The sequence below is a fragment of the Ylistrum balloti genome, unplaced genomic scaffold, assembly GCF_031769215.1.
Source record: "Ylistrum balloti isolate Yb309-2 unplaced genomic scaffold, AGI_CSIRO_Ybal_v1 Utg371054, whole genome shotgun sequence".
Classification (NCBI taxonomy): Eukaryota; Metazoa; Mollusca; class Bivalvia; order Pectinida; family Pectinidae; genus Ylistrum; species Ylistrum balloti.
Window position 1 is genome coordinate 522,629 of NW_026782583.1, and position 69,365 is coordinate 591,993.

At 36.3% G+C, this 69,365-nt stretch overlaps 4 protein-coding genes across 4 annotated transcripts; 2 read left to right on the forward strand and 2 right to left on the reverse strand.

Annotated features, from left to right (window-relative positions):
- Positions 1–23,541: 23,541 nt before the first annotated feature.
- On the forward strand, positions 23,542–27,978 carry LOC132560384 (protein FAM167A-like). The gene is made up of 2 exons (XM_060225052.1): positions 23,542–23,980; positions 27,101–27,978. Exons 1-2 carry the CDS (start codon positions 23,723–23,725, stop codon positions 27,350–27,352), a joined length of 510 nt encoding a protein of 169 aa, XP_060081035.1. The 5' UTR covers positions 23,542–23,722; the 3' UTR covers positions 27,353–27,978.
- Positions 27,979–28,885: 907 nt separating this feature from the next.
- Positions 28,886–30,619, forward strand: LOC132560377 (cartilage acidic protein 1-like). Its single transcript, XM_060225046.1, has one exon. It carries the CDS (start codon positions 28,886–28,888, stop codon positions 30,617–30,619), a length of 1,734 nt encoding a protein of 577 aa, XP_060081029.1.
- A 3,623-nt stretch (positions 30,620–34,242) lies between these two features.
- On the reverse strand, positions 34,243–35,868 carry LOC132560378 (cartilage acidic protein 1-like). Its single transcript, XM_060225047.1, has one exon. It carries the CDS (start codon positions 35,866–35,868, stop codon positions 34,243–34,245), a length of 1,626 nt encoding a protein of 541 aa, XP_060081030.1.
- Positions 35,869–50,403: 14,535 nt separating this feature from the next.
- LOC132560380 (solute carrier family 49 member 4-like) lies at positions 50,404–59,049 on the reverse strand. Its single transcript, XM_060225048.1, has 12 exons — positions 58,803–59,049; positions 58,188–58,278; positions 57,839–58,023; positions 55,947–55,986; positions 55,683–55,723; positions 55,373–55,423; positions 54,142–54,271; positions 53,638–53,746; positions 52,931–52,998; positions 52,219–52,337; positions 50,898–51,080; positions 50,404–50,600 (listed from the first exon to the last, which is right to left on the reverse strand). The coding sequence occupies exons 1-12, from the start codon at positions 59,047–59,049 to the stop codon at positions 50,404–50,406; spliced, it is 1,461 nt and encodes a 486-aa protein (XP_060081031.1).
- Positions 59,050–69,365: the final 10,316 nt, after the last annotated feature.

The window sequence follows — 69,365 nt, forward strand, 5'->3', positions numbered from 1 at the left end:
CGATTTTCGTCAACTGACAGCCAAACTCGTAACACAAGGTTTCTAAAGATGCATATTGATGAAAACTATGGGGGAAGTTTCACGTTCATCAAAGTAATTTTATTGATGAATAGTATATTTCTTTGTACTATATGAAGCTGGACGTGTACACCTTGTCATTTTTGAGAACGAAATATCGCTGACATGAATCAACCAAGATGTCATCGATAAAGCAGAAGACACTTACTCTTCCGGAACACCTGGTCTTATTTTTGTAGTATTTTTTCTATGAGTCTCCGATGAATCTTTCCTTTGTTCATATTTTACAGTAGTTGTTTCGAGTTTGAGTTTAGATTATAATAATGTTGACTTGTTTGCCTTTTTTTCTAACAAAGTAAATAAAACTCACAACACTGAAAATAGTACACAATTTATATCTTTATTTAAGTTATCATCCGCGATAAAACAAACGGTTTATCTTTTAAAACCATATTGGAGCGCACGTTGTTTTACAATGAAGCAGTTTCATTCCCCAACAGTTTGAATATGGTAGCAGAACCTTAAGTATGGAAGCTTGAGTAGAAATGTGTTTAGGTATCGATTCCATACAGACTCCGGCCGTGAGGCTGTGTTTTCGTACCGGTGAAGGTGCCGTCCTTCCTCAGGCCAGCAAATTTATTGATACTCAGAAACCTTATGCGTCACATCGAATCAGGCTAGGTGTGGTGTGCAAACCATTGCTAATTGCTGAAAGAATGCTTGCATGTACACGTACGCCATCTCTTAGGGATGATATTTTACAACAGTATACCAACATAATGATGACGAGAAATTGACGTGTCCACTGTACATGTTAATTGATGGATTGATAAAAAACATCTTTCTGTTGGGGCTACACTGTAACGGCAACCATCTTGAATAAATTGTTAACCCAAAGTAGAAAAACAAACCTTTGAACCAATACTGACTGTGTTCCGAATGTTATATGAAGATACCTTAAGAGTTCTTTCAGAAAAAATCAATTATAACGTTAAAAATGGCATCTTACAGCCATCATCAGGAAAAAATGAATCCCATCAAGGAGTTCCAAAAAGACAAAATAAAGTACTGTAAATCACTTATTTTACGCGTGGGATTTATTTTCGATTTAATATACAAGGAGAGTCAATCATGAATTCAAAACCCTCGAGATTTTCTGTACAGAAATATTTTCTGATCACATCAATGCTGATTCGGTTACCGATATCGGAGTCCATATATCTAACGGCCCATCATTATTTCTTGATCACTGTCCGCGAAGTTATGTATTCATGAATATGTTTGAAGAGGTAAGTTCGCGAATTAAAGAGTTCACAAAACTTATGTTATTAACAGTAATTCAAGAGTAGAAGGATCACAAACTTTATATTGTAAAAATCATTTGAGGTCATTTTAAGGATGTATGAAGACGCACAAAATTTCTAAAATCTAACGTTTGTCCAGGTGATGATTTTTGAATGGTTAGATGACAGAATTTATTGATATGTTGCTGCGCAATTTTGACCACTATAGGCGCCAGAATATGTGTTATGGGGAATATGTATTACCGCTTGCGGTCATCGTTAAGATTTGATCGATAACAAAGTACAAATCTCTCGGAGAGTTTCAAGATGGCTCTTGAGAAATAACGATTACAAATTTCAGCATTGCCGCTGGGCGTCGTCTTGAATATTGGATCCAATTCAAATTGCGATATCACTATTTAGACCATTCATTCAATGTAGTAGAACGGTCTCTATTGCAACTCCTACAAAAGCGACCGCAAGACAGTAGCCTTTAAGATTAAAACAAAACAACATTTCATTTTCTTGAATTTTGCTGCAATGCCGTCATAAAACCAAGTTCTAGTTGAATGTTTGATCATTGTGATAACTCAAAAGTATTTCACTGATAAGAATTTTATACAATTATTATCTTACTGAATAGAAACAATGTTTGTGTTTAAACTTCTAAGATGTCAATACTTAGTATACCTCAGTGGTTGATCAACTTTGTAAGATGGGGTTGTACAAATTGTAAATAATTTCCTTATACAAAAGCTGGTATCAACGATGAGAGAGAGAGAGAGAGAGAGAGAGAGAGAGAGAGAGAGAGAGAGAGTAGGAGAGAGAGAGAGAGAGAGAGAGAGAGAGAGAGAGAGAGAGAGAGAGAGAGAGAGAGAGAGAGAGAGAGAGAGAGAGAGAGAGAGAGAGAGAGAGAGAGAGAGAGAGAGAGAGAGAGAGAGAGAGAGAGAGAGAGAGAGAGAGAGAGAGAGGTGCGGAGCTAGTATACAAAAACAATGGGCTACAAAATTAAAAAGGGATTTTGAGTGGTGGGGGTGTGGTAATAGGCAGGTAAATATATAGAAGGTTGTATTGGCTGGTAGCTGTGATACTGGAAACTTATGCACGACGAACATGTAAGAGACTGGAAACTGATGTAATGATAAATACCAATTCATGAATTCTGTTGTATTTTATCATTGTGTACTGCAGGCGATATATGTTACAATTTACATAAATAAGAGACATTATTCTGTTATTTTTATTGACCTTTTTCAATAATTTGCATTCGATCACATATTTAACAGAAAGCATTGAGCATTTAGTTTAAGTAAGTTGTGTACAAATATATTTTTATATACGGAATGACCTGATTGTCAACTTAATCTCGTGTGCTGAAAGGCCATTGACGAATAAATAAAGTCAACTTTATATATTGAAACGTTGTTATTACTGATCTTATCAAAATGCAAGTTTGTTTATTTCATGAAAAATGTATCAATCAGAGCGGAGAATACTTGTCCTTTGAAAGGTATAGAGAGTTATCGTCCTTGCCAAGTAACGTGATTTTCATGGAAGATAGGCCAAATTTCGTGACGTTTTCTTATGTTGTTCATGATCTCCTATAAATAAACTTCATTACTGCCAGCTAATGATTACTTAGACAGTCTAATAAATCATAAATACAATGACACAAATATAATTAAACCTGCAGCAATATTACGCCGTCAACTCCACTTTCCGACTCGTTAAGTCGTGGTTATTCACCATCAACTTGATAAAAAAGAATATGAATACTTCGACACGGTTTCTTGACTTTGAATAAGATTTTGGAATTGATCACATTAAAAACAACATACAATTGTTTCCTTTCCAGTGTTACAGAGCTTGCAGAGAGGACAATCTTTTCGTTTCGCTTTAATAAAAAATTGTACTAAAAGTAATGTGTATCATTCTAAGGGATTTGCAAAGGTTTAACCAGTTCTCATCTTTAAAATCAGAAAGTTATCCATTTTTTTTTTGCTCTTAAATTTTGACGGTTCTCTCTCTGCTTAAAAAAATCATAACATGCTATTGAACCTTTAGTATTTTTAATAGCTATTCAGTGACCTCCTGTTGTTATCGATAATAATAGTAAGCCTTAGCGCTGCCCAGGAGCCCAACATAAATATAATAACATATACTATTAGGAAAGGACTTCAAAATTTCTCCTTATCTGAAAGTTAGAAATCATAGAAGGGTAGTCTGGGCTGGACATAGAAGACAAGGACCCCCTCCGGAAGGGCAGACACAGTGCAACACTAGATCAGGGGAGAACTCCCCTCACGTCGCCATAGAATCGACTTTAGTCGATTGGACAATGCCAGGCAAAGTCACTGAGACTAAAAGGCATCATCGCCTTACCATTTTTTCGAACTGAGTGGCGATTGAATGCATCCTTTTGAGGGAAAGACACGCCCACCATCCTCCCTTTGGTGTACTTCTAATATTGGACTCACAGAGTCGTCTGTATGGGTGTACGCTCATTTGCATACATAGTACACAGTTTCACTTAAAATGCAATGCAACGAATAAAACCAACCTATCGAGAGGTATTCATGCTTAAAACAACAAATTACGTAGCAATAGTTTCGCGAAAAAAGTTAAATATGGTGATATTTTGAAGATATTGGGTACTGGTGTTGCAGATCTGTTTTACATACGTTCAATATACGTTATCTATCCCGTGATACACAATGATATCATCTAAAAACAATTAATCACAATTAGTTAAACTGAGCTAAAGAGCGACATTTAATTTCACAATTTACGTAATGTAATATCCAACATTAGGCCGCTGTCTGATTTCGTTATATATTCTGAAATTGGTGTATTTTGAAATGAACAAATTTGAAACACCGCGAATAAGATTTTTCCTGTTATATATATAGAAAACAAAAGCGAGATCAATAGAAGACAAGTGTGATTTTCCTGACACGCATAGGCTGTCACACGAACAAAGCTACATGAAGTAGTGTTCTGTTAATCCCTTTTTCTTAATCTCTTTTATGGATGTGACTGTGCTGTGTGCGTTACGGAGTTGTCATACACAATTGGAGATCCTTGCGCACGCGGGATGGCCGTGTCCTTATATTTTGGTTTTTGTTAAGGAATTTCCGTAATATTCTACGCATCATGTAAATTTAGAGAGAGAGAGAGAGAGAGAGAGAGAGAGAGAGAGAGAGAGAGAGAGAGAGAGAGAGAGAGAGAGAGAGAGAGGATTCACTGCTTTAAAGGGAATATAACTATTCTTAAAAGCAATTCCGATCATCCTATCAAGAGAAGACGCTTATCTTTCCGAAGCACCTCGTACTGTCTATAAAATATAGCTTTTTAGCTTTTTTTAGGCGTTACATTGATTTGAGGTTTCTGTCCACAAGCCGCTATTTCTTATCACTTTTTACGCAGTACAAGAGAGGTTTCAACAATATTGTTGCAATATTTTATCTTGCAAGTTTATTTCCAATAAACAGTGAAACATTATCCTATATAAATTGTTACTGGATTGTTATGACGAAGATATAATATTATTGAAAGATACGATGTCCAACTGGTGCCCTATATGATATCAATTCACTGTACCTTGCCATATAGAAGAAAAGTTAAACCTGAAAGATAGAAGATTTCCGATACAACCTCGAGATACATTTAATGAATTTCTGTATAATAACAATTCTCCACGACGATGAATAGCATATACAATGCAATACAAGACATATTTCAAAACTCTAAAAATTCTCAATCAAGACATTTCGTGTTATGTCGGGGGCGAGACTAAAATAAAAAGTGCATCAGGTACGGAACCCGAACGGATCATGATGTACGGAAAAAAAATTAATCAAAATCTCATTGTGTAACAAATGAATTTGGCAGATGTTCTCAAAACCTACAGAGGCTATGTATTATAACATCACGCGCTCTCAAAGTACAAATATACAATGTATACAGTTTCACAACAAAATTAATGAAATAAAAAGTAATCATTTTTAAAGATACGATAAAAATTGTGTCAGCTGAGAAATACTGAAAACAATATCATGCGATGGTTTTGATGTTAAAGCAAGCACTTCAGACTCCTGCCTTGTAAACATGACTTGGTATACGATCGTTTCCCGAACCAAATTAGTTAAATCTTTGTGAGAGGTCCGTACTTACAATGCTTGTAACCCCTTGGTTCTGGGGGATGAAGGCTTGTATGGTATGATGTAGCTTGTAAGAGGACTAAAATCCTTAATCCACTAGTGAAATGACGTCAGCACGTGTGATATGGCATTTTACCTGTAAACACGCCTAAAATAACAGTACATTTTTCTGTTTACGCCGAGTATATTTTGTTGTTGTTGGCGTCCGTCTGAACTTCGTTTTTAACGTCTCGCCTTATATATGTACACGTAATTATCAAGTTGAAGTTTTATCAGAAACTGTCTTAATCACGTAAATTTGCCAACTGCCTTAATCAAGTAAATTTGCCAAATGCCTTAATCATGTAAATTTGCCAACTGCCTTAATCACGTAAATTTGCCAACTGCCTTAATCACGTAAATTTGCCAACTGCCTTAATCACGTAAATTTGCCAAAAGATTTGTATATTAGAGTTTCAAGCACAATGAGAATGGTGACTACCCAAGTTAATGAAATATTATATGACAGGTTTAAGATGAGAGGAAATACATCGCTGGTATACCTACCATAAAAAAAAACTTAGGTCATATTCTTATAACATTGAACTATGCAAGTGGGCTGTATTACAGACAATGATCTGTTGAACACCTATATCCCTCACACATTGTGATATAAATGATGCTTACTCTTAATAGAAGCTCATGAATAAGACATATACATATTACTGTAGTATTTGGATCCTATTGCAAATCTTAATTTAATAATTACGCTTAATGTAATAATTATGATATTAAGCGTTGCGACTGCTTATTGTAATAAAATCAAAATTATGAAATCAAGAGTATCAGTCGTGACGCTTAATGTAATAAAGCGTCATTCCTTTGGAGTATATAATATTTTAGACGTTTTGTGGAGTTAGGTTAATTTTTTTGTAAGGATATCGTTCTCATGTCTCTTAAATTCTAAAACACATAAGATAGGTCAAACTACATATGTAACAAGTCCCCACGTATAAGTTGAATGTGTTTTATTCTTTCTTTCTTTACCTTTTTCCCTATGCAAGTATGTCTGTGTGAGTAGTATGGGTGTAAACAATATCAAAAAGAATTAATATTAATATTGTATGTATGAAAGTGTGTGTATTTATGTACGTGTGTGTATTTATGTACGTGTGTGTGTATTTATGTACATGTGCGTATGTATGTACGTGTGTGTGTGTATGTATGTATGTGTGTATGTATTTATGTACGTGTTTGGATGTATGTACGTGTGTGTGTATTTATGTACGTGTGTGTATATGTATGTACATGTGTATATATGTATGCACTTGTGTGAATATGTATGTACGTGTGTATATATGTAGGTACATGTGTGTATATGTATGTACGTGTATATATGTATGTACATGTGTGTATATGTATGTACGTGTATATATGTATGTACGTGTGTGTGAGAAAAAGTGTATCTGTATGTGTGAATCATAGTAAGAATGCAGTATATTACTCTCTATGCTCCTATGTACATATATGTTCAAAATGATTTCAAAATAAAACACAACAAAAGTTTCATTTTCCCAAAAATTCGGCACTTGTTATCTAAACTTTTTGGACGTCCTTTCTTTAAATATAATTACTAATACCTTGTATATACTCATCATCATCTGGTGACTGTAGTATCATATCTATAGAATTATAAACATATTGTTGCAATGAGTGAGCTAGGAAATTTTCTCCATAGTCATGCAAATAGATGTAATATTGATAGTCCTTAAGACCGTGTGATACTGCACTAAACTGTAGCCCACAGACTTGATTTCCCTTAAGACTATGTTAACTAGTAATGAAATCGTACTATTCTCTCCTCCACAAATTAATTAGTACTACCCTGTTCCTCATCAACAATACAATAATATGAATATGCATCTTTCTTGTGACTGACGTAGGCAAGTCGCCATATCTCTCAAGTTTGGTTTGCTTAAAAAGTCCTTGGTAAAACTCAGCAAAGATGAACACAATGCATTTTGATTTCTTTTCCCTTTTCTTGTAACAAACGCGTTTTATCTTTCTCAATTTCAACATGAGAAGAAGACAAAATTTGCTAAGTCATTTCGGTTAGAGATAATATATTAGTTATTCAAGATGTCTTTAATTGAAAAGTAACCATGCTTAACATCGTTTCTTCTCGATAATTACTTATCTTTCTTTGAAATGACATATTTTTGTGACGTGGATTGATCTTTGTCAACGTAACTAGAGACAATGACCCCATGTTTCTCCGAGGCTGAGGAGATATGCCAGTTTATTTGTAGGAAAAAGAAACCTTGATAAAGATAATTTGATCGTTCACACATGTTCCTTTCTTTCAAAGCTTTGTTAAAACATAAATTCCATTTTGAGTTTTAATGATAAAAGATAAAAACATCAAAAATCAAACGAAAATTCAGTCTAATACTCTGCATTCAAATATAGAGTTCATTTAAAAAGAAGGATTATTTGGCGATACAAAGACTCTGAAAATTAAAGGGTCTTGGTTTTCGTCAACTTGTTAAAGTCTTGTCTTAAAAAGTGGCCACTCTTGGGCAATGTAGATCTTCAATGACAAGTCATCAAACGAAGTAATTAAGGTTTATATTAAAATACTGACGACATTACCATTTTGTTTAATGAAACGTTATGAAGGCTTGGTTCCTGAACGTAAATCAATATAGAATTTAGGTTTGGTTCACTCACGCCGGATGACTAGCTGACTTGCAATGTACAGTGACATGACGATCAAATCAATCGATCGATAGATAACTATTGATTCAGGATGAATTCTTGGAAATTTCTTCCTATCGATTTTCCTAATTCGTCTCTTTGGCTTCGGAATTTAGGTCCGTGGCATCACTGACGAGTCCAGGAAGGACGAAACAGCTGTATGATGTAACCTCACTGACGAGTCCAGGAAGGACGAAACAGCTGTATGATGTAACCTCACTGACGAGTCCAGGAAGGACGAAACAGCTGTGTGATGTAGCATCACTGACGAGTCCAGGAAGGACGAAACAGCTGGAAGGACGAAACAGCTGTATGATGTAGCATCACTGACGAGTCCAGGAAGGACGAAACAGCTGTATGATGTAACCTCACTGACGAGTCCAGGAAGGACGAAACAGCTGTATGATGTAACCTCACTGACGAGTCCAGGAAGGACGAAACAGCTGTGTGATGTAGCATCACTGACGAGTCCAGGAAGGACGAAACAGCTGTATGATGTAACCTCACTGACGAGTCCAGAAAGGAGGAAACAGCTGTATGATGTAGCATCACTGACGAGAGTCCAGGAAGGACGAAACAGCTGTATGATGTAACCTCACTGACGAGTCAAGGAAGGACGAAACAGCTGTATGATGTAGCATCACTGACGAGTCAAGGAAGGACGAAACAGCTGTATGATGTAGCATCACTGACGAGTCCAGGAAGGACGAAACTGCTGTAGGTGTAGAATTACTGACGAGTCCAGGAAGGACGAAACGGCTGTATGATGTAGCATCACTGACGAGTCCTAGAAGGGCGAAACAGCTGTATGATGTAGCATCACTGGCGAGTCAAGGAAGGACGATTAAGGTTATCCCCCGATTGGGTCTGATCATGTGATATATCTATTACCTTTTTCTATTGTCAATCTCCAAGACGACCTCAACATGACTGACTACGTTGCTTAGCAACCCATCTTATCCCACTAGTTTGACAAATCACATGTAAGAAATGAGAATACTAGTCATTCTGAAGGCGATATTTCAGTAAACATTATCTTCCGAAATTCGTTTTAAAATTTCAGAACATGCTTTAAAGATCAAATTAACAACACGTGACTGTAGAGATCGCTCCCATATACAGACATAACTATAACTTCAGTTGTTACTGTTTAAAAAATCCCCACGTAACAAATATATACGTATTAATAATGTATATTTAGGCTCTGTATTTCAAATCATAAAGACGAAAAATAAAAATTTGGATATGGTTATGAGTCGACCCGTTCATTTAAGCTGACGCGTCGTAAACATCGTCAGAAATGTATACTGAAAACACCAGGTCAATGAGTACAATTTCAAGGAGTTATATATATCTATATTTTGTAGAACAGTTAATTCGAAATCCAATAGTAATTCTATTAAAATCAACGAGAATGGAAAATGTTAAAACTATGCTAGAGAGCAGAGTTGATATCTAAATACACTCCTTCTACTTATAGTTGGAATGTTCAGGGATCACAATTCAATATCCCATCGTCAACATCACATGCCTCATCGCAGTCAACCCTAACAATTGCTCCCGCAGTCATGCAGTCTCCTCGTCAAAAGACGTCAACCCATAATCCACGTGACGTCATCGACGCCATCTTGGAAAAATATTTTACAACAATTTAACCCTATAAATCTCAATTCGTGCCCAAACTACTAATAAGAAAATAAATTATCGTTTGATGGAACATATTTAGATGTGTACATGTGGATTATAGCACTTTTAAAACAATTCTAATCGGCACGGAGCACATGTGATCTCTCTATCATTCTGTTGTTTTTGTTTTTGTTTTGTTTTTGTTGTTGTTGTTTATCACTGAAAATTTAATAAACAAACTTGTCATTGTTTTTTCTAACCAATCCGACCTAAAGATTTTTATAAGTTTTAATAAAACTACATGTTAAATGTAACGTTCAATGTCTCACCCTCAATGGCGTTATTTGTATGTTACCAAATAATTATGATTTTTATGTACTTTTTCTCTTCATTATCATTGCGTCCAGATAAAGATGAGTCATGTTTCCAGACTCCGGCGGTGGGAGAGGGAAGAACATTTTTTCAATAGACCCTTTTACGAGGGCCGAATATCAAATATCTAATCGGTCACTAAGTGCCGAAGCGTTTGGTACCAAAAAACCGGCAAATCAGTGGGCGTCATCCCATCAATCCTGGGATCGCACTGGATTTAGAAAAAAAACAACATGTTTATAAGGACAGGAATATGCTTGAAGATATTGACATTATATTTGTAATGTATAAATAAACGTATTGTCACATTTTACACATTAGAAGACCTTGGAGAATGGTTTCTGTTAAATACGATATAGACGCACAAACAATGACGTGTACGCGGATGACAAATCGGGAAGCAGACGACAATTGTCCTTGGTTGAGTTAGGAAACCAATTGGATGTACTTTGGCCTTGGTAAATCGACATTTTACGCACTACAAATCAATGGAAGTGACACCACGTGCTGACTTTAGATTAATAACCATCGGTAAGTGTTAAGTTCGATACCTCTTCAGCCAATTATACCTCTAACACACGGCAGTGAATGGACACCAGGCATTTCGTGCTTCTAGGACCACGAGCTTGCTGTTGAGATTACCAACCCATTCATCTTTTGTGTTACATTATAATTTTCTGTTATCAATAACCCCCGAGAGTCTGGCATGTGATATATCATCTTCTTGTTGAACGTGGACATTCATTATAGTATCCTTTCAATGAGAAACACGTGTCCATTACAGTACCAATTTAAAGTACATAAGCACTCTTGTAATACAATGTCAATTATTTTATCACTCATGTACAATTATAATAAAATGTCAACAATTTCTGTACATTTGTAATACAATATCAACAATTTCTGTACATTTGTAATACAATATCAACAATTTCTGTACATTTGTAATACAATATCAACGATTTCGTTACATTTGTAATACAATGTCAACTAGACTCTCAATCATGTTATACAATGTCAACTAGACTCTCAATAATGTAATACAATGTCAACTAGACTCTCAATCATGTAATACAATGTCAACTAGACTTTCGATCATGTAATACAATGTCAACTAGACTCTCAATCATGTAATACAATATCAACTATTCCCTCACTCTTGTGCATTTGTGACATAAAGTCACCTATTTATTACTCGCGTATACCATGCTAGCAATTTCCTCATTTAAAGGACCACACAAATGACACCATGGATTTTCGTGTTATATTTTGCGTTAGTACCGGATTTATATAACGTTAAGCATGCTACTTCTGTTTTTAACATTTTCCAATAGTTGATGATAAAGACAACAGTACAGTCTGAACCGGAGCGATTAACCTCATAGTACTGAAAAGCTTTAAAAAGACGCTGAACTGCATATCTACTCTCTTTATAAAAAAATATAAGAATTGTCAAAAGTTGATATATTTGCCAAGGTCCTAAAGCCTGTTCTGTTGTGTGTCATTGTGTACAATATACTTGATAATATAATTGATGACGTATGTTTCTCATCAGAATCTAATTCAAAATTAGATTGTGTGGAATCAGATTAGCCAAAATTCAATATCAACATTCACACTTTATAAAGAAGGAGTCAGACTGTGAGTGACATTTTCTGGCTGGATCAAGCTTTGTCGATATTGACGAAGTGTCATGACAGCTCAAGAAAAAATCCCGGAGCTGCAATTACTCTGTTCATTAAACAACTAGCAGATTACGTACCGATTCAGCAGGCTAGCTCCTTAAACAGAACACGTTCAACATCAGTGAATCATCGATTTAAACTTTATCTGAGTTTGAGACTTCCAGCATCGATAGCAATTAAGTAGCAAACACACAAACACACAATTGTTCAACAAAGATTTTCTTTACGTGAGCAGAGTGATATTCCAGTAACTATCCGAGAATATATTTTTTTTCAAAATTGTAGGAAATGTCAATTATGTAATTAAGTGTAAAGGAAACACTTCAGAAACAAAACAAAAGCGATTATCAGTTTCCATCACTACACACGTCACCTCTACAACCGCCAAACCACTACACACATCACCCCTACAACAGCCAAACCACTACACACATCACCCCTACAACCGCCAAACCACTACACACATCACCCCTACAACAGCCAAACCACTACACACATCACCCCTACAACCGTCAAACAACTACACACATCACCCCTACAACAGCCAAACCACTACACACATCACCCCTACAACCGCCAAACCACCACACACATCACCCCTACAACCGCCAAACCACTACACACATCACCCCTACAATAGCCAAACCACTACACACATCACCCCTACAACAGCCAAACCACTACACACATCACCCCTACAACAGCCAAACCACTACACACATCACCCCTACAACCGCCAAACCACCACACACATCACCCCTACAACCGCCAAACCACTACACACATCACCGACACACGAGCCAAACCCTACACCCACCCCTACAACCGCCAAACCACCACACACATCATCCCTACAACAGCCAAACCACTACACATACCACCCCTACAACAGCTACAACCAGCCATCACTACACACAAACACTACACACAACACCACCACACACACTACACACAACACTACCACCAATCACTACACACACACACCCCACCACACACAACCTAACCACTACGCACAACACCACCACCACCACCATCACTACACACAACACCACTACCACCACAATCACTACACACAGCACCACTACCACCACAATCACTACACACAACACCACTACTACCACCATCACTACACACAGCACCACTACCACCACCATCACTACACACAACACCACTACCACCACCATCACTACACACAGCACCACTACCACCACCATCACTACACACAACACCACTACCACCACCATCACTGCACACAACACCACCACCATTACTACACATAACACCACCACCATCACTACACACAACACCACTACCATCACCATCACTACACACAACACCACTACCACCACTATCACTACACACAACAACATTACCACCACCATCACTACACACAACACCACCACCATCACTACACACAACACCACTACCACCACCATCACTACACACAGCACCACTACCACCACCATCACTACACACAACACCACTACCACCACCATCACTACACACAACAACATTACCACCACCATCACTACACACAACACCACTACCACCACCATCACTACACACAACACCACCACCATCACTACACACAACAACACTACCACCACCATCACTGCACACAACACCACTACCACCACCATCACTACACACAACACCACTACCACCACCATCACTACACACAACACCACCACCATCACTACACACAACACCACCACCATCACTACACACAACATCACTACCATCACTACACACAGCGCCACTACCACCACTACATACGATCATGAAAATTGCAGAGGGGTGAAAGAGAGGGTTTAAGGTGAAATCCATATCATTAAAATACATGCTATGTCTTTGCCATTTTTGTTTTTGTTTGCGTCAACCAACTCATCCTGTGACGACGTTTCTGATGCTGATGGCAATGCAGTGGTATTCGAAAAATAAAGTAAGTAATGCAGAGGTAGATACATGTTGAGGTTGTTGATAGTCGATAGTCTACACGCAATGAAGTTCGCATTGTAGGAGACATAGTCTCAAGGTTATTCTAACATGTTCACACATCCTACGTAAAGCAGTTGTAGACTTCAGTTGCAGCAGATTCTTTTATTCTATTTTGAAATATTTTATGGCAAATTCATGTACAGTCTTCGTTCACCACAAATATACATGACTACACTGAGTGTGTTCAGTCCTCCTTATATACGTGTGGTTTATACTGACGTTTTGTAGATGATTAAACTAAGTCAAGCTCATTAAGTTGAAAAAAGTTTTTTAACTGGATTTTTATCGAACACTAAGTGGGGGCTCTTTATATGTATATCATTACTATATACAACAATTAATACATATCAAACTCGGGCTCAGTTACGACAGGGAAATCAGAATTGGAACATTCATATCAATGAAATTACTGTTTATGACGCATTGTGATAATTTTATGATATTTTAGATATTGTAACACAACTGACGAAGGAAGGCAATTTTTGACTTCATGTTATGTACGGCACCAAATCGCTTAGCTAGAATATTCCAAACTGCCCCCTAGGGTTGGGCCCACCGAGGGTTGGGCCCAGCCGAGGGTTGGGCCCGCGATGTTCCTCACAAAGCATGTAACAATATCATCTATGAGATTAAAAAAGAAAAAAAATTGTGGAATTTGAGTATTAAAATGTATTAAAAATATTCCAAACTGCAGAAACAGATACGAATTGTACTGGCAAAATACCACATAAATAATATAGATAAGTTGATTAACACTTATGCAATATACTGACGACAGTACTGTCAATACCCACAGCGATGCTAATACACCTGGCTGTTTAAAGTTTGTGTGTGAATTCTTGGTGTCGAAAAGTGAACGACATGATAAAGTTCAAGTCTGCTCTCGGAAAGGTGCGTACATTCAAAATTAATTTACGTGTATGGAATGCCAGAGAGGATTCGAGGAAAACTATTTTGAAATAAAAGTACTCGAAGAAGGTATCTTATGAGGCAACAAAATACAAAAAACATTTTTTGGGGGAAGTTAGAAGAGCTCTTTAAAATGATTATGGAATCGGTGGCCTCTGACTACACTGAATGAAACTGACGTTTGTCATTCTTTTTTAATAGAATAACGTGGTCGTAACTCACTTTTAAAAATTATCAGATTAAAAATGGTGATCGTAAATAAAAATTGAATACAGGTCGACGGTTTTCTAAGGGAGATAACTATGATAAAACCGAATACGGTAAGCGAGAAATAGATCTTCTTGCATTTAATTTTCTCTGGATATGAAATGTAATTAGCAAGAGTAAATCTTATTCAGTTTATTAAGATGTATATGTATGCACAGTACGAACCAGAGTTATTTATTCATCTCTATTCAAGGCTATACTTTTTTTTTTCATTTCCTGTCTCCACTTGAGTACCCGATCCGTTTGTTCAATCTCTACTTAACAATTTAAGAGCTCAACTCTGGAGTCCGTGGCGCCGAAGAGCTAGGTTCTCATTCTGGGTTTGAGAAAAATCTTTACACATTACACAAATAATTGATTCGTTTACTCCTTCACTTCGATTGCCGAACACACAAATGTACAACATTGAATGTTGTTACTGCGAAATGTCAACAGCGCTCTGTAACTCAATATTGTACAAAATGGCACGCGACATTTTGTTTTGATAGCTAAGTGGAAGCCTGTTCTACTTGTAGATTTGTAATGGCAGCAGTGGAGATAAAAAGTGAATTAATAAATACATATCAGGGCAGCGTCTCTGTATACGGATGTACATGTATATTTGTAAATACATACATCGGGGCAGGTGCCTCTGTACCTGGCGGCAAAACTCGGGCGCCATCTAAAAACCTACGGCTAAAACCGCGATTATATTACAAGAAGATAAAACTCTGGATAACAGTTTCTAGCAAAATGCCAATTTAGAAATCCGTATCAGGCCGCCATCGTTCAGAGCGAAATCATCCGAATACGTTGTTTCCGACATCCCCTAACTACATATATTGGTATGACGGTGGTCGTTAGCTTCTGGTCTAGAGACACGACATCTGATTTATCATCCACATATACACTTGTAATTCTTCATTCTTCTTACTTGTGTGATTTCTGACCTACAGCTAATGCTTTATCAGATTTTACGAACATTGGCGTTAGATCTCTCAGGCGCAATAGATAGCCAATGTTTTTTTGAACAATCAACCACTGCTACATAATACATATATTTCTACATTTTAGTCATCATTGAACCGCAAGTCCAACTACCTAGTTACCATATCATATTACCTAGCCTTTACAACATCGCTTGTCCCTCTATATATAGTCTTAATTACGTAGCCTCCACAACATCGCTTGTCCCTCTCTATATAGCCACAATTACCTAGCCTCCACAACATCGCTTGTCCCTCTCTATATAGTCTTAATTACGTAGTCTCCACAACATCGCTTGTCCCTCTCTATATAGTCTGAATTACCTAGCCTTCACAACATCGCTTGTCCCTCTCTATATAGTCTTAATTACGTAGCCTCCACAACATCGCTTGTCCCTCTCTATATAGCCACAATTACCTAGCCTCCACAACATCGCTTGTCCCTCTCTATATAGCCACAATTACGTAGCTTCCACAACATCACTTGTCCTTCTCTATATAGTCTTAATTACCTAGCCTCCACAATATCACTTGTCCCTCTCTATATAGCCACAATTACCTCAGCTTTATCCACTAAAATAACACTCGCTTGTCCCTCTCTATATAGTCTTAATTACGTAGTCTCCACAACATCGCTTGTCCCTCTCTCTATAGTCTTAATTACCTACTAGTGTTTATGGTCCTCCACTATATGGTTACCAGCCTCCACAACATCGCTTTCTCCTCCTATGGTACACAATATCAGTGTGTCCTCCTCTATATAGCCACAATTACCTAGACTCCACAACCTGTGTGGTTATCCCTCTTCTCTCTTGGTATATAGTCTCAATCTCACTCTTTATACCACTAAATCCACAATATACCACCAGTGTGGTTATCTCCCTCTCTATATACCACAATTCTCTGTTATAGGTACCACTAGTGTGGTTATCTCACTCTCTTCTGTACCAATTATCTCTTCTCATGGTACTAGTGTGGTTATCTCACTCTCTTGGTACCACTAGTGTGGTTATCCACTAGGTACCAACTAGTGTGGTTCATCTAGTGTGTTTATCTCACTCTCAGTTTACAACTAGTGTGGTAATCTCACTCTCATGGTACCACTAGTGTGGTTATATCATTCTCATGGTATCACTAGTGTGGTTATCTCACTCTCATGGTACCACTAGTGTGGTTATCTCACTCTCATGGTAACCACTAGTGTGATTATCTGACTCTCTAGTTACCACTAGTGTGGTTATCTCACTCTCTAGGTACCACTAGTGTGGTTATCTCACTCTCTTGGTACCACCGGTGTGTTTATCTCACTCTCTAGGTACCACTAGTGTGATTATCTCACTCTCTAGGTACCACTAGTGTGGTTATCTCACTCTCTAGGTACCACTAATGTGGTTATCTCACTCTTTACCACTAGTGTGGTTATCTCACTCTCTAGGTACCACTAGTGTGGTTATCTCACTCTCTAGGTACCACTAGTGTGGTTATCTCACTCTCTAGTTACCACTAGTGTGGTTATCTCACTCTCTAGGTACCACTAGTGTGGTTATCTCACTCTCTAGGTACCACTAGTGTGTTTATCTCTCTCTCTTGGTACCACTAGTGTGGTAATCTCACTCTCTAGGTACCACTAGTGTGTTTATCTCACTGTCTTGGTACCACTAGTGTGGTTATATCACTCTCTTGGTACCACTAGTGTGGTTATCTCACTCTCTTGGTACCACTAGTGTGGTTATCTCACTCTCTAGGTACCACTAGTGTGGTTATCTCACTCTCTAGGTACCACTAGTGTGGTTATCTCACTCTCTAGGTACCACTAGTGTGGTTATCTCACTCTCTTGGTACCACTAGTGTGGTTATCTCACTCTCTTGGTACCACTAGTGTGGTTATCTCACTCTCTAGGTACCACTAGTGTGGTTATCTCACTCTCTAGGTACCACTAGTGTGGTTATCTCACTCTCTAGGTACCACTAGTGTGGTTATCTCACTCTCTTGGTACCACTAGTGTGGTTATCTCACTCTCTAGGTACCACTAGTGTGGTTATCTCACTCTCTAGGTACCACTAGTGTGGTTATCTCACTCTCTAGGTACCACTAGTGTGATTATCTCACTCTCTTGGTACCACTAGTGTGGTTATCTCACTCTCTTGGTACCACTAGTGTGGTTATCTCACTCTCTAGGTACCACTAGTGTGTTTATCTCTCTCTCTAGGTACCACTAGTGTGGTAATCTCACTCTCTAGGTACCACTAGTGTGGTTATCTCACTCTCTTGGTACCACTAGTGTGTGGTCTATAGTGTGGTTATCTCACTCTCTCTCTAGGTACCACTAGTGTGGTTATCTCACTCTCTCTCACTGGTTATCTCACTCTCTACCACTAGTGGTACCACTCTCTAGTGTGGTTATCTCACTCTCTAGGTACCACTAGTGTGGTTATCTCACTCTCTAGGTACCACTAGTGTGGTTATCTCACTCTCTAGGTACCACTAGTGTGGTTATCTCACTCTCTAGGTACCACTAGTGTGGTTATCTCACTATCTTGGTACCACTAGTGTGGTTATATGACTCTCTAGTTACCACTGGTGTGTTTATCTCACTCTCTAGGTACCACTAGTGTGGTTATCTCACTCTCTAGGTACCACTAGTGTGGTTATCTCACTCTCTAGGTACCACTAGTGTGGTTATCTCACTCTCTAGGTACCACTAGTGTGGTTATCTCACTCTCTAGGTACCACTAGTGTGGTTATCTCACTCTCTAGGTACCACTAGTGTGGTTATCTCACTCTCTAGGTACCACTAGTGTGGTTATCTCACTGTCTTGGTACCACTAGTGTGATTATCTCACTCTCTAGTGTGGTTATCTCACTCTCTTGGGTACCACTAGTGTGGTTATCTCACTCTCTAGTTACCACTCGTGTGGTTATCTCACTCTCTTGGTACCACTGGTGTGTTTATCTCACTCTCTAGTACCACTAGTGTGTTTATCTCACTCTCTCTGGTTACTCACTAGTGTGGTTATCTCATCTCACTCTAGGTACCACTAGTGTGGTATCTCACTCTCTTGGTACAACTAGTGTGTTATCTCACTGTCTTGGTACCACTAGTGTGTTTATCTCACTCTCATGGTACCACTAGTGTGGTTATCTCACTCTCTTGGTACCACTAGTGTGGTTATATCACTCTCTTGGTACCACTAGTGTGTTTATCTCACTCTCTAGTACCACCAGTGTGGTTATCTCACTCTCTTGGTACCACTAGTGTGGTTATCTCACTCTCTTGGTACCACTAGTGTGTTTATCTCACTGTCTTGGTACCACTAGTGTGTTTATCTCACTGTCTTGGTACCACTAGTGTGGTTATCTCACTCTCTAGGTACCACTGGTGTGGTTATCTCTGTCTCATGGTAAAACGTGTGTGGTTATCTCACTCTCTTGGTACCACTAGTGTGATTATCTGACTCTCTAGGTACCAACTAGTGTGGCTATCTCACTCTCTAGTTACCACTAGTGTGTTTATCTCACTGTCTTGGTACCACTAGTGTGTTTATCTCACTCTCTAGTTACCACTAGTGTGGTTATCTCACTCTATAGGTACCACTGGTGTGGTAATCTCACTCTCTAGTTACCACTAGTGTGTTTATCTCACTCTCATGGTACCACTAGTGTGGTTATCTCACTCTCTAGGTACAACTAGTGTGGTTATCTCACTCTCTAGTACCACCAGTGTGGTTATCTCACTCTCTCGGTACCACTAGTGTGGTTATCTCACTCTCTTGGTACAACTAGTGTGTTTATCTCACTGTCTTGGTACCACTAGTGTGTTTATCTCACTCTCATGGTACCACTAGTGTGGTTATCTCACTCTCTAGGTACCACTAGTGTGGTTATCTCACTCTCTAGGTACCACTAGTGTGGTTATCTCACTCTCTAGGTACCACTAGTGTGGTTATCTCACTCTCTAGGTACCACTAGTGTGGTTATCTCACTCTCTAGTTACCACTAGTGTGTTTATCTCACTCTCATGGTACCACTAGTGTGGTTATCTCACTCTCTAGGTACAACTAGTGTGGTTATCTCACTCTCTAGTACCACCAGTGTGGTTATCTCACTCTCTAGGTACCACTAGTGTGGTTATCTCACTCTCTTGGTACAACTAGTGTGTTTATCTCACTGTCTTGGTACCACTAGTGTGTTTATCTCACTCTCATGGTACCACTAGTGTGGTTATCTCACTCTCTAGGTACCACTAGTGTGGTTATCTCACTCTCTAGGTACCACTAGTGTGGTTATCTCACTCTCTTGGTACAACTAGTGTGGTTATCTCACTCTCATGGTACCACTAGTGTGGCTATCTCACTCTCTAGGTACCACTAGTGTGGTTATCTCACTCTCTAGGTACCACTAGTGTGGTTATCTCACTCTCATGGTACCACTAGTGTGTTTATCTCACTGTCTTGGTACCACTAGTGTGTTTATCTCACTCTCTAGTACCACTAGTGTGATTATCTCACTCTCTAGTTACCACCAGTGTGGTCATCTCACTCTCTTCGTACCATTAGTGTGGTTATCTCACTCTCTAGGTACCACTAGTGTGGTTATCTCACTCTCTTGGTACCACTAGTGTGTTTATCTCAATGTCTTGGTACCACCAGTGTGGTTATCTCACTCTCTAGGTACCACTAGTGTGGTTATCTCACTCTCTTGGTACCACGTGTGTGGTTATCTCACTCTCTAGGTACCACTAGTGTGGTTATCTCACTCTCTAGGTACAACTAGTGTGGTTATCTCACTCTCTAGTACCACCAGTGTGGTTATCTCACTCTCTTGGTACCACTAGTGTGTTTATCTCACTCTCTTGGTACCACTAGTGTGGTTATCTCACTCTCTAGGTACCACTAGTGTGGTTATCTCACTCTCTTGGTACCACTAGTGTGGTTATCTCACTCTCTTGGTACCACTAGTGTGTTTATCTCACTCTCTTGGTACCACTAGTGTGGTTATCTCACTCTCTAGGTACCACTAGTGTGGTTATCTCACTCTCTTGGTACCACTAGTGTGTTTATCTCACTGTCTTGGTACCACCAGTGTGGTTATCTCACTCTCTAGGTACCACTAGTGTGGTTATCTCACTCTCTTGGTACCACGTGTGTGGTTATCTCACTCTCTAGGTACTACTAGTGTGGTTATCTCACTCTCTAGGTACCACTAGTGTGGTTATCTCACTCTCTGGGTACAACTAGTGTGGTTATCTCACTCTCTATTACCACTAGTGTGTTTATCTCACTCTCATGGTACCACTAGTGTGGTTATCTCACTCTCTAGTACCACCAGTGTGGTAATCTCACTCTCTTGGTACAACTAGTGTGTTTATCTCACTGTCTTGGTACCACTAGTGTGTTTATCTCACTCTCATGGTACCACTAGTGTGGTTATCTCACTCTCTTGGTACCACTAGTGTGGTTATCTCACTCTCTTGGTACCACTAGTGTGTTTATCTCACTCTATAGGTACCACTAGTGTGGTTATCTCACTCTATAGGTACCACTGGTGTGGTTATCTCACTCTCTAGTTACCACTAGTGTGTTTATCTCACTCTCTAGGTACCAACTAGTGTGGTTATCTCACTCTCTAGGTACCACTAGTGTGGCTATCTCACTCTCATGGTACCACTAGTGTGGTTATCTCACTCTCTTGGTACCACCAGTGTGGTTATCTCACTCTCATGGTACCACTAGTGTGATTATCTGACTCTCTTGGTACCACTAGTGTGGTTATCTCACTATCTTGGTACAAATAGTGTGTTTATCTCACTCTCTAGGTACCACTAGTGTGGCTATCTCACTATCTTGGTACCACTAGTGTGATTATCTCACTCTCTAGTTACCACTCGTGTGGTTATCTCACTCTCTTGGTACCACTAGTGTGTTTATCTCACTCTCTAGTACCACTAGTGTGTTTATCTCACTCTCATGGTACCACTAGTGTGGTTATCTCACTCTCTTGTACCACCAGTGTGGTTATCTCACTCTCTTGGTACAACTAGTGTGGTTATCTCACTCTCTAGGTACCACTAGTGTGGTAATCTCACTCTCTTGGTACAACTAGTGTGTTTATCTCACTGTCTTGGTACCACTAGTGTGTTTATCTCACTCTCATGGTACCACTAGTGTGGTTATCTCACTCTCTTGGTACCACTAGTGTGGTTATATCACTCTCTTGGTACCACTAGTGTGTTTATCTCACTCTCTAGTACCACCAGTGTGGTTATCTCACTCTCTTGGTACCACTAGTGTGGTTATCTCACTCTCTTGGTACAACTAGTGTGTTTATCTCACTGTCTTGGTACCACTATTGTGTTTATCTCAATGTCTTGGTACCACCAGTGTGGTTATCTCACTCTCTAGGTACCACTAGTGTGGTTATCTCACTCATTTGGTACCACGTGTGTGGTTATCTCACTCTCTAGGTACCACTAGTGTGGTTATCTCACTCTCTAGGTACAACTAGTGTGGTTATCTCACTCTCTAGTACCACCAGTGTGGTTATCTCACTCTCTTGGTACCACTAGTGTGTTTATCTCACTCTCTTGGTACCACTAGTGTGGTTATCTCACTCTCTAGGTACAACTAGTGTGTTTATCTCACTGTCTTGGTACCACTAGTGTGTTTATCTCACTGTCTTGGTACCACTAGTGTGGTTATCTCACTCTCTTGGTACCACTAGTGTGGTTATCTCACTCTCTTGGTACAACTAGTGTGTTTATCTCACTGTCTTGGTACCACTAGTGTGGTTATCTCACTCTCTAGTACCACCAGTGTGGTTATCTCACTCTCTTGGTACAACTAGTGTGGTTATCTCACTCTCTAGGTACCACTAGTGTGGTAATCTCACTCTCTTGGTACAACTAGTGTGTTTATCTCACTCTCTTGGTACCACTAGTGTGGTTATCTCACTCTCTAGGTACAACTAGTGTGTTTATCTCACTGTCTTGGTACCACTAGTGTGTTTATCTCACTGTCTTGGTACCACTAGTGTGGTTATCTCACTCTCTAGGTACCACTAGTGTGTTTATCTCACTCTCTAGGTACTACTAGTGTGGTTATCTCACTCTCTAGGTACCACTAGTGTGGTTATCTCACTCTCTAGGTACAACTAGTGTGGTTATCTCACTCTCTAGGTACAACTAGTGTGTTTATCTCACTCTCTAGGTACCACTAGTGTGGTTATCTCACTCTCTAGGTACCACTAGTGTTGTTATCTCACTCTCTAGGTACCACTAGTGTGGTTATCTCACTCTCTTGGTACCACTAGTGTCGTTCATTTAATTGGGGACACGAGGACGTAAAAACACGCACAAACGAGGATGGTGTCCTTGGTTATTACGGTAAAGTCAAGTGTATTGCCGGATGTTTAACAATACAGAGAGATACGACATGAGCCGGACATGTAAATAACATATACTTATACACTAACATTTTATGTATATAAATTTCCTGGTGCTAGTCCGACTAGAAACACTGTTGAAATATCACACTTTTTACACCAACCTTGTACAAACATAAATCTCTTGATACTAAATTGTCTTGGATCTCCTTTGAACGTTTCCATGGATTTATAGTGACCAATGTTTTAGCAAGTTTAAAGAATTAAGATCGTTTGAAGTATATCTTTTATTCAGTTACCTTTAACGTGGAGAATTTTCGAAATGATTCGGGAATCAAACCATTTGCTCGATTTGATTGATATAACGAAACGACTGAAGCTGGAACCACTTCCGGATTTAAGCCGGAAGTCATCGGGAAGGCAGTACATGGCAACAAGACGAGGGTATCGTAAGATATCCAGCGGGACCATGCTGTGTGACTTAACAGAGTGCAGGGCACAAGAAGGCAGTTCTGAAAAAGACCACGTATTTAAGGAAATGAGTATGTCCGACAAACTGAAATATGTACATGACTCTAGGGTAAGTAGATAAAAGTCACCAACAGTAAACAATATATAGATTAGCTTATAATATCACCAGACGTGCCCAGTATATTTAACGTCATTTCACCTCAAAGAAATCGGTATAAAGATATATTTATATTCTAACAGTTCTTTCTCCTAATGAATCAATTAACTTAAAATGAGAAAAAATATACTATGAAGGCATTATGAATATACCACCTGAAAGTTGTCATTCTTTCAAATATCTTGCGTTTCAAATTGACAGATCGACAGAATAATTTTTGTGATTTTTTTCTCTGCGAGACACCAAGAACTAAACATATCTTTTTGAAAAAAATGGTTGCGAAAATGTTCATGCAAATATTTCCTTTAGAAGTGTTCAAAGTCAATACAACAGGAAGTGAAAATATAGCAAAGATGTTCTTGAAGAAACAAAACGGATGTTTCTTACGCCAAGATAGGTAGTAATTGGTGTAAACCGGTGTATGCCTGGCGTTCCAGCGTACTCTTGTCGTGGATCTGCGGCGTTTCTTACACTGACCCCCTGTATCTGCATCGTTACGTCATAGAATCCCATCTAAGCTATGATATAACTATGATAGATCATATTTAGGGGGTAGGGTGTTTGATTTTCATACAAATTATTTAAAATAGAAGTTAAGATGTCAATCAACAGTTATCTAAAGCTATTTCGTACAAAAAAAACTCGAATTTCGTCGTACAAATATCAGCGACACGCTATACCTATGTTTAACCAATATTATGTTGAACAAATTGTTCCCGGTATTTTTGTATCCAGGTAACATCATGTGAACATCATGGACCTCATAATTATTCAGTTTAATGACTGAGTTCGGTTCGGCCGACCGTGACTTGACTAAACTGGTTTGTCGGGTAGAAGGCGTTGTGCTATTATGGTAACCGGAGATAAAAAAGATAGTTCAGACATTGTTTTGATACCTTTCTTTCGTGTTTTGTTCAATATACATATCTTTCACATTTTTTCATGGAATATTGTATCTGATGTAATATGTACATTGATAGGTAATTTTTGTTTTGAGATAAAGTAGAAGTTAATGACACTGTTCATAGCTGGATTTGACGTTTCACTGTTGTTTTGTATTTCTCATGAAGCTCGGGAACGGTCCTGTCTGTGCCGTCGTGGTTGTGCCCTTGGGCAGGACGATTTACACTTACTGTTCTGGATGACATTTGAAAGGTCTCTCGTATTTTCTTCTGTTGGTTTGCCACCGGCTACTTCAAGGAAAACCCGTCTCAAAACAACTATAGTCGTTTATGGACATGAACACAACAATTATTTGGGGAAAGTCTATGTTTACACTTGTCCATTAACAACTGTGACCTGGTTACACTTATAGGTATATCTTGACCCACTTTTGTGACCCAGTTACACGGATATCAATCAATCTGCAAGTGTAACCTGGCTTACGATAACGGCCATTTTGTAACTCAGTCTCATATTTCAACTCTCTATTGTAATCGGGTAACAGTGTTGGTTGAATGTCAGTAGTGGGTGTTACACTCTTCGCCTATTGTATCGGTCAGTTATATGGTAAAATACGTTCTTTACACGCTGATGTCCCTCTACGTTCGCTGATGTAGAAAAGTTGAGAGAACATCACCCTTTAAATTAAAATGCAGGGAAGTTTGCGTCATCAAATACAATTTAATTGACAGCAATAACTTGATCACAAGAGAGTGTGTGATTAATAACAGTTTTCCGGAATTTCTGTTAAAATTGGAGTTTTATTACATAAGACGATAAAGTCACTATACGAGCATGACAGTTATGTTTAATTTTCGGAATGGTGATAATAACGACATGGATTTTGTTACAGATTATTCTGTCTAAAATTGAAGCCCAGCACATTATCACAATACTTGTACAATAGAAATTATGCAGTGAATCTTCATATGATAAATCAACACAATATTGAGGGTAAAAATTCAGGGCGAGTTTGTGTTGCAGAACATCAAGAGAGTCCAGTGTTACGGATCGTAAGCACTAAAACGTAATCACAATACGAAATAGAAAAATTAGTTTTTTCGGTAAGAGGACATCATATCGAGATTCTGAAGGTCCTGGTTGAATCACCATACTCGACTTAACGAAATTTCAGGTTAATGTAACGAATCATTGTCAGGTGAAACTGATGCAAATCGTAATAAAAGAAACTATAGTTCGAAAATGATGAATAGGACAAAATAACGAATTATTTCTAGATAGTAAATATACGTTCAGTTACATGCAATAATATGTCTAAATAGTAAGTCCTGAAAACATGGATTAAGAATAACCTCTCAATCTTCTCCGTCCTCCGTTATAACTTCCGTTATACGCCTCTTCCCAGTTTTTATCAAACTCGATAGGCTTCATCATCCTAACAGGGAGTTGTCGTGTCCTGGTTCGACTGTATTTTAAGAGTTACTGCCCCTTATTGTATTCATAATGTTTGTCTTTTCCAGAGATTCCCTCTCTCAGTTTTCAGTCAATCAAATTAAAATTGGAGATGTGATTTACCGAATCGCAAGTTGATTTTCTTTTTTAAAGAAACTTTTGGCCGTTGTGTTTTTTTGCATTTCGATACTATAACATTATACGGAGATTACCTTCCGCAATATTCCACTAAGTCCATATTTGTATACTATTTGATAAAATAAATCATGAATATTCCTTTATCATGGGATGAGCGTATGATGTCCTGTGGTTCTCTTGTTTGTAGGAATTGTTGTTATGACATAGTGATAAAGAACATCGAATCCTGCACAGGGGAATCTGGATGTTTTAATCAGACATTTTGAAATCTGGAAATCAATTTCCTTCAAGCTTACGAATTTTGGTCCTCCACCAAAGCATCTTTTAAACCAGAAACTCGCTGATGCAACAATGTCAAAAAAGAATATAAGAACATTATGTAAACATTGATCAAAAGTAAAATATTACTTTTGCTTCAGAAATTTTTCTTTTGGTCTAAAATTAAATCAGATTCTCGAAATTAATTTTGAAGATCATTTACAAGAGAATGTGCAATAAGAAGAGAAAAAAGTTAGAAAACTGTGAAAAAGTAAAAATAAAAACAAGATTTATTATAATATGTTGTTCTTCAACTTCCAGAAAGAAATTGCTGTAAAGGACCAAGAACTTTCTAAACAGTTACTTCACATTTATGTGCAAATCCGCCAAATGAAAGTTCAGCAGTCGTGCATGTATCATCAAGATCTTCTAGATGATGTTTTTAGAGACATAAGCGACGAGAAGGAATTGCCGGATGTGTGTGATTTGCCAGTGCGTAAGCGGAACAAGGCCTTACAACAATTGGGTGTGACGCGAATGAATATCCACTCAAAGCGGTTTTCCTGCTCTTGACATACTTTAACTTCACACAAAAGAAAAAGAAATATTACAGATGACGGCTACGATTTTATACAATATACACACGATTGTATACAGTATAAACAAACTGCACTCACTCGAAATCTAGGACGCGATCAGTTTCTGTTGTGTATCGTATAAGGGGAGATAATGCGTATTGGAAAGACAGCTCTAGAGGCACATCATTTCTTGTTTACAATGTAAGTTTCCCTTACGATTTTTGAAAACAAATCCTCGTACTTTCACGCATACTTCCAACAGGATGGATTTGTAAATATTTTTTCGCAAATCAATATTTTTATACTTCTGAGTTCTATAACATCCTATTTTGTTGTTTTTTAGAAGATATTTTAACCAATTTGCATTACACATTTGATGTGTTAGTCAGTAAACACAGTTTATCTGTCACAGGAATTAACACATGGATTCAGTTTTGATATCTTATTAACCAAAAGAAAATGCGGACTTTTTGAATTTACAATATTTTTTTCTATGGATTATGTAAACTGATGCTATTTTGAGAAGAAATATAAAAGAAAAAAAATCACGTGATATGGCAAGTAATCTAAAACTTATCACATCCGTTAAGGGAACCTAACTTATGCTGTCCATTTCTACATTTTAAAGACGTATGACGACTGTGCTTCAATACTCAAACTTATCATTACCAATTCTCAGAGAGAGAGAGAGAGAGAGAGAGAGAGAGAGAGAGAGAGAGAGAGAGAGAGAGAGAGAGAGAGAGAGAGAGAGAGAGAGAGTTCACTTCACCTCCATAAATGTCTTCGACACAATCGTCAGCTGAATGGCAACTGCAAAATTTCATCACTGGATTGGTGTGACTATTATTATAAAAGAAATTATATATATAGATGATATGTAATATCACACGCAGGAGCTGCATTTGTATTGTGTGTGTGTGTGTGTGTGTGTGAGAGAGAGAGAGAGAGAGAGAGAGAGAGAGAGAGAGAGAGAGAGAGAGAGAGAGAGAGAGAGAGAGAGAGAGAGAGAGAGAGAGAAGGATGTAAACAAAGTCATTGCGCATACGCCTTTATAATATCATTCAGTTCATACCAACTCTACTTTTCTATCATTCTCCATAATATGTGCTCCTGGTAATTATACAACAGATACATTTCCAATAGAACCATTCATATTGTCCCCACGTGACTAATGCTTACAAATGTCTGATGCTGTGATGACTGATCAGGTGATATGTAAAGAGTACATCATGTATAACAGCCACTTGTTTTATAACGTCTATATACATGTAGAAGGTACGACTGTGCATAAAATAACCCGCTATCGAGTGGTAATCTATCAAATACCACATCATGTCTCGTGCGGACTCTGGTCAGTGTAAACACTCTACTTCCACGCTGATCTATAAACACCATCATATGGACGACACCCACACACACTATGGACACTGCAATACCCTATTGCTTCTTAATGCTAACGATTTCGCCAATAAATTCGATGTTTGTGTCGAGGTCACATGACCTATTACGTCTGTTCGAGACCAAAGAAATGACATACGGTGCTGCTGTCAGTGACGTCAGTGGAGATGGACATTTGGACATTATTGTGGCAAGCTTTAGCAGTTCTAACATCGTCCTGTCATACGACAACAAAAGTCGCGCCTTAAAAAACATTGCCGTGACTGGCACTCCGTTCGAAGCTCTCATGGACTCTGAGGGTCGGGCAGTGGGCGTCGCTGCGTGTGACATTGATGGCGACGGACGAGAAGAAATTTATATTCTTAATTCTAATGCTGATATCAACTGGCGGGAAAAGCACAGCGACAAAGTATTCAAGTATGTAGAAAACAGGTATGTGGATCTGTTGTCAGATTCCGTTAATGCTTGGATACAGGAAGTGACGTATATGGGTCACTCTGTTACGTGTATCGATAGACAAGGTAAAGGTCGTTATGCTTTTGCTGTGATGACCTCCTCACAAAGCGGGGATGAGCGATTCCTTCTTTTAGAAATGGACACATCCCATCCAGCCAATAACATCACTAGCGGGCCAATCGTCTTAAAAGACGTTGCAAAGGAAGCCGGTTTGGACATTGTGACGGGTGGAAGAGGTTTTGCAATTGGACCAATTCTGGGAACAGATGGACGATCGGACATTTTCGTAAATATTAATGGTGAGCGGAATGAAATAGGTGAAAACAAACTTTTTATGAACATTGGAGGTGGCAAGTTTAGAAATGTAGCCCGACAATTAGGTTTGACAGACAGACATCAAAAGGGGCGTGACGTTGCCTTAGGGGATATTAATCAAGATGGTCTTGTAGATATTATTGCCGGGAATTGGTTAGGACCGCAAAGATTGTTCATTCAGCAGATTTCATCCTATAGCAAAAATGTTAAATTTATCGATATGGCCCATTTAAATATGCGACAGGGTTCCGCCCTATGTTCTATAGCGCTAGCGGACTTCAATAACGACGGTTACACTGAAATAATGTTCAACAACGTTATGCATCATGGAGCCCAACCAAATAGGCTTTTCACAGTAAACACAACAAAACTCTCAACGGGGCATGATTTTGAAATAACAGAGGTTAGTATTGGGGATGCTCTCGAGCCAAGAGCTTATAGTACCGGAAGTCTCGTTACTGATATCGACATGGACGGTGTCCTTGACCTTCTTATAACTCATGGTGAGTCTTCCGGTCAAACTATTACATTATATTCCACAGCGTCTGCAATCGAAACAATGACTAATTTTACATTTCAACGTTCACATATAGCTCGAAATAAAACTTTTGTTACTAATTTGACTCGAAACATACTTCGTAATAAATCCTTAAGTATCTCCAGATTTGAAAATTACTGGGTAAGAATAATTCCTAAAACCCGATACGCAGCACCAGCAAGAGGGTCAAAGGTCACCTTGGTGTTGGCCGGAGGTGAAATGATGACCCAGATCATTGACGGAGGGTCCGGATATCGAGGTCGCATTGAACCAGTGGCTCATTTCGGAATCGGGAGAAATCCGAATGTGCTATTGTTGGAAGTGCAGTGGCCTGACGGGAAGATTTATCAGCGGGAAATGGGGGTGGGAGATTTAAACAGTGTTCTTGAAATTCGTTGGTCTCACCTTTACAAATATAAGAGTATATTTGAAAACAAACACGTGGACAAACAACTTCGGAGAAGGAGTAGAAGTGCATGCGTATACCCTAGTAATGTGTTTGTGATACTGCTGTGCTGTTTGTGTATTGTCTTGTGGTGCTCTCAGTTCGTGTAATGAATCTGTGCAAAAGTTGGATTGTGAATTCTGTGGTTCTTCTAGACTAAAATATACAAACAAATCCGTCTAACAAACAAGGACATGAAGATGTTTCTAAAAGCAGAAATAAATAACGTAAGTTTACATATCGGGAAAACATATCTTTCATATTTTTTTGTGAAGCTCAGGTAACTTTTGTCAAAACACGCCAATAACGATGACCTTTATATGTGTTATCTTCGCGTGCGGATTCGTCATGGTTTGTACACAGTAACAACAGTGTGACGTGAAAACTCAGCTGGAAAACAAAAAAAAATGTCTATGTTTGTATAAACAACCACACGACCTTCTCTACTGTTGATGGATTGACGATTAATTATAAAATATCGGTAATTTTTTCTCAAGTGTATTTCGTTTCGAAAAGATATCATACAAGTGATTGTAATTTTTCCTCAACAAGCATTATTGTACAGGTACCTATTAAACAAATAATTTTGTTTGTTAGAAATGTGAAATAAATAATTGTCATTTTGGAAGTCAAACGTAAAAATTGCTCCAATTAATTTTATCGTTAAGGGGGAATCTTCAGAAAGAAAAGTACCTCATCGCAGTCACTATACTTTGGTCTGTGGCTATAAGATAAGTGAAAATTTCGCAAATTAAATATTTTAGTTATTTCCCTCGGTCTAAAGTTGTGCCAGAATTAAAAAAAAATTTGTTAAGCATGATACGGTCTGAAAGTGGCCATCTTGATTTTGAAAGTTAGATTTCATCACTAATGGAGAGATCTCTACACTTTGTGTGCATGTTTAAGTTTAAACGAATTGGAGGAACAGACCAAACGACCGGCGGCCATCTTGGATTTTGATGAAGATTTATTTGATTTCGATAGATCTTTTTTAGGTTAACATGGCTAACAATGAGCTCTCACATGATATAATCAAAACGAAAAAGAGGACATATAGAAGAAATAACAACATCGAATACGTAGAAAATTATAAAAAAAAAATCAAACGAGAGTGGTAATCAAGGTCCCTCTGAGAAAATATGAAATGCTTTCATTTCTAGTTATAATATACGTGTATACAAATTTTCTTCCTTTAGAATTTTTTTATTCTTTTTATTATTAATTTCGTTGTTATTATCTTCAATGAGGGGAAAATCGACTTAAGTTAAAAGGAGATAAATAAATGTTGACTATCCGTCCTTTGACTAAGCCCAGATAACGTATCACTTTTTTTCTCTCTTGTCTGACCTTTACTCTCTTATCTGACCTTTACTCTCTTGTCTGACCTTTACTCTCTTGTCTGACCTTTACTCTCTTATCTGACCTTTACTCTCTTGTCTGACCTTTACTCTTTTATCTGACTTTTACTCTCTTCTCTGACTTTTACTCTCTTATCTGACCTTTACTCTCTTGTCTGACCTTTACTCTTTTATCTGACTTTTACTCTCTTCTCTGACTTTTACTCTCTTATATGACCTTTACTCTCTTGTCTGACCTTTACTTATTGACGCATTCTGGACATTCCAGTGATCACATATTTTCGGACGATTGACACGTGACCTGAATACTTGTCACTAGTCATCTTCAACTGATATCTATATTATAGCAAGACACGTGTACATTGTAGTTTGTACTTTGTATCGTGCACATTTAGAATTCCTGGATATTTATATCATAACTGTATACACGTACATGTATACAGAATCTTCCTTTCATAAGAGCCTTTTATGACATGGATATTCAAAGTTAGTATTGTACGAGCTTTGCAAAATAAAACCAATTTATCATAAAACTCAGAGACAATATATTTTTATAGATTTTAATGTTAAAACGTCGAGAAAAAACAAACGAAGGCAACCATTTTGTTGTTACATTTTCAATTCATTTATGATACTATGACATCGCAATCAATTTCTGGCTGGTGCAGCCAATGAAAACGCCCTCAAGGTATCTTACTCTAGTGACATAAATTAAAAAATACCACACTGGAAAACAGGCGGATCACGTGATAAAATCTTATGTGCATTGTGCTTTATGGGAAATCGTCATATTTGAATCAATTACACTAAAATATGAACTTTTTAGAATTACCCAGTTTTTATTTACATGTTCAAAATATCTATCAATGCATACTTTTGCAAGGTATAGCTATCTGTAAGTTGTATAAGATACTAGCAGTTGCAATTAATCGTTATAAATATATATTAGTCGCCCCGACTGGAAATCCCAAATAATGACAAATGTTTGTCATTTATTAGTTGTCACAAGCTATCATCACCGTCATGTGACTTAGTCATGCGTTGTAAAGTTTGACCCGTTACTCATGACGACGAGCGTGGTCAACGACTGACCTTGGACACTGTATATACATATACCGGTCTTGATTAACCGTCCATTTAATCATAATAAAAAAATCTACAACATGTACCATTAACGCTCTTATTGAAAAACTATTCGGTATGGCTTAATATGGATTTTGACCACGTGATTATGGAAGGGGAATTTCAACGGTATACTGCAGATTGTCAGCTCCATTCCCCCATTTTTGTTTTAATAAATAAGTTACAATATCGATTGATAATGTTATGGGGTAGTCACAAATTTCTGGTTTTGTCTTGCTACACAAACTATCTACAACACAAATAAGAATATTCAATTTGATTTTTATTTTGTTGACTTTATTGTTGTATTGAATAAAATATTGTTTAAACTAAACGTGACTTTATTTAAAAGTTTATTTAAAATATGATTAGTCTTCACATTGTAAATTAAGGTATATGTAAAATCAAAATCAGACATGACCAAGATCTTCTAACACGTATTGGTGACATAAAACAATATACTTCCTCTTGTGTCTCGTCTCCACTTTTCCATTGTCTTCTATAGTGTCACTATCGCTTGGTTCGGCAAGATTACGTCTGCCAGACGTCACCAATAAAAAAGACGTTATGTGGGTAACACTTGTCAGCATCTGTCTGCCGACCTGTTGGCATGTTAGAGGTCGTGACAGAACTACATAATACCGGCTGGTCACCTGAGAAGAGTTATATGCCTATAAAGAATAGATCAATTGAATGTTATACCGAACGTAGTGATAACTCTATCTACGATTCCCAGGCTCCACTTTCACGAATCTGCCATAGGAAATCATACAAAAATTAGGAAAAAGCTCACATGTAATGAAATTTCCTTGACTTATGAAACGTTTCCCATAGGGAATTTTAAGTTAAGGAAGATTCATGAAACTGGGACCAGGATTAATAACACATTATTTTCTAAATTGCATCTCAGAAATTGTGAAAATTAGCAAATAATATAAAGGAAATGTCCAGCTTATTTCGTGTTTTTTTTTTGAATTTTTTGTTCTGGAAAATGTCCTGATATTTTGAATTGTAGATAAATCACTGCCGAGTGCGATTTCGAATTAGAATGACATGTCACGGCATATTTAGAAGTGAAACAATAATACGACACAAATGAAGATGATAGAAAATATTTGAATATGATAGGTAAATATCCCATATTTATATAGGATTTATATAACCCAACACTGTTAAGGACCAGACAGCAAAATATAAGAAATACATGTTTTTAAACCGTAATAAAAGAGATTTGACCACAATATCCTACAAACTTACGTCGGGGCACTGTACACTGACCACCCCCAGTCAATAGTGTGTACTTGATTTAATTCAAACCTATTCAATCGTTTGGTGTATGTCCGCCCATCAGGCCATCGGACGAACAAAGAGTTTGGGAAAGCTGATCCCAAACCGAAATGAGCGATGGGTTCCATCTGACACAAATATCCTGAACCACCATCGATCACTTGTGAGAGTTGTCTCCCGTTTGGGAAGTTCAGCGTCACAAGAGCACCACGTGCTGGTCCGCCATATACGGTCTTTGGTGCCACACGTACCCATCTATTCCACTTAGAAGACGAGGCACGAAACACAGTGAGCGGAGATGTAGACGGATCCGCGAAACTATCAGCATGAGATAGAATCATATCTAATGTCCCATCTTCGTCCAAGTCTGCGTAACTTCCGCCTGTCCCACATCCGTACGGTTCACTTGCCATTCCAGCATCACCGACATTTTGTCTTATTCCGCTTCCAAATTTGGATATGGTTGTGAGACGATTATTTACTGGTGCTCCATCTCTGCTACAGAAATGATTAAAGAATATATCAGTTTGTCCATCATTGTTAAAATCTGCTACCATAACAGTTCTGACCAATGACGGATTGTCAAATTGTGTGTTTGCGATATTTCGAAATCTACCGGTATCTTTATCCTGCAAATAAAGTCGATGGTGTCCGTTCCAGTTTCCAACGACAATATCGATCCAGCCGTTCTCGTCAAAGTCGCCAAGGGCAACCCCACGTGCGTTACTATACCCATCGGCCAGATTCAATTTTACAGCTACATCAGCAAAACTTCCGTTTCCAAGGTTTTTGAACAAGAAGTTGTCACCCGAAAGTTTTAACCAGGGGCTGTTTTCGTTTCCGAAAAATATGTCCGAGCGACCGTTATTTCCGAGTATAGGTCCAACAACGACTCCTCTCCCGCCGGTCGCCTTAGCAATCCCTACTTTTTCGGCCACATCGACTAATACAATATTTCCAGTGCGGACGTAATTATCACGATGACCAATGTCCATTTCAATCATGGCAAATTTACCATGTTTATCGTTAGCATAAGCAGTTATTATAAAAGAATAGCGGCCACGACCTGTTCTGTCAATACAGGCAACTGAACGTCCGGCGTAATTCTTTGCCGAAATGTTTCTGTTGATGGGATCAGAATATAGATCTACATAAGAACCGTTTCTCCATTTAAACAACTTATCGCTGTACGGAGATAGACCAGCGAATGCCTTGTTTGTGTTAAGGACATATATTTCCTCTTTTCCGTCGCCATCTATGTCGCATGCAGCCACGCCTATGGCCTGTCCTGGCTCATCCATGATGGCGGCATAGGGAGAGTTCCGAACTGCAATGTTAATGAGACGTTTTGCTTTGAAGTCATATTTCAGAACAAAATTTGGTCCATCGAATCCCGCCACTATCCAATCAATGTGACCGTCATCATTTACATCACTCGCTGCAATACCGTAGTGACGTTGTCTTGTTTTAATATCCTTCATCCATGTTTGCTTCGCACGAAAAATTCCCTCTGTGACGTCAAAAATGTTACACAGAATAAAGAACACAATTAAAATGTAGATGATGTTCGTGATGAACGGGTGTTCTCTCATGGTCTTCCCTGCTTTATTAAAAAGTCCCTGTCTTCCGTAGATTCGAATTCAATTTCTTAATTTGTAGTATATGTCACAATGCATTGCACATTCATTTCACAGTAGAAACACACGAAACACCTCTATCCGTCGATAGACCCGGCCGGTTAAATAACACGTGTGTGTTATTACCGTAAATGTCTGCACACTCCTCTGACAATGAAACCTTTATCATCGGCCTGTTTTATATGTTTTCTACTTGTCGTGCTTGTTGATTTTCCGAATCTACGTATCAGTCTTATACAAGTCTTGAGAAGAGAGGCCCACGAAGGGATTTGCCCCCAATTCCGGAATATAATTTAATTTGGGCACTGATGTTAACAACAAAATATTTTTCTGCACAATTGTTTCCGAGTGTTTATGAAAACAGCCAGTTTGTAAAAATAAATAATAGAACAAAGTGTTTGCAAAATTTTGGATTCGTTTTCTTTCGGCGATTTCATCCCTCGTCATTACAATAAAACCCTCGTCCACTTAGTCACATGATCAAAAGTCTGTTCGTCAATGACCAATAAAACATATTGGAGCTGACATATGACGCCATTCTGGTCACCTATAACTGCTATAAGGATCCCCGAAGGACAGACGTCACCGCAAGTTATTGCCTAAGGAAACTTACATATCTGGACAAAATGCTTGGCGATATTACCTGTTGACACAACTGACTTCATGTTAATCAGTACAATGCTCGTATCCCACACCCTGACTTGTTCGCATATGCTCTGGGCGTTGTAATATCCACTGATCAAAGAGAAATCAGGATATTGAAATTGTACAGGAATTCAGAATAGGACGGGATACTAACATGTTCAACGAATTTAACCTTGCAATCTGCCTCAGACATTGGACAAGCAAAGCATAGACGCATTCTAAAATATGTATATATAGTCACATATATCAAGTGTACTGTCTAGTAGCCGTTGCATTGATTCACGTACAACATACTTGTTCTTATACAATGACCTATTAGTTATGTTCAAATAAGGGATACTAGAATCTGTTGATAATGTGACGAAAGCTTACATTTTCTAAGAATGAAAATCTAAAGGATTTTCTTTTTAACATATCATGAAGTCTTTTTGAAAATATTTTCCATTTTTATGTAAACATGAAGAAATAGTGACAAAAGTCTCCGATTTCGTAACATTCAAATTCAATAATTGAAAATATCCTAAAGTACATATCTTCACATTTAAGTGCATACATATTATCATGGTCTACTGAATGTTTCAGGCCAGGATATCATTAATTCTAAATTTCTCATTTGCTGAATTTATTAAAAAGCATTAGTTGACTATATATGTATCAGATTTGAAGTTAATTAGAGTGTCAAATTTTACAAAGATCGGTTGCTATTAAAATTATCTATATGTTTACAAAGTGTAAAATTTCACAAACTTTGATTACTGCTAGCAAAATGTTTATAACGAGTCAAATGACAAATTTCACAGTTTGATTACTACTAGCTAAACGTTTACAACGCGTCAAATAACAAATTTCACTGTTTGATTACTACTAGCTAAATGTTTACAACGCGTCAAATGACAAATTTCACAGTTAATTACTACTAGCTAAATGTTTACAACGCGTCAAATGACAAATTTCACTGTTTGATTACTACTAGCTAAACGTTTACAACGCGTCAAATGACAAATTTCACTGTTTGATTACTACTAGCTAAACGTTTACAACGCGTCAAATGACAAATTTCACTGTTTGATTACTACTAGCTAAATGTTTACAACGCGTCAAATGACAAATTTCACTGTTTGATTACTACTAGCTAAACGTTTACAACGCATCAAATGACAAATTTCACAGTTAGATTACTACTAGCTAAACGTTTACAACGCGTCAAATGACAGATTTCACTGTTTGATTACTACTAGCTAAACGTTTACAACGCGTCAAATGACAAATTTCACAGTTTGATTACTACTAGCTAAACGTTTACAACGCGTCAAATGACAAATTTCACTGTTTGATTACTACTAGCTAAACGTTTACAACCCGTCAAATGACAAATTTCACAGTTAATTACTACTAGCTAAACGTTTACAACGCGTCAAATGACAAATTTCACTGTTTGATTACTACTAGCTAAACGTTTACAACGCGTCAAATGACAAATTTCACTGTTTGATTACTACTAGCTAAACGTTTACAATGCGTCAAATGACAAATTTCACTGTTTGATTACTACTAGCTAAACGTTTACAACGCGTCAAATGACAAATTTCACTGTTTGATTACTACTAGCTAAACGTTTACAACGCGTCAAATGACAAATTTCACTGTTTGATTACTACTAGCTAAACGTTTACAACGCGTCAAATGACAAATTTCACAGTTAATTACTACTAGCTAAACGTTTACAACGCGTCAAATGACAAATTTCACTGTTTGATTACTACTAGCTAAATGTTTACAACGCGTCAAATGACAAATTTCACTGTTTGATTACTACTAGCTAAACGTTTACAACGCGTCAAATGACAAATTTCACTGTTTGATTACTACTAGCTAAACGTTTACAACGCGTCAAATGACAAATTTCACAGTTTGATTACTACTAGCTAAATGTTTACAACGCGTCAAATGACAAATTTCACTGTTTGATTACTACTAGCTAAACATTTACAACGCGTCAAATGACAAATTTCACAGTTAATTACTACTAGCTAAATGTTTACAACGCGTCAAATGACAAATTTCACTGTTTGATTACTACTAGCTTAACGTTTACAACGCATCAAATGACAAATTTCACTGTTTGATTACTACTAGCTAAACGTTTACAAAGCGTCAAATGACAAATTTCACTGTTTGATTACTACTAGCTAAACGTTTACAACGCGTCAAATGACAAATTTCACTGTTTGATTACTACTAGCTAAACGTTTACAACGCGTCAAATGACAAATTTCACAGTTTGATTACTACTAGCTAAACGTTTACAACGCATCAAATGACAAATTTCACTGTTTGATTACTACTAGCTAAACGTTTACAACGCGTCAAATGACAAATTTCACAGTTTGATTACTACTAGCTAAACGTTTACAACGCATCAAATGACAAATTTCACAGTTTGATTACTACTAGCTAAATGTTTACAACGCGTCAAATGACAAATTTCACTGTTTGATTACTACTAGCTAAACGTTTACAAAGCGTCAAATGACAAATTTCACAGTTAATTACTACTAGCTAAACGTTTACAAAGCGTCAAATGACAAATTTCACAGTTAATTACTACTAGCTAAACGTTTACAAAGCGTCAAATGACAAATTTCACAGTTAATTACTACTAGCTAAACGTTTACAACGCGTCAAATGACAAATTTCACTGTTTGATTACTACTAGCTAAACGTTTACAACGCGTCAAATGACAAATTTCACTGTTTGATTACTACTAGCTAAACGTTTACAACGCGTCAAATGACAGATTTCACTGTTTGATTACTACTAGCTAAACGTTTACAACGCGTCAAATGACAAATTTCACTGTTTGATTACTACTAGCTAAACGTTTACAACGCGTCAAATGACAAATTTCACTGTTTGATTACTACTAGCTAAACGTTTACAACGCGTCAAATGACAGATTTCACTGTTTGATTACTACTAGCTAAACGTTTACAACGCGTCAAATGACAAATTTCACTGTTTGATTACTACTAGCTAAACGTTTACAACGCGTCAAATGACAAATTTCACAGTTTGATTACTACTAGCTAAACGTTTACAACGCATCAAATGACAAATTTCACTGTTTGATTACTACTAGCTAAACGTTTACAACGCGTCAAATGACAAATTTCACTGTTTGATTACTACTAGCTAAACGTTTACAACGCGTCAAATGACAGATTTCACAGTTTGATTACTACTAGCTAAACGTTTACAACGCGTCAAATGACAAATTTCACAGTTTGATTACTACTAGCTAAACGTTTACAACGCGTCAAATGACAAATTTCACTGTTTGATTACTACTAGCTAAACGTTTACAACGCGTCAAATGACAAATTTCACTGTTTGATTACTACTAGCTAAACGTTTACAACGCGTCAAATGACAAATTTCACTGTTTGATTACTACTAGCTAAACGTTTACAACGCGTCAAATGACAAATTTCACAGTTAATTACTACTAGCTAAACGTTTACAACGCGTCAAATGACAAATTTCACTGTTTGATTACTACTAGCTAAATGTTTACAACGCGTCAAATGACAAATTTCACTGTTTGATTACTACTAGCTAAACGTTTACAACGCGTCAAATGACAAATTTCACTGTTTGATTACTACTAGCTAAACGTTTACAACGCGTCAAATGACAAATTTCACAGTTTGATTACTACTAGCTAAATGTTTACAACGCGTCAAATGACAAATTTCACTGTTTGATTACTACTAGCTAAACATTTACAACGCGTCAAATGACAAATTTCACAGTTAATTACTACTAGCTAAATGTTTACAACGCGTCAAATGACAAATTTCACTGTTTGATTACTACTAGCTTAACGTTTACAACGCATCAAATGACAAATTTCACTGTTTGATTACTACTAGCTAAACGTTTACAAAGCGTCAAATGACAAATTTCACTGTTTGATTACTACTAGCTAAACGTTTACAACGCGTCAAATGACAAATTTCACTGTTTGATTACTACTAGCTAAACGTTTACAACGCGTCAAATGACAAATTTCACAGTTTGATTACTACTAGCTAAACGTTTACAACGCATCAAATGACAAATTTCACTGTTTGATTACTACTAGCTAAACGTTTACAACGCGTCAAATGACAAATTTCACAGTTTGATTACTACTAGCTAAACGTTTACAACGCATCAAATGACAAATTTCACAGTTTGATTACTACTAGCTAAATGTTTACAACGCGTCAAATGACAAATTTCACTGTTTGATTACTACTAGCTAAACGTTTACAAAGCGTCAAATGACAAATTTCACAGTTAATTACTACTAGCTAAACGTTTACAAAGCGTCAAATGACAAATTTCACAGTTAATTACTACTAGCTAAACGTTTACAAAGCGTCAAATGACAAATTTCACAGTTAATTACTACTAGCTAAACGTTTACAACGCGTCAAATGACAAATTTCACTGTTTGATTACTACTAGCTAAACGTTTACAACGCGTCAAATGACAAATTTCACTGTTTGATTACTACTAGCTAAACGTTTACAACGCGTCAAATGACAGATTTCACTGTTTGATTACTACTAGCTAAACGTTTACAACGCGTCAAATGACAAATTTCACTGTTTGATTACTACTAGCTAAACGTTTACAACGCGTCAAATGACAAATTTCACTGTTTGATTACTACTAGCTAAACGTTTACAACGCGTCAAATGACAGATTTCACTGTTTGATTACTACTAGCTAAACGTTTACAACGCGTCAAATGACAAATTTCACTGTTTGATTACTACTAGCTAAACGTTTACAACGCGTCAAATGACAAATTTCACAGTTTGATTACTACTAGCTAAACGTTTACAACGCATCAAATGACAAATTTCACTGTTTGATTACTACTAGCTAAACGTTTACAACGCGTCAAATGACAAATTTCACTGTTTGATTACTACTAGCTAAACGTTTACAACGCGTCAAATGACAGATTTCAGAGTTTGATTACTACTAGCTAAACGTTTACAACGCGTCAAATGACAAATTTCACAGTTAATTACTACTAGCTAAACGTTTACAACGCGTCAAATGACAAATTTCACAGTTAATTACTACTAGCTAAACGTTTACAACGCGTCAAATGACAAATTTCACAGTTTGATTACTACTAGCTAAACGTTTACAACGCGTCAAATGACAAATTTCACTGTTTGATTACTACTAGCTAAATGTTTACAACGCGTCAAATGACAAATTTCACTGTTTGATTACTACTAGCTAAACGTTTACAACGCGTCAAATGACAAATTTCACTGTTTGATTACTACTAGCTAAACGTTTACAACGCGTCAAATGACAAATTTCACAGTTTGATTACTACTAGCTAAATGTTTACAACGCGTCAAATGACAAATTTCACTGTTTGATTACTACTAGCTAAACGTTTACAACGCGTCAAATGACAAATTTCACAGTTTATTACTGACAAATTTCACTAGCTAAACGTTTACAACGCGTCAAATGACAAATTTCACTGTTTGATTACTACTAGCTAAACGTTTACAACGCGTCAAATGACAAATTTCACAGTTTGATTACTACTAGCTAAACGTTTACAACGCGTCAAATGACAAATTTCACTGTTTGATTACTACTAGCTAAACGTTTACAACGCGTCAAATGACAAATTTCACTGTTTGATTACTACTAGCTAAACGTTTACAACGCGTCAAATGACAAATTTCACTGTTTGATTACTACTAGCTAAACGTTTACAACGCGTCAAATGACAAATTTCACTGTTTGATTACTACTAGCTAAACGTTTACAACGCGTCAAATGACAAATTTCACTGTTTGATTACTACTAGCTAAACGTTTACAACGCGTCAAATGACAAATTTCACTGTTTGATTACTACTAGCTAAACGTTTACAACTAGCGTCAAATGACAAATTTCACTGTTTGATTACTACTAGCTAAACGTTTACAACGCGTCAAATGACAAATTTCACTGTTTGATTACTACTAGCTAAACGTTTACAACGCGTCAAATGACAAATTTCACAGTTTGATTACTACTAGCTAAACGTTTACAACGCGTCAAATGACAAATTTCACTGTTTGATTACTACTAGCTAAACGTTTACAACGCGTCAAATGACAAATTTCACAGTTTGATTACTACTAGCTAAACGTTTACAACAAATTTCACTGTTTGATTACTACTAGCTAAACGTTTACAACGCGTCAAATGACAAATTTCACAGTTTGATTACTACTAGCTAAACGTTTACAACGCGTCAAATGACAAATTTCACTGTTTGATTACTACTAGCTAAACGTTTACAACGCGTCAAATGACAAATTTCACTGTTTGATTACTACTAGCTAAACGTTTACAACGCGTCAAATGACAAATTTCACTGTTTGATTACTACTAGCTAAACGTTTACAACGCGTCAAATGACAAATTTCACTGTTTGATTACTACTAGCTAAACGTTTACAACGCGTCAAATGACAAATTTCACTGTTTGATTACTACTAGCTAAACGTTTACAACGCGTCAAATGACAAATTTCACTGTTTGATTACTACTAGCTAAACGTTTACAACGCGTCAAATGACAAATTTCACAGTTTGATTACTACTAGCTAAACGTTTACAACGCCTCAAATGACAAATTTCAATGTTTGATTACTACTAGCTAAACGTTTACAACGCGTCAAATGACAAATTTCACAGTTTGATTACTACTAGCTAAACGTTTACAACGCGTCAAATGACAAATTTCACTGTTTGATTACTACTAGCTAAACGTTTACAACGCGTCAAATGACAAATTTCACAGTTTGATTACTACTAGCTAAACGTTTACAACGCGTCAAATGACAAATTTCACTGTTTGATTACTACTAGCTAAACGTTTACAACGCGTCAAATGACAAATTTCACTGTTTGATTACTACTAGCTAAACGTTTACAACGCGTCAAATGACAAATTTCACTGTTTGATTACTACTAGCTAAACGTTTACAACGCGTCAAATGACAAATTTCACAGTTTGATTACTACTAGCTAAACGTTTACAACGCGTCAAATGACAAATTTCACAGTTTGATTACTACTAGCTAAACGTTTACAACGCGTCAAATGACAAATTTCACTGTTTGATTACTACTAGCTAAACGTTTACAACGCGTCAAATGACAAATTTCACTGTTTGATTACTACTAGCTAAACGTTTACAACGCGTCAAATGACAAATTTCACTGTTTGATTACTACTAGCTAAACGTTTACAACGCGTCAAATGACAAATTTCACTGTTTGATTACTACTAGCTAAACGTTTACAACGCGTCAAATGACAAATTTCACTGTTTGATTACTACTAGCTAAACGTTTACAACGCGTCAAATGACAAATTTCACTGTTTGATTACTACTAGCTAAACGTTTACAACGCGTCAAATGACAAATTTCACTGTTTGACTTAAACGTTTACAAATTTCACTGTTTGATTACTACTAGCTAAACGTTTACAACGCGTCAAATGACAAATTTCACAGTTAATTACTACTAGCTAAACGTTTACAACGCGTCAAATGACAAATTTCACAGTTAATTACTACTAGCTAAACGTTTACAACGCGTCAAATGACAAATTTCACTGTTTGATTACTACTAGCTAAACGTTTACAACGCGTCAAATGACAAATTTCACTGTTTGATTACTACTAGCTAAACGTTTACAACGCGTCAAATGACAAATTTCACTGTTTGATTACTACTAGCTAAACGTTTACAACGCGTCAAATGACAAATTTCACTGTTTGATTACTACTAGCTAAACGTTTACAACGCGTCAAATGACAAATTTCACTGTTTGATTACTACTGACAAATTTCAAATGACAAATTTCACTGTTTGATTACTTAGCTAAACGTTTACAACGCGTCAAATGACAAATTTCACGATTACTACTAGCTAAACGCGACAAATTTCAAATGACAAATTTCACTGTTTGATTACTACTAGCTAAACGTTTACAACGCGTCAAATGACAAATTTCACTGTTTGATTACTACTAGCTAAACGTTTACAACGCGTCAAATGACAAATTTCACTGTTTGATTACTACTAGCTAAACGTTTACAACGCGTGACAAAATGATTACAAATTTCACAAATGACAAATTTGATTACTACTAGCTAAACGTTTACAACGCGTCAAATGACAAATTTCACTGTTTGATTACTACTAGCTAAACGTTTACAACGCGTCAAATGACAAATTTCACTGTTTGATTACTACTAGCTAAACGTTACAACGCGTCAAATGACAAATTTCACAGTTTGATTACTACTAGCTAACGTTTACAACGCGTCAAATGACAAATTTCACTGTTTGATTACTACTAGCTAAACGTTTACAACGCGTCAAATGACAAATTTCACTGTTTGATTACTACTAGCTAAACGTTTACAACGCGTCAAATGACAAATTTCACTGTTTGATTACTACTAGCTAAACGTTTACAACGCGTCAAATGACAAATTTCACTGTTTGATTACTACTAGCTAAACGTTTACAACGCGTCAAATGACAAATTTCACTGTTTGATTACTACTAGCTAAACGTTTACAACGCGTCAAATGACAAATTTCACTGTTTGATTACTACTAGCTAAACGTTTACAACGCGTCAAATGACAAATTTCACTGTTTGATTACTACTAACTAAACGTTTCACTGTTTGATTACTACTAGCTAAGCGTTTACAACGCGTCAAATGACAAATTTCACTGTTTGATTACTACTAGCTAAACGTTTACAACGCGTCAAATGACAAATTTCACTGTTTGATTACTACTAGCTAAACGTTTACAACGCGTCAAATGACAAATTTCACTGTTTGATTACTACTAGCTAAACGTTTACAACGCGTCAAATGACAAATTTCACTGTTTGATTACTACTAGCTAAACGTTTACAACGCGTCAAATGACAAATTTCACTGTTTGATTACTACTAGCTAAACGTTTACAACGCGTCAAATGACAAATTTCACTGTTTGATTACTACTAGCTAAACGTTTACAACGCGTCAAATGACAAATTTCACTGTTTGTTTGATTACTACTAGCTAAACGTTTACAACGCGTCAAATGACAAATTTCACTGTTTGAACTACGTTTACAACGCGCTAAACGTTTACAACGCGTCAAATGACAAATTTCACTGTTTGATTACTACTAGCGTTTACAACGCGTCAAATGACAAATTTCACTGTTTGATTACTACTAGCTAAACGTTTACAACGCGTCAAATGACAAATTTCACTGTTTGATTACTACTAGCTAAACGTTTACAACGCGTCAAATGACAAATTTCACTGTTTGATTACTACTAGCTAAACGTTTACAACGCGTCAAATGACAAATTTCACTGTTTGATTACTACTAGCTAAACGTTTACAACGCGTCAAATGACAAATTTCACTGTTTGATTACTACTAGCTAAACGTTTACAACGCGTCAAATGACAAATTTCAAGTTTGATTACTACTAGCTAAATGTTTACAACGCGTCACTGTTTGAGCAAACGTTTTCACAAATTTGTTTGATTACTACTAGCTAAACGTTTACAACGCGTCAAATGACAAATTTCACAAATGTTTGATTACTACTAGCTAAACGTTTACAACTAAACGTCAAATGACAAATTTCACTGTTTGATTACTACTAGCTAAACGTTTACAACGCGTCAAATGACAAATTTCACTGTTTGATTACTACTAGCTAAACGTTTACAACGCAAATCAAATTTCAAGTTTGACAAATTTCACAAATGTTTGATTACTACTAGCTAAACGTTTACAACGCGTCAAATGACAAATTTCACAGTTTGATTACTACTAGCTAAACGTTTACAACGCGTCAAATGACAAATTTCACTGTTTGATTACTACTAGCTAAACGTTTACAACGCGTCAAATGACAAATACAACGCGTCAAATGACAAATTTCACAGTTTGATTACTACTAGCTAAACGTTTACAACGCGTCAAATGACAAATTTCACTGTTTGATTACTACTAGCTAAACGTTTACAACGCGTCAAATGACAAATTTCACAGTTTGATTACTACTAGCTAAACGTTTACAACGCGTCAAATGACAAATTTCACTGTTTGATTACTACTAGCTAAACGTTTACAACGCGTCAAATGACAAATTTCACAGTTTGATTACTACTAGCTAAATGTTTACAACGCGTCAAATGACAAATTTCACTGTTTGATTACTACTAGCTAAACGTTTACAACGCGTCAAATGACAAATTTCACAGTTTGATTACTACTAGCTAAATGTTTACAACGCGTCAAATGACAAATTTCACTGTTTGATTACTACTAGCTAAACGTTTACAACGCGTCAAATGACAAATTTCACAGTTTGATTACTACTAGCTAAACGTTTACAACGCGTCAAATGACAAATTTCACTGTTTGATTACTACTAGCTAAACGTTTACAACGCGTCAAATGACAAATTTCACTGTTTGATAACTACTAGCTAAACGTTTACAACGCGTCAAATGACAAATTTCACTGTTTGATTACTACTAGGTAAACGTTTACATCGCGTCAAATGACAAATTTCACTGTTTGATTACTACTAGCTAAATGTTTACAACGCGTCAAATGACAAATTTCACTGTTTGATTACTACTAGCTAAACGTTTACAACGCGTCAAATGACAAATTTCACAGTTTGATTACTACTAGCTAAACGTTTACAACGCGTCAAATGACAAATTTCACTGTTTGATTACTACTAGCTAAACGTTTACAACGCGTCAAATGACAAATTTCACAGTTAATTACTACTAGCTAAACGTTTACAACGCGTCAAATGACAAATTTCACTGTTTGATTACTACTAGCTAAACGTTTACAACGCGTCAAATGACAAATTTCACAGTTTGATTACTACTAGCTAAATGTTTACAACGCGTCAAATGACAAATTTCACAGTTTGATTACTACTAGCTAAACGTTTACAACGCGTCAAATGACAAATTTCACAGTTTGATTACTACTAGCTAAATGTTTACAACGCGTCAAATGACAAATTTCACTGTTTGATTACTACTAGCTAAACGTTTACAACGCGTCAAATGACAAATTTCACAGTTTGATTACTACTAGCTAAATGTTTACAACGCGTCAAATGACAAATTTCACTGTTTGATTACTACTAGCTAAACGTTTACAACGCGTCAAATGACAAATTTCACAGTTTGATTACTACTAGCTAAACGTTTACAACGCGTCAAATGACAAATTTCACTGTTTGATTACTACTAGCTAAACGTTTACAACGCGTCAAATGACAAATTTCACAGTTAATTACTACTAGCTAAACGTTTACAACGCGTCAAATGACAAATTTCACAGTTTGATTACTACTAGCTAAACGTTTACAACGCGTCAAATGACAAATTTCACTGTTTGATTACTACTAGCTAAACGTTTACAACGCGTCAAATGACAAATTTCACTGTTTGATTACTACTAGCTAAACGTTTACAACGCGTCAAATGACAAATTTCACTGTTTGATTACTACTAGCTAAACGTTTACAACGCGTCAAATGACAAATTTCACTGTTTGATTACTACTAGCTAAACGTTTACAACGCGTCAAATGACAAATTTCACAGTTTGATTACTACTAGCTAAATGTTTACAACGCGTCAAATGACAAATTTCACTGTTTGATTACTACTAGCTAAACGTTTACAACGCGTCAAATGACAAATTTCACAGTTAATTACTACTAGCTAAACGTTTACAACGCGTCAAATGACAAATTTCACAGTTTGATTACTACTAGCTAAACGTTTCCAACGCATCAAATGACAAATTTCACTGTTTGATTACTACTAGCTAAACGTTTACAACGCGTCAAATGACAAATTTCACAGTTTGATTACTACTAGCTAAACGTTTACAAAGCGTCAAATGACAAATTTCACTGTTTGATTACTACTAGCTAAACGTTTACAACGCGTCAAATGACAAATTTCACAGTTTGATTACTACTAGCTAAACGTTTACAACGCGTCAAATGACAAATTTCACTGTTTGATTACTACTAGCTAAACGTTTACAACGCGTCAAATGACAAATTTCACTGTTTGATTACTACTAGCTAAACGTTTACAACGCGTCAAATGACAAATTTCACAGTTTGATTACTACTAGCTAAACGTTTACAACGCGTCAAATGACAAATTTCACTGTTTGATTACTACTAGCTAAACGTTTACAACGCGTCAAATGACAAATTTCACTGTATGATTACTACTAGCTAAACGTTTACAAAGCGTCAAATGACAAATTTCACTGTTTGATTACTACTAGCTAAATGTTTACAACGCGTCAAATGACAAATTTCACTGTTTGATTACTACTAGCTAAACGTTTACAAAGCGTCAAATGACAAATTTCACTGTTTGATTACTACTAGCTAAACGTTTACAACGCGTCAAATGACAAATTTCACAGTTTGATTACTACTAGCTAAATGTTTACAACGCGTCAAATGACAAATTTCACTGTTTGATTACTACTAGCTAAACGTTTACAAAGCGTCAAATGACAAATTTCACTGTTTGATTACTACTAGCTAAATGTTTACAACGCGTCAAATGTCAATATCAGTATGATTGTAACAAGGAAATTTAGGTAGGTAGGTAGATGGGTGTGCCCCCCCCCCCTCTCTCTCTCTCTCTCTCTCTCTCTCTCTCTCTCTCTCTCTCTGTGTGTGTGTGTGTGTGCGTGTGATGTGCGTGTGTTTGCGTGTGTGTGTAGGGCGTGGGTCATCAGCCAGTAACAGAGCATTCAAGCAAGGATGTTCTTTTGTAAAGTTTATACAAAATTCATGGAAAATGTTAATACATACTGAGAGAGTCATTTTATACTGTAATACTCGTTATTTTAAAAATCACAGGAATAATGCATACTTCGTTTCCTCAATACGAGATCACACTTGTGTATTGTACAATATGTGTGTGTGTGTGTGTTTGTGTAGGGCGTAGACTACAGGGTTTGGTGTTATAGGAATATTCGATTTTTCCGATGTACACAGATACAAAAACAGAATGTTTTCATTATTCGGAGAACAAATACTGTCGTGATGTCATCAATTTTCGAGGTTATATTAAACATATCTATACCACTACTGTGAATGACATCCATACTTAGTGGCCCTAGATAATACCACATATCAATCGGATATAATTTACACTAACTACTTAAACATTCAATAAACGGATTAAAAGAGCCTGTTGGAACCACGCTTACAGATTAACATTACGCACAGAAAAGAACAGAAATAAGAGATCATGTGTGTGTTTATTTCATAAACTATCAAAAATATAGTTAACACTGTATTGATATATATATATATGTACATATTTAAAGCCTCATTAATATGCATCGAACGCACCCCATTCACATTACATACACAAAACATTTTGCCATTGTCATCACACATGAACAACTATTACGGTAATATTTCCTGATGAATTACGCAATCAACGTCCGCAATCAATGACATGGCGCTCTGCGTTACAACGCTTTTTCCATAAAAACTATAAGATAGATCTCTTGGAGGAACTATTAGCGTCAGGAAGCGTTTGAATAAGTATGATAATCACCATCGTTTTAACAACGTGTTACACTGATACTTGTTATACTGTTGTCGAAAATGCATTTAAATAAAAAGCGACAAATGACAAATTAAACACTTATTCATTTTCATTCTTAACGTTTTCCTGAAAACAGGCTTCCATCATGATATTGTCGGCCTTGTTGCTATGACTGTCATCCACTTCCTTAGACTCCATATCGATATCTGTCCTAATGTACGTCACCGGTAACAACAACAACGTCACAAAACCAATCACGGAACAAACGAACATAGTCCACGTCATCCATCGGTGGTCTGCGGAAGGGAGACAACTCAGAAAATAAAAATTAAAAAAAAAAGTTTTTAAAGTTAATTTTCTTTGCGCCATTATTGATATTATCGCTTATTTTCATAAATAAAACAACAAAAGAAAATTAAAATTCCCATCCCATAAGATGAAATGAGGCAAACTATGAACATAGGAAGATGACAATGGGGACCTCTGACATGGTATTCTGAAAGTATAAGTCTCTTGCTTAAAACTACTCCTGTAATTTCATTGTGTGATATACATGTTACGACTTCCGAAGTCTATATGTATAAAATACTTACCGTGTACAGGAATATACATGAGAGCGAAGAAGACATTGGCGAAGACGAGGAAGACGAAGTTAGACATTCCGTTAATGATTCCACCGGGTATAGGGAAGGACATTTCACAAATAAGCTCGTACCACAGAGGGAAGGAGGCGTTTATCATAGCACCACTCACGATGGCAGATACATACAACTGCCCTGGAAAAATAAATATGCAATAATTTCATATCTGCTTTTTCTGAATTTACGGAATTTTTAAACATCATACTTCACAAAGAGAGAAAAAAATGTAAGACTAATTTATATATTTGAATTAAGTTTCTTGAAGATCTTCCATCACCATATACCGTATTTTTGCGAAGATGAAAATTTGTATTCTTTTGTCAAAAAGTGTTCATTTCAGTCTTAAATCTGAAAAATCCCTCCTAGTATTTAAACTGAAGACGTTTTACCTTGTACATATAATAAACTTAATTTTATGTTTAATAAGAATTCGTAAATTTGAATGGGTCACGTAAAACATTTTCATAAATCTTTATCTTAGTTACTGACATAAAGGTAGGATCTTTCAAAGAATCTTACAAACATAATCGTGCGTTGATCCTTTTTTTCTAATACATTTTCATATAATCATGTAATGTGTTTTGTGCTCTCTTGATTATTTCCATTTTTCATATATATATATAACAGAAATACACCCAGATCGATAACGGAGCCTGGAAACACAAGAAAAGTCCGAATTCTTGTCTATAAATATTCAAGGACATATAAATGTCAGGTTAGATCATTCTATTATCTATTTTATTTTATATCTTCCAGATCACAAAAGGTAGACAACTCTGCAGATACCGTTTAATTCATGATTTGGATCTTTTTTTATCTAATACTAATGAATGGCGCTGCTGTGCCTTTTGTACAACCTTCCTACGTAACATCTGATATATTTTTCTATACTTAGTTGCTTTTACCTGTACTAGCTTCTAATTGCTTCATCTGATGTCTCATAAATAAATCTGTTATTACTATAGTGGTTCAATAGAGAGCTCTCATACACGGAACACAATCGCACAGATATATAAGATGAATACTAGATAGCATTTTATTGCTCATGGAATATAATGACTGTTGAGTTGGTGTATTTCAGTATTTCACTTTATCCGATTGATGTAAATAAAGTCATAATGTCTCTCATTTCATTAATTTGTGACTAAACTTGCGCCGACTAAATGACTTCAAAATCATAGTTATCCATATGTTATTATAGAAGAAAGTTTTGCTACATGCACAATGTGAATGAGACAATCGTTTACTTTAAAAAAATGCATAAAAATCTTACAGTTAGTATACGGAAGTAATCCATTAGCAATCAAAGCCGTCCACAGGGATGTTACTATGGTGAGTACAAACATAGCTAACAGAACTGGCTTGATTCGCTTCATGAATATATCAGAAAACCTGCAACAAAACGAAATCATTACTAAATGTTGCTTCATAAGTACATGCCTAAAGCCCCGCAATTAAACGTAACAATCACTTAGATTGTACCTGCAATAATGAAATAATTTAAATATTGATAACGTTCGATACAGAGATTAAATAAAGATACATTTGTTTATGTATACAAATTTGTAGAGGTACAAATGTGACAATGATATGTTTTGAATTGATAAGTATTTACAGGCTATAACAATCATAAAATAGACGTTTTAATGTAGTTGTGGTTAGCACATCATTGTCTGAGCAGTTAAAACATATTTAACAAAACCTTCAATTACAAAACGGAAAAGATACACAAATGGAGCCTAGTGAATAGTTTTCATATCATACAAGGAATGGTATTTTTTGAATCAATGAATGCTACCTTTATAAAAAAATGAGCCTTTTTTTAACATCAAAAGATAACACAAAGGCAAAAATCGATTTCCGATATACGTATCGGCGCTGTTACACCAAGAAAAGGAACAATGATCTAAAAGATAACAAATATCTACATAACTTGATATTTGCATTGTAACACAAAGAATAAGATCACATTTTTGGAGACTTACCTTGCTATAACGAACCCAAGTATACTGCCTATGATTATAGTATAAAAAGCTATCCACCCAGCGCTAAGCTGGAAGAAAAAAGCAGAACATATGTCAATATTGCTTTCTTTACTGTTTGTCACGTTTAGCTTAGCATTGTTCAACAGGGGAAAGTAGCATTTAATACATGTAAATTTAATGGTTTAAGAAACAGAAACTAAACCAGTCGGCGATGGTTGTATCTTAAATCTGTTTTAGGTATACCCGTTTGGGTTTGATCATAATGACGCTTGTTATTTTTCTACATCTTATACCACTGCTTTTCGCTGAAATGCAGCTATTATAATAAATCATAGCATCTGTTCAGGATATCAAATTATCAACACTTCGATTCAATCTACTTTTTTCATTTTATTTGGCTAAACGAATCTGCTGAGGACGAAAGCATCGGATTTTGAGGATAAAACCCATACAATACATCAATTGTGTAAGCTAAATATATACAGATAATTAAACAACACCATGTTCATTTATTTTTTCCCCAAAACTACATTTAATGAAGCATCTGTCTTTATTTACATAGGAAATCGGTAACCATATTTCGAAAATATACCTTTTCATTGTCGAATAATATGTAATTGGGTAATCAATGTGTCCATTATCTCTTCCTTGTATATATGGAAGTACAAATCATTAGTATATTAGAAGGTAAAAACCAATAACATTACCTGTGAAACGCCGATAGGGTTGTATACAATGTCTATCACTTGAACCCAGGACGTGTAGACGCCGATCATTACACCGAAAACCAGCACCAGTAAGAGCAGATGCTTGTTTCTGCAGTGTATGTTGCATTATATATATTATATAACATAGATATTGATTTAACAATTATACTTACCATGTTAAAACGTACAAAAGAATATGTTTAATTAATATAATGACATAGCATTGTTTATTTGCAAAGAAAGTTATAATTCAATGACAGATTTGATCTTCAATTATTTTGCTATATTTCACATTCAGTTTTGAACAGTATTTATTGAAAGTTGAACTGGTCTCCGTCACCGAACTTGACTCAATATTGGAAAGTCAACATTTATATGTTCAGATTTAAAGACAAAGAACCATATAATTTATGTTAATTCACACTAAAATCTGAAACGCAAGCGATATCCTAGACACTGGGTTGATATTTGTGAGGTTCGATAAGACGTTAAATGAATAGCTACCTGACAAGTTTGCGGAAGGATTCCACGTAGCTAAGGCGGGACATTCCAGCAGAGGTACTAGGAGCCGAGGACGGTTTATCAGGATAGTAAGCAACGGTCATAATGAATAACACTACCGATACTCCAAATTCTAAGGATATGAAAATAAAATGGATACCAAGCATCATTCTATAGGCTGAAATGTATTTTCATTTCTATAGTCAGGAGTTATATAATGTACACTGATCATTAATCGCCAGAAATTAGAAAAAAATTACAAATCAGTTTTCAAATGTGATTTGTAACAGGCATATCGAACTGCATACATATTTGAATAGTTGCATATTGTTAGTTATTATAAAATGACTAGAAAGATCATATTAAAAATATCACATCTGATAACTTAACCCTTCCTTTATTCGCTAATCCGTTACCTACACTACAAAATTTACATTTATTACATTACATTTATCCATGGTAAGATGAAGCTTTCAGAAAATTCCAAAAGACCTTAAATCCTGCCATCGCTTGCTACTTCATCAATATCACTGACATCGATTTATTAATAATATATTATTTTCTAAGTGCTATCTTATAAGGTAGATAGAATTTCATGCATAGATTATATAGGAATAATGATAGTGAATAATGATATATATATTTGTGTGTGTGTGTGGTATGTGTGTTTGTGAGGATGTGAAAATAAATGGGTGTGCTTCTATTCTAAAAGACTGTTCGTCACTCAGCCGTATACAATCTAATGTGAGGACATGGGTGGATGTGATGTTCGGAATTTATCACCGCTGACCTGATTTGCATTCAAGGTACGCCAGGGTGGTAGTTAATACAATTTAAATTGAAAATGAAATTGGACTATTGCAAATTAGTTAAATTTTATGTTAACATTTAGTTTATAACCTCATTATATTAAATGCGTGTTCACTAAACAGTTAAACTGTTCTATTAAAACATGTTATACTGAGAAATAATTTGTCAACAAGACAACAAATATTCTGAGGTGTTCTATTTATGCTCACCGTGAATTTCAAAGTATTCTTGAAATGTGCCCAATTCTAGATACAATATGTGCGTGTACGCCCTCCTATTTCATCAGACATAATGGTCAATGATACCGGTCAAAAAAACCCACACATATTCCATCCAAACAGACATTAAAACCGTCCTTACTTTTCAATGTCGATTACAAAGGATAATAGCTATTGACCTTGAAACGAAATAAACATGTACTTACGAACATAAAGATAGGACATCAGTCCATCCAGAATTTCCTCGCCATTGATAACTAACAAAGGTACGGAGATAGAATGTATACATATATTTACAACAGTATAGACATGTATTATATAGAAAGGAATTTATACTCAAATTGTGTTTAATTACGATACCGAAAGAAGGGACATCATTAAGCGCTAATCAATCTGTCTGTAACGTTCAGAACACAACTGATTGATTTAGATTTAGCAAATGATCTCCATGCATAATTTTATACCAAAGGATGTAAGTTGTAAACAAAGGAATAAAATGAAATGTTAGAAAACAACCTGTCGTCGACTCTGTAGTTACTGTTGAGTTTTGCAGGATACTGAAACATAATACAAAAGTAAAATTATCACCAGCGAATACGTAGCGTATAAAAACACTTCACATTTCAACTTTAATTGTAATACCAAAAAGTCAGCAAAACTCTTCTTTACGTCTTAAATTAAGCTTCTGGTAGTTGAGCTTCGCTTGAAATAGCGTGAGATAAGCAATTGTGGTATGATTATTTAAAAAAATAAAATGTAATTATAAATGTTTGACCATACCTGTCGTTGGCGTAAATTGGTTTCTCCAATACATTGGGACCTGAAAAAGTTCAAGAAATCAGATGAAATTTAAAATCATAATAGGTACATCTGATACTTTGGTTTATACGTTCACGCAATATTTGATGCAAATTACGTTTTATCTTATAACCAAAGTGACATTTATATCTCTCAACTGCGAAAAGGTTGTTTAACCAGACATTATGAAACGTGAGCGTTTTCAGAATTCAATTACAATTTGTCTTCTTATTATATGAATAATTTTAATATGACTCTAAAAGTAATCCAGTAGTGAGTCAAAATAGAAAACAGCACTGAGACATTATTATTGCTATTAAAATCGAATACTCGAGTAAATCATCGGGTGTGTAATTTCTTGCTTGTATATGTACATGATGTACAATTTATGCAAATATTATTTAAATGATACTGAAATTTCATTGTCATCACAACGATATTATCGGAACATTTCTTTGTCAGAAATTCGAATGTCTGGTGGCATTGTTGTTGACAACCTATTTCTCGTTAAAATTACCCTTTTGTGTTCACTAAAATGTCGGGTGACCTCCATGAAGCATGAAAACGATCATCTTTCCATGGTCTTCTGTTTTCTCATGCTTTGAGATTTTGAATGGTCACTGTGTAAACTGTACTTTTAGTTATATTTTATACATTGTTTCAACGAATTGTGTTTCATAATAAAATGGTCGCATGTTCGAATCTAAAATTTCAACGCTTACTTGCCTCATGACCTGTTCATCCATTTCATGTTAAAAGGTGGAGTTATTGGTACATTACAAGGACAAATTTAATGCGCTTTTAGAGGAAGAAGGATCTTTCCATGACAAAAAGCAGACGAATCTTAGTTAAAGCATTATAAACGTCCACCTATTCAGTGTTACGACTAAAGACAATATCCGTCTCCATTATGATTGTCAACACCAACTATACATAACCAGAAGCCATTGAACTGATACTAAAAACAAATATCTGTAAACTCCATATTTATGCTTGCATGGTTTGCATGACATGAAGTCGTTCGTGACTGTTCGGTTTGTACATGTTGATAAGTCCATGGTCCTGCAATTTCAATGCCGGTTCGATAACAGTTGCGTACCGAATATTGCATTAACAATGCGTGAGGATGTTCGTTTCTAATCAATCAATTGATAATAGAAGAAAAATAACAAATAACAATATGGCAACATAATAATAATTAACACTCAAATTCCGTTCAATTCTCCGGTGTTCTGGAAGAGTTAGCGTATTCTACTTCATCGACGACACCCGCCATGTAAACCTTGGTCAACCAAGAAAGAAATGTCGCGTTCACAGATGAGAACAAGATATACAAGAACGGAACGAACATGCAAACTAACGAGCATCAAATACATCAAGTTTCATATCGCACAGAGAAATAGAATATTTCTCAACAAGATCACTATGGTGACCATAAAACTTCCCTATAATTTTGATCAACCTGCATCTTTTGAACCTTTATGTTATGAGTTTTGGCAGTCAGTGACGATCACTCAATAAATTTGACTAATCAACAGGGAATAGCAATCCGCGATAACAGGTCAATTAATGTTTTAAGACAGGCGATTTTGACGTGGAGTGTAGACTATATCTTATCATTATATTCTTCCAGTTTTTAACTAACATAATACTAAACTCTTCAGAACACATGGTCTTAGTAGTTTTGCAGCATTCTTTGTTTACTTGCACCATCTGGCTCAGCCCATGTGGGAGATACACTTCAGCATTCAGATAAGCAAGCACAAACGATTTCAGATATGTATATTTGTGTATCCGTGCAGTCTACTTTTAAACCCCTTTTATGATAAGATTTGCAAGACTATCAATTTTATTATGTAAGTTCTTTCACTTACCAATAATACTGGACAGCCCTTCACCAAGATATGCAGCTAGCACCATGATGGCTGATGCGGTAATTCTCTCTCCTGGTGGAAACCACATGTCTGCTATAACAGGTGGCGCTACAAATGCTGTTATTCCATTACACCCGTTTAGAAACTCTCCGATCGTAATAAGTCTTTTAATGAAAAACAAACATCATATTAGTATTCATAATAGCTCAACATGATGATTGAGAATTGGATTGGACAATGATGGAGTGTATCGATCTCAAATTAGAATTACAAAATGTTACATCTGAAGCATGAACGGCAATCAATAACATTTTCTCTCCTAAAAAAACAATAAGATAGATATACTTACATCACCGCTACGTCTTTGTCTTTACTCAGTGATCGCAAAATGTTACTTAATAGCATAGCAACAGAAAAGATCAGCATTGCTACTCGTAAACCTGAAAAGAAATTTTAGTTTCGGTTGAAAAAAAGTTCACTAAAATTAGAAATATCAACCGAGATGATAACTTTACGAGAATTATTCCTATTTTAAGTGAATGTTTTTATTTTCAATGATAATAAAAGCTGTTTTGACCGTAGCACCTATTCTTTTTTTTCGATGAATTTGATGTCTGCTTTAATGGGAATTCAAATGATCATCACAAAAACGATACATTAACGTACTTCAAAGCATTGATGTCACTGTGCCAACCACTTAGAATTCATGCGCTCAGCTATTTCGCTTAATACTTTCCAAAAAACGTGCAAGGGCAATTGTACTTTAACTAAAAGAGATTCGTTGAGAACATGATAGTCCATTATTGATAGAATGCATTCTCTCTCTTTCAAATGCTTAACCTCGAGACTTTTCTTTTCTTTCGACCACAAATCAAAATGTAGGTCCTTAATTTTACTAACGATATACTTCTGGAATATCTTACTTACTTTGGGTTTTTTAACGACACGTGGTAATCACGCATACCTGCTTTGTCAAACACGTATGATCCGATGCACATGTAAAGGACGCTTCCCACTCGACCCATATTGAGAATAAAAACTATAGTGGTATCTTCCCAGCCAAATGCTCTTTTGACTGACTGTGCTATTGGTCCCCAGGTGTTAAAGCCGACATTCTGGTGAAGGAAATGAAGAGACGACAACAAAAGCATCCACCAGCGTGCTCGATAGATCCGACTGGGCGACTCAAGTAACTGGTTCTCCTCGTTCATAATTGCCTCTTAATCTAGTTTGAGTTCATCATAGCAAGGGTCACCGTGGAAAATGGAAAAATAAAAGTTACCTCTACCGAGAAGTATTAACTATAATGTAATACCATTCAGTTTTTATTTACAAATCCTTTTTGACTAAAATTGGGTCAGTCAAAAATTAACATACTAGAAATGTTCATTTTAAAATTCGAGGAACATACAGTTCATATATCGATAGATCCGTCTTGATGCATTGTTGCGATATATTACTTAATATGCAGACAACTGATACAATTGGAAACTATGTTTAGAGAGGCGTGGTATTGAAGCAGAAAATACTCTTTTCTGCCCTTGATAAAAAATAAATCCAGCAAAAAGGTTCATCTTATTTTTGGAGTCATATAAAAAAAAACGTCATTTCCAAAATTGGTGGATAAGGAAAAAGCTGTATTACTGACCTCCTTGAACTCTTAGTGTGAATATATTTCAAACTGGAAATGCATCACAATGCAAACATGACCGACACTTCTATTGGTAATTTGTCCTTTACATCGTTCAGTATACTTCAAACATTGTAATATAATATTTTATTTATGGAGTTTGACCCTCCTTACCAGTAACAAGATGATGACGGATGGTCTCCGATTCTGATTTTCCACTGACGTTGCTCTCGTGCTGTTAGTAATTCAGAACAGGACAGTATGGAAATGGTATTCATATCAGTCAACATTCTAAAATTAAATATTAAATTAATTTAGCACCATATTGATTTTGACTCATACATGGTGGGTTGTTTGTTAATCCTGCGTTATAGACAAATAATGGCTAAAACTAGATGTCAATAACCATTTTGTACAAGCCTTACAGTATAGATACATGTACTTATTCTGGCCCAACAAATAATGAATACAGTCATTCAAGGTAACTGTAAAATTTTCATTGACGTACACGTATACCATAAACATCAATATGTGATTACGTATAAACTTAACAGAAAAAGGCATTGTTACATAATACTACTCAGTAGAGTATTTAGCTATAATCTTTATCTGTAGAGGCTAATTACATTTCATTGTAATTACTGATATAAGTATAAAAAGGGAGAGAAATCGCTTGGAGTGAAAGACATAAATTTACTATCTCAGGATTATTCACAAAATACATGTATTATGTGGATAACATTATTGTAAAGGGCCACAGCGAAACTACATGTATTAAATCACATTGGACACCAGGAAATAAAATCATGCAGTGTCACAAACGCATGCCTTTCATTATACTGCTAATTCTGGGTTTTATAATGGACATAAAAAGGAGAAGTAGAATTTGAGGTAGCCTAAATTTGAAATTCCAGATATAGCTGATATACATATGAATGCCGCGAAGAATTTATTGTATGTTGGAGAACGTACCTGTGTATTGTGTTGAGAAAAAGTAGTTAAGAGACACATGATATGTGTGTGCAACGCATATAGAAGAGATGGTTCGGGTATTATTTCAAATTGTTTATTGTCCGATTTGAGAAATAAAGGCCAATTCGTATAGCCCGTCATCTACAAAACCAGAGGCACATGTACAGTAAAACGTCTTTAAATTACAATAATACGTGTACTTTTTGTGATTTATATATACAGTGAACCCTTACTATTAAGAACTCAGGGGCTCGATGTGGTCATTGAACTAATTATCTGGTTTTCTTTGTTAAACATATAGTAATTATATCTGCGAAGACACTAGATGAAATAGCCCAGTTGTTCCCTGGACCCCAAAACTATAGTGGTACTAGGTGTTGTTTAGGAAAATAAGTTACAAAATCTTTCAGATATTGTTTTCGTTCGGTAAGGGATGTGATTCTCCGGAAATATTGATATTCGTTTGACTTACTTCATTGTTTAGTCTATCATGTAATATGGAAGTAATGGAGAATTCATTGACATGAATAGTGACTTTAATTTAATCTGAGATGAAAAATCCTTTAAAAAATCACCATCAGAATGTTACAATGTTTAGCATGTGTCGGTGTTTCTGAATTCAGTACTCACATCTTGTATTTCGTTATTTAGATAAATGTTGTCATTTAACATCAAAAGTTTACGACAGACATATCAATACAAACTTCCCTTGTTGAGGATCGTAAAATAATCACAAGGACTGTATTTAATAGTCATGTGGAATGTGTGACAACAGCTGCAGCAAGTCAATTTCTTTTTCTCGATTTTCATATTCTTCTTACGAGAAACATAAAGAAATTGATATGTAACTTAGGAAATCGATATGTTACTTAGAAAATGTATATGTTACTTACTTTAATGTTTCCAGTTGTCTTAGAACGTCCAGTAAAGTCTGTCGGGCATATTTCATAAATGTTCCGAATACTGACAATCCTGTAACGACATACAAACATATCAGTTAATCGTACAGGTGGTGATATAGGGTAGACTTTTTGAATCCGTTCATCACATCAACTCGATTAGCTTAATATGAACCTAGCCTTAGTGAATACACATCTCCATCGCACTCCCCTCACGCACTCTTACATACTCTGGCTCTAACATCAAGTAGAAGACCTACGATAGGAAAATACATTTCCACCTCCAAATACAACTTGTTGATGTCCTTATAGGTCTGTGTACTTATGCATGACTGTATAAAATAAATATTAGATTACCCAGCTCAATTCAGATCATCAAGTAAAATACCACCGTTCTTACAATACTCATTTGTCCAGGTTTGTCAATTTCGAATTTCATTTTGTCGCATTCTTTTCTCCGTTTTGGTGTCTATATCACAATGCCATTGTAAATGCATTAGTTTTTCTATATATCATCTACATATGTCCAACTAAATATGTCATCTGTGCAGACCATCTTACGTTTGAGCGTGTAAGTCTTTCAATGACAAACATATGTAGGACACCAAAAGATGTAGGTTGTAAGCTGTTTCATTTTTTTAATAGATTACCCCTAGGTTGCAACAACATAGGCCCAAAGCATTACTGGCGAGTCTCAGAAGGACGAAACAACTTCAAATAAAGATGAACGGTGATAAATAGCCATGATTTTAAACTAAACTGAAGTGTATTTCGTTTAAATACGTTCAAATAAAAGAGAAAATATACACAGAAAAATAATAATATGATCTAATATCTGGTTCGCAGTATCTCCCATACGACTATACGTATATCTAAGTGAAAAATTTAAAAGTTTCCTACAATGAAACGAACACGGGCAGCTTTCCATCAAGCTGATAAACGGAATGATTTAAATTTCGATATTGTGAATGTTCCATATCTGGAAAGCAACCCAATATTCTAAACCCTAAACATGCCTCTGTTGATCACCAATACAAACCCACAATACGGGATTCCAGAGATGCGTAATGATAAAGATTATATAGTAGTTTTATAGTCGTCATAATCATCACATTAGCATTGTGGTCTTGCTATCTACTGGAAAGATCGTTTTTTTTAATGTTAAATTACGTCCTATTTACAGCCAGATTCCATTGAAGACGTTCAGGTTTGGGTGCTTCAGGAAAGCCGGTTAGGAGAAAAAAGCCAAAACCAACGACCTGGTCACTACCTCACTGGTCATAAAGATTATCAGATGGAAGATATCGAAGCTACATACGGCTATAGGTCCAAGCAACAATATGATCTTTATTTCCTGTTGGCTATGTCATGTATTGAAATATGAATAACATTACTCAAACATTGTGTATAAAACAAATTAGACAGCTCCCGTGAATTCCATTTATGTCGCATTATTTGTTGATACGTTGTAAATCATATCGGTTTAATGTGGGATCACAGTGTCACACATTCATATTAGTTTTGAATTACAATTTAAATATTCGTCGTTTGCCTGATTTGTCCAGAACACTGATGTTGCTTTAAACATTGCCAGTGTGCAATTTCACACAAGAATGGGTTTCTTTTGTGTAGTTCATCTTGTCAAATGTCGATGGGCGTAGCTCAATGCTAACATCAAAACTTCAATTTTTGTCACAAGCGATATTACTCATTCAGGCTTTAACAATTTATACAAGAGCTCTGTACATGCCATTTGACTTTCCCTGCTTGCAGCTTTCACTGATAATGATTACGGAACTCGTGTCAAAGACGTTTTGATTAAAAGCTCGATAGCGTCCTGTGATGAACGTGGTGTAGGTTTTACCTCAAAACTTTGCATAATCTTGCTGGTATATGGTGCTTATATTTAGACCATAACTGCTTGCTATTTTGTATTTTGATTAGTGATATGTGAAAACGGAGGTATGTCATTATCAAGATGGAAAAAGAAGGAATGAGCTATCTAAGATGCAAATGTAGCAGGCGTGAAATTCCGGAAACTCGACATTTTCCCTAAGGTCCTTATCGAAGAAGGTACAAAGTGAAAGAAAATATTTTTATAACAACGTGCAAATAACACGTTAAAATGATCAGCGATTTACATCATGCGAAGGTAACATATATAATCAGGAGGTGTTCCCGACATAATTTTTAACACGTTATAAGTCATGCTCATTACAAAAAAGACACGATTCATATATCCATACTATATAACGAGTCTGCCCTAACTCCGATAGTAAAATAAAGACAAATATAACAAAATATCCACTTTTTTAAAGATCTGAGACTACCGATGTCCTCCTAATGTTACTTATTCATTTCAACCTTTCATCAATTATAATGATACTGATAATTATCCTCTACGTCACAATAGAACCTTTGGTGTGCCTCTAGCAATAATTCTTCGGATGAACACCAGATTGATTTTAATAGTTACGTCAACTAAAAATCTCTGCTAGTAATTGAAACTTAGTTTATTCCATTCCCTCTTTGCTGCTAGGTTTACCTGTAATTGATGTCAGTCAGCCTGTACATGATTGGACACACTTTTGCCCTCATTGTCCTCTATTCACTATTAGCAGACTTTCTAGTCTAAACGATTATATACTTTGAAATACTCGAACATTTCATAACCCACGAAGAAAATTAATAAACTTGTTATGTTAATTTAGAGATTTATTAACGTTACCAGACGTAAATTTTAGTTTCCATTCACTCAATCTATAAATACTGTCTCAAGATAAGATATGCTTATTAACTGTATAGACCAGCCACAGGATTGTTAGTGTACTGACTGGTTGAGTCTGTGTCTGCCTCCATTTAAGGGACATATTGGACTTGACATAATTATGAAAATTAATCTTCCGTTGATGATTTCGTTAAAATTCATCTAAAACAATGCTATAGATTACAATATATGTGTTATTTATATAATATCATTCTATAAGCTATCAAATAGTTGAATGATATGTCTGCATAACTGTTTGTTATTGTAAGGAGAAGACTTTCAAAGGTTATACCTGTTGCCCCTTTCTTTTTTTCTGTTTTTTTTTTGTCATTCAACTTTTGACAGTTAAATTTCAGAAAAAATACGAAGCATTCTATTTTTCCTGATTTATGTGTTATTCATGCATTAAAAATTCATGTTGTTATCAAACGAATGTCTCTTGTTTAAAAGGTACACTGACACGATGAGAATTTTCCCGGCCTGGGAATTTGCTTCAAAGAAGTTTCACATTACTAAAGTTTTTGACATATACAAGGTATACAATATGAAATAGATACTACTAAAGGATGATCAGCAACATACACACATTGTAACCGGCTGATTCATGTCTGCACTGGCTTTTTTTTTTTTTTTTTTTTTACATTTTGTAAGACTGTAACAAAACACCGGGGCGGGGGGGATGAGGAGGAGGAGGAGGGAGAGAGAGAGAGAGAGAGAGAGAGAGAGAGAGAGAGAGAGAGAGAGAGAGAGAGAGAGAGAGAGAGAGAGAGAGAGAGAGAGAGAGAGAGAGAGAGAGAGAGAGAGAGAGAGAGAGTTTGTGTGTGTGTGTGTGTGTGTGTGTGGTTTGTGTGATTTATAGGGTTATCAACTAATTTTAATGACATCCATACTAAGTGTCCCTAGATCATACCACATATCAACCGGATGCAATTCACGCTAAGTAATTAAACATTAAATAAACGGATTAAAAAGTTTATTGGAACCACGCATACAGATTAACATCACGGACAGAAAAGAACGAGAATAAATTGATAAATACCATAGACTAAAGCCAAGCTTCACAAGCCTACACAAAAACCTCAAGAGTGTATCGAAATTCAGCAGACCGTAACGGACTTAGCAAATCCTAATTCTTAAAAGCGATTTTGAATACAGGGACAAAAGAGAGCACTATTTTCGGGAGCTATGTTCATGTGACAACCCGTGGTTTTTAAAATTTGATAAAATCTTATTTACAAATAAACAGGTAAAAACGACATAGGACAAACTCCCATGACGTCAGAAACTGATGTACAAAACCGGTAGCCCCGGTAAGGCGCAATTATCCCTACTTAAACAGAGTAACTATAGAAAGTTAAACTAACAATACAAACAAAATGAGATTGAAGATGGCGTAATGATCACAATGGAAGATTTACTACAAGTTCATCCTCAAGTACGTTACATTAGTCAGTAGTACACCAGTAATCAGAGGATGTGGTTCTAGGGATACGAGTAAAATCAGTCTTAATACGTAGAATAATAAAAATTAAGGAAGTGGCAGATCAGCGAATCAGAAGTAGGAAACATTTTGTCATTTTTTTTAAATACAACGGATATGCCAAATAGACCATAACGCTTCTGCCACTAGAAACAGGACGGGATACTTTACTTTTAGAGTGAGGCTTACTGGAAAATGAAAACGCCAAAGTGCCGAATCAGTAGGTATTTTGTTGTCTGAAAACATGAGTATCCAGGAACTTACTAGAGATACCAACGTCTGAATGAAGGGACATTCAAACAATAAGTGAGGAATGGTCTCAATTTTATCGCAAAAAGTACAATGTTTGGAGGATACGACGCCAAATGTATACAATCGAAAATTCACAGGTAATGTTTCAAGAACTATTTTAAAAATAATATCACGTGAGCAATTATCTAAAAACTTGTTTGAAATATTGAGGAAAACACAACTGAAATTGACAGTTGGGAAAATCTTTACAATTCTGGGCGACTGAATGACACCAGACAATATGGTAACATAAAATTCTTTGGCACTAACAGACTCAAAGTTAGACTTTGGAAAATCCTTTCTGTATGTTTGAAAATATTTAAGAATACTTGTATAATAGGTAGGACACCACTGATTGTGCGGGAAATTAATGTCAACTGCAAAAAGCTCACGAAAATGTAAGGAGAGCCAGTATTTGGTGAAAAACCTCCATTTGGCCTCCGTATCTTTAAAAACAGAGTTCTGGCAATGTTTCAAGTATAAAGCCTGTAATTTAGACTTAATGTGAACAATACCAAGTTCACCACTAGTGACGGGGGCATAGGCAGCAGAGCGCGCAAGTGGCTCCGACTTAGAATTCCAAAGAAACCTAAATAGAGTTCTCTGAAAAAGTTCTAAATAATGACTTGGCATTATGAGGGCAGTACCAGTATACCAGAGTTTGCTGCATGCCAGGACCTTGATAACAATATATTTGTGTGTTAGAGATAAATGTCTCATTTTCCATGAATCCAAGGTCCTGGAAATTTTTCGGAAAATCTGTTGCCAAATACCGTCATGGGTGACGTTATTACCGGCTAAAACCCACAATTCTTATGTTTTTCAACCCAACCAATGCCAAAGGGATGATCAGAACGTGATTTCCATTTCCCAAGCCAAATACCCATAATTTTCTGCTTATTCAATCATGCCCCTGACTCTTTGCCGTACAAGTCACACCAATGGAATAATATTGAAATAGAGGAATCAGAACAGCAAATACCAGTACTATCATTGGCATAAAGGGGAAATTTTAGCAGACTTGGAGGAACCCGGGAGTTTTAAACCAGTTATATAGGGATAATCGCGGACTTTTTTTAGGAAAGGGTTCCAAGACCAAAACATATATAAGGGGAGATAAAGTGCAACCTTGCCTTAAACCACGAGTGATACTAAAAGGGTCAGAAATAAACCCGTTTATCATAACTGACGAACAGACTCTTTTCTGTAAATTATAAGCATGAAGTACCTTAAACAAGAAGGTATAGTATACTATATCAAAAGCCTTTTCTTTGTCCAGCGATATAAAGGCACATTGATTTGTTTAATTAACATAATCAACAATGTTATGCAACAAGTAACAATTCTCAAAAATATACCTTTCCTTTATAGTACAAGTTTGGTCAATGCCAACAAGTTTGTGAATAACTTTACTAAATCCATTGGCAATAACCTTTGATAAAATTTTGTAATTAATAATAAGCTATTAATATCAAAGCTCCCAAACCAAACGAGTTCGATAATTACTGTTTTCCGTTTATATATTAAATATTATTAAATATTTTCATATATTCAAACAGATGTTATCCATTCAGATTCTCTTTCTGTACTACAAAGTCTTGCCTTCAAAAAAATTTAGCAGCTCAGTGGCAGGAGGAATGGAATCAATATACCAATGATAAATTGCACTCCGTAATACCTATTGTCGGTGATAATGGTCTCCATGCTCCATGCCCCCCTGTCCTCTCTCATCTCCTCTCTTTTCTCACTCTCTTCCTCTATGTGTGTATGTCTTGTGTGTGTGTGAGAGGGTGTGTGAGAGGGTGTGTGAGTATGAGGATGACATGATGATGATGATGACGATGATGATGATGATGATGATGATGATGATGATGATGATGATTTCATTATCCCTCATGTGAGTATGTGTGGGTATGTATGAGGGTGTATGTGTGTGGGTGTTTTTGTCATATGTAATGAAAATTATTTTAAAATTAAAAAAAAAAAAAACATTAAAAAATGAATGAGGATTTTTGGCAAGACGACCCTGATCGTTGTGTCAAGTCAACCCCCCATCTGTTTGTGGTGTCAGGAGATCGGGCACGTACGATCCCAGTGTCCAGGGAGATCTGAGCTACCTATGCTGGGTAACACGATCTTCAACTCGGGATCCGCTGCGAGCCCTTCGACCGGAGGGAGCAGCAGTGATGTCCTTCCGTCCTCAAAACGGCCTCTGGTAGACGAGGACGGATTCATAGTTTCGAAAAAAGGAAAGCCTTCATCGCTTTCACCAGTCATGCAGTCAAATGGAGACCTGGTCCCTGGACAGCTCACAACCAGCCGATGACGGCGTCCCAGACATGTATGATGACTCCGATGACAGACTCGTCATCGATGAGGAGGTTCCAGGTGTGTGAACTGTGTCTTGTTTACTGACCTCGTTTAACCCTCATTGCATTGTGCATTTTGGTGATATCTTTTCAATTGATTGTTTTTTGATTTACCTGTTTCTGATATCTATTATTTTTGTTATTTACTGTTTTACTGTAACGCGACATTTAAACTTTTCTTATCAAGTTTTGTTTGTTCGAATTGTCAGCTTCTTGGTCGTAATTATTTTTACCTGTGGGAGGCTACAGGCATGGAATTATCAGTTAAATTCAGGTTTAAACATCTAAAAGATTCACTACTACTATTTGGTGAAAACCTGTCAGGGTTGGAGGGAGTTATAAGTAATAAGACAAACATGTGTATCAGAATTTTTTTATCTTTAAAGACATAAAAATTGTTTCCATTTTCTCCACTCTAAACTGAAACTTCCTATAAAAGAATTTCCTTTTACTGTTGCAATATATTTTTTAACATTGTAATGGCGTCATGGTCACCCTCTCGGATCACAAAGGTGATGACCCTTGTACCTGTCTCCAGGGAAATGTTTCCAGTCTCCGTCTTTTCTTTGTAGACATGGACCACCTTACCATAGAATCCGTCAAAATGCGAGATGATACCGTCATCGGACATCCAGGAGGGCAACCACTGGACACGTAGTCAATTTCCGACGGTCGCACGGCTCCGGCTGGAAGAAAAGTGCTCCCACTCTATGGTGCTAGACTCCACGATCCTGTCTACTGTTGTAGCTGAAGCAAACGTGGCAAACCAAGAGTTAGGTGCCTCACACCTAAAATCTGCCTTTAGCTCATCCGCAGGAAGACCACCATCCAGCAAAACCTTCGCCACCTCGAAACGGGTAACTGACTGTCTTCTCGGACCAGAGATTTGAAACCGGACTGAACTCTTTAGAACATCATCATCATTATTTGATACAGTCATAGTTTTTTTCGTTTCATAAAATCTTATTAAGTATTGACAGGTTAAAAACGTAAAAGGGCAGGCCCTAATGAGGCCAGCCACGGATGGACAACCGGTAGCCCCGGTGAGGTGCAATTATCCCTGACAACTACGATGTACAATATTTGTATTGATTTAATTACTCTAAACTAATAACACGA

Bases quoted from the DNA above. Each gene is read 5' to 3' on its own strand.
- LOC132560378 (XM_060225047.1), bottom strand. From the start codon at position 35,868: ATGAGAGAACACCCGTTCATCACGAACATCATCTACATTTTAATTGTG.
- LOC132560384 (XM_060225052.1), top strand. From the start codon at position 23,723: ATGATTCGGGAATCAAACCATTTGCTCGATTTGATTGATATAACGAAA. The intron at 23,981-27,100 runs GTAAGTAGATAA...TTCAACTTCCAG, and splicing joins AATATGTACATGACTCTAGG to AAAGAAATTGCTGTAAAGGA.
- LOC132560380 (XM_060225048.1), bottom strand. From the start codon at position 59,049: ATGAACGAGGAGAACCAGTTACTTGAGTCGCCCAGTCGGATCTATCGA. The intron at 58,279-58,802 runs GTATGCGTGATT...ATTTCTTTTCAG, and splicing joins ATACGTGTTTGACAAAGCAG to GTTTACGAGTAGCAATGCTG. The intron at 58,024-58,187 runs GTAAGTATATCT...AATACTAATATG, and splicing joins GACAAAGACGTAGCGGTGAT to ATGTTTGTTTTTCATTAAAA.
- LOC132560377 (XM_060225046.1), top strand. From the start codon at position 28,886: ATGACATACGGTGCTGCTGTCAGTGACGTCAGTGGAGATGGACATTTG.